A 72089-nucleotide genomic window follows, 5' to 3' on the forward strand; every position below is an offset into this window, starting at 1 on the left:
ACCCTCACGCTCTGGGGCATACCGCAGCCGGCGCTTAACCACATCTCACCCTCACGCTCTGGGGCATACCGCAGCCTCCGCTTAACCACATCTCACCCTCACGCTCTGGGGCATACCGCAGCCGCCGCTTAACCACATCTCACGCTCTGGGGCATACCGCAGCCACCGCTTAACCACATCTCACCCTCACGCTCTGGGGCATATCGCAGCCGCCGCTTAACCACATCTCACCCTCACGCTCTGGGGCATACCGCAGCCGCCGCTTAACCACATCTCACCCTCACGCTCTGGGGCATACCGCAGCCGCCGCTTAACCACATCTCACCCTCACGCTCTGGGGCATACCGCAGCCGTCGCTTAACCACATATCACCCTCACGCTCTGGGGCATACCGCAGCCGCCGCTTAACCACATCTCACCCTCACGCTCTGGGGCATACCGCAGCCGTCGCTTAACCACATATCACCCTCACGCTCTGGGGCATACCGCAGCCGTCGCTTAACCACATCTCACCCTCACGCTCTGGGGCATATCGCAGCTGCCGCTTATAACAACATCTCACCCTCACGCTCTGGGGCATACCGCAGCTGCCGCTTAACCACATCTCACCCTCACGCTCTGGGGCATACCGCAGTCGCCGCTTAACCACATCTCACGCTCACGCTCTGGGGCATACCGCAGCCTCCGCTTAACCACATCTCACCCTCACGCTCTGGGGCATACCGCAGCCGCCGCTTAACCACATCTCACCCTCACGCTCTGGGGCATACCGCAGCCGCCGCTTAACCACATCTCACCCTCACGCTCTGGGGCATACTGCAGCCGCCGCTTAACCACATCTCACCCTCACCCTTGTGTGTCTGGATCTCTCTAGAGAAATTATAAAAAGCTGGTGGCAGTAGTTACCAGTGAACCCTTCGAATTATGTGTTAGTGTTAACAAATAACAAAATTAGTTCGGTCCTATACTGCCAGTATACCACAACATTATTATTATTAATGCGTATGCAGAATATTTGTACTTATTGAAAGTAGCAGTAATAAACTACAAGTAATATGTTTCAAACACTCAGGTTAAATGAAAAAATGAAGAAAACATATTGAAAATTGAAAACTGAGTATGTGGATTGAGTACTACATATATTTTTTTTATTAAACAGAACAATGTGTACATAGTATTACATACATTAAAAAAAAACAATATTAAATCAATCAATTCAGTGTCCTTCTGTGACGCCCGGACACCAGAAAGGAGGCAGACCCCGTAATGCGGGAGAAGGGTTTATTGTCACGTAAGCCAAGTTCACCAAAAGCCAAAAGGGAAATCCAAACGGGTAGTCGAGTTGAGCGCGGAGAGTCGAAAGCCGGTGAGTTCAGTCCTACAGGCAGAGACTGGACTTGGAGACGAAGGGAGGGGAGAGAGGACGAAGGCAGACCAGGGATGCAGGGCAGGACAGGCAAGCGGGGCAGACGGGACCAGGCAGGGAGGCAGGGTTGACCAGGGCAGCATGGCAGGCAGGACAGCATCGTACGACGAGGCAGGCAGTGAATACACAAGACAATGAAACGCTCAGTAGCTGACATTCGCATGGCAACAATACTTGGCACCGCTCTGTGGTACGCTTTGGATTTAACGAAGGTATCAATTTGTGCCGATTGCTAGCAGCTGTGTTGCCCCACCCCTGTGGACGTGACACCTTCGGCTCCTTCCCCCATCCTGGTCTCTAGCATTCCGCAGCCATGATTTAACTGAAGATTCCGCCTCTGAGACTGTGGCCCGGCTACTTTTTGTCACAGCATCTAATTGAGAAAAAAAGAACAACTGAAATGTTAATGAAAAGAAAAAAAAAGAGATTATCCAAGTGCAAAGTATATACTTGTGTTTTCCCTACTGTCAGGTAGTTTCCCGGGGCTTTGTTGTTGTGTGTGAGAGAGAGATAGAGAGCTGCAGTTGATTGAGCTAGAGAACAGCCCTGAGAGATCACAGTGAGTGAAAGAGTGAACTTTATAAATAACATGGTGAGTCAGTGTTTTTCCTCATTTGTAAAAACTTTTTGCTTTTGTAATTTGCCTAAACTACTTCTTAAGATTCTGGAAACAGGAATTAATGGTTAATAGAAACAGGACTACACTGCACTGAATGCTTAATCTGATTTAGATTCAGCTATGTATGCAGACTGTCAAAGTAGCCTACACTAAGGGGGAAGGACCTGAGAGTTTATATAAACTTGCTCTTTTATATAAAATGCTGTGTGACTTAAATTGAAATTGCCAGTAAAATACACAATTAAACAAATGCCACAATAATTGCATGTTTGTCAGGAGTGAGGGTAAAATGCGGATTCCAACGGACGTAAACAAAAGAGCCTTCGAGAAGCTCAGCAATGCGGTCCACGTCATGCCAGCTGCAGACACACCTCGAACGCACCCTACATTTAAAAATATTCAGATAACCATGTATCTGTCAAAACTACGGAAGAGGATTAGGGCCACCATGAAAATATTATTTGAATTCTGACTTTAATCTCAGAATTTTGACTTTAATGTTAGAATTTTGACTTTAATCTCAGAATTCTGACTTTTTTTTCTAAACTCAGAATTCTGAGATTAAAGTTAGAATTCTGAGAAAAAAAGTCAGAATTATGAGATTAAAGTCAAAATTCTAACATTAAAGTCAGAATTTTGAGAAAAAAGTCAGAATTCAAATAATATTTTTTGGTGGCCCTAATCCTCTTCCGTACAAAACATATGAGACTGATTGAAAATAATAATGAGAAATATTTTATACGTGTTATCTATCTGTCTTATATATGAAATATTTTTCAGCTGTATTTTTATTTTTTTAAAGCCCACAATTGGCTGTTTTATTGCAAGTACTCTGTATATTTTAGTGACACCTTGCCTATGCAATCCACTGTAAATGATCTACTCTACAAGGGACTTTACCTGAGTAAATGTAAGCCTAATGAATGTAAGGTGATCTCTGGGACACACATATTACTCCATGCTTAAGTCACGCAGCTATTTTTTGTAGCATGTATTTAAGAACATAAGAACATAACATTTATTTCATTACTTATTTCATAACCATATTTATTACAGTTTTTCTCGATTGCTAAAACACATTTCTTGAAATTAGGACTCAATTTCCCAAAACTCTAAACACAAATCCTTAACTCCTCACTCAACGAATGAAACTTCCACTTTTCAGGTCAAAAACAAACTCTACACTCAAAAGAAAATAACATAAAAATAAATTTTAAAAAGTGCAACAAGTGTCTTAAGGCTGTGAAGGTTTGCACTGCTTGCCACCCTCACGCTCTGGGGCATACCGCAGCCGCCGCTTAACCACATCTCACCCTCACGCTCTGTGGCATACCGCAGCCACCGCTTAACCACATCTCACCCTCACGCTCTGGGGCATACCGCAGCCGCCGCTTAACCACATCTCACCCTCACGCTCTGGGGCATACCGCAGCCGCCGCTTAACCACATCTCACGCTCACGCTCTGGGGCATACCGCAGCCGGCGCTTAACCACATCTCACGCTCACGCTCTGGGGCATACCGCAGCCTCCGCTTAACCACATCTCACCCTCACGCTCTGGGGCATACCGCAGCCACCGCTTATAACAACATCTCACCCTCACGCTCTGGGGCATACCGCAGCCGCCGCTTAACCACATCTCACCCTCACGCTCTGGGGCATACCGCAGCTGCCGCTTAACCACATCTCACCCTCACGCTCTGGGGCATACCGCAGCCGCCGCTTAACCACATCTCACCCTCACGCTCTGGGGCATATCGCAGCCGGCGCTTAACCACATCTCACCCTCACGCTCTGGGGCATACCGCAGCCGCCGCTTAACCACATCTCACCCTCACGCTCTGGGGCATACCGCAGCCGGCGCTTAACCACATCTCACCCTCACGCTCTGGGGCATACCGCAGCCGCCGCTTAACCACATCTCACCCTCACGCTCTGGGGCATATCGCAGCCGGCGCTTAACCACATCTCACCCTCACGCTCTGGGGCATACCGCAGCCGCCGCTTAACCACATCTCACCCTCACGCTCTGGGGCATACCGCAGCCGCCGCTTAACCACATCTCACCCTCACGCTCTGGGGCATACCGCAGCCACCGCTTATAACAACATCTCACCCTCACGCTCTGGGGCATACCGCAGCCGGCGCTTAACCACATCTCACCCTCATGCTCTGGGGCATACCGCAGCCTCAACCTCACCCTTAGGTCACCTAGTTTATTCTCTAGAGACTGGACGTTTCTGAGCAACATGCTGGGCAGTGGTGGGCGATGTGCCTGTTTCCTCAATCTGTTTCGGACTCTGGCACGTGTTCCGTGGTGTTTCTTTGTTCTTTTTTTTTTTTTTTTTTTTTTTTTTTTTTTATTGCCCACCACCACCCCCCCTCTTCGGAGGACAACTTTATTTTACATTACATTCAAGAGTAAAGATTGTGGCCGCTCCGAACTCACCAGTACCGTGGAAAAGGAGAAAAACAGGGGGGGTACAAAAACAACAGCGTAACAATAACAGACATCAATCACCATGGGGAGAGGGGGAGAGAGAAAAGAAAAAAAAAAAAGGTATACAGAAATAATAACACTAATAATGTAGGCGGGATGGAAAAAAGATGAAGTATAGGGGAATACCGAATACAAACAACCATAAGAAACATAACACTCATCAAACAACAAGAATTATAACAACATCAGTGATACTAATAATAATTAATACAAATTGGTATTATATATATGTAGCATACACACCCGTAATCGTACCGTTATATATGTATATTTCAATTCCTAAATCTATAACATACCCTAAAAAGTAATAATAATAATGATATTGATCGCTCAACCAGTCTTGTATGCATGTGCAAGTGTAGGTGTGACCTGATTTGTCATTGGATGTGCTGGCATTTAATGCCGTCAGGGGAGGCGGCAGCACCCCCCCCCCCCCCAGGCCCAAGGCGAAGGCAGGAGAACCAGGCAACCGAGGCCACCCTACTGCCCCCCCGGCACAAGGGCCCACAGCCACGCATCCCAGAGACAACCACCCGCCCAACCCGAGAGGGAGCCCGCGAGGGACTAAGGGGGCGCCAACCCCCGCACAGGGAGGCCCGCAGATGGAGGACGGGCGGCGAGCCCCCCAGCCCCACCCGCAACCCCCCCACCGGGGCAGGCGGGTCCAGGGCCGAAGGGCCCCACCCACCGGGACCACCCCCCGGCGGACAGCCCCCCACACACCGGGGGAGCCCCAGCCCCCCCAGCCCGTCCCCCGGGAGGACGGGCCGCCGCCCACCGCAGCGACCCGGCACGCCTCCCCCCCAACACTGCAGGATGATCCAAGGGGGGCCCATACAAAGAGCCCCCCCCCCACCCGGGAGCGGACCCGCGGCGACCGGGGAGCAGCAGACACCCCGCCCAGCCCAGACCGAACCCCCCAATCCGCCTAGCAGGGCCCAGAGTGTCCCAAGATTCCCCGGACCGCCCGCCAGGGCCCCACCACGGCGCAGCAGAGCCAAGCACCACCCGGCCCGCGGCCCAAGAGAGGAGGCCGCCCATACCCGCCAGGGCCACCCGAACCCCCCCATGATGGGTCTTCCCCCTGGCGGGCCACCCCACCCGCACAGGGCCAGAGACAGAGAGTTAGGGGGGGCCCCTCAGCCCCCATCCCCTCCCTGACCCATGTTGGTGTGAAGTGTGCATGTACATGTGTGAGAGAGTTGTGTGTTTATGTCTACTATGCATTAAAATTAGTGGGTGCAGTTCGGGTATGAGGGCCCCACCACTGGCAGATGGTAGAGTCCCCCATCCCCCTCCCCGCACCCCCAAGGCCCTAATGTAATATGGACTGCGTATATGACTAAGGTGCAAAAAGTGGGCGAGCAGTTGAGGCATGGGCACCCCACCGCTGGCAGACGGCAGAGCCCCACCTGCCTCAACCCACCTCCTCAGCCCTAGTGTCATGTGGTGTCTAACATGTAAGTAAAAATTGAGGGGCAGTGTCTCGGCGCACCTCCCCACCGCCCCTCAAGGCCCTAGTGTTGTGTGAAATGTGGTGTTGGACCCAGGGGAGCAATAAGGGCGTGCCAGGAGTGGCCCCCCCCGGCACCGGGGCCAGATCCCCGACTGGCCCCGATTAGTCCCCATCCCTGACCCCTCACAGCCGGCAGGGACGGCCAACCGAGGTGTTCAGGGGCGGCACAGGCAGCCCAGCAGCAGGGAACGCCCCCCCCCCCAGGCGCAGACCGGGAGAGACCCACCCCACCACGCCCGATGAGACCCCAGCTAGCGGCCAAGGACGGGACAACCCCAGACCCCCACGGCAAACGGGGAGCCGGACCAGCCAGGCGGGGTGACCCCCGCCCCCCGGCCACCCCAGGCCCCCCCCCAGGCGAGGCAGAGGCTCCCCCCACCGCCCCCCCCAAACCACCCCACAGCGCCCGAGGGCCCTGCGCCGGAATCGCCAACGGCAGACAACGACCCGCCCCCACCATGCAACGGGCCCGGGCAGACCAGGCCCCCCAGCATGCGGGCGACCACCCGCCCGGGAGCCGGAGCAGCGGCCCCAGCAGATAGAGCCCACGCCCCCAAACCCACGCACCCCAGCGCAGCGGCCCAGGCGGAACCCAGAGGCCCCACCCCCCGATCCCCCCCCAGCGCGCCACCCACCCCGCGGGGGCAGAACCCCCCCACCCCCCGCACCGCCCCCACCAGGCCAGGCCAGCGGCCACCCAGAGACACTGACCACGCGCCCTCAGCCAAGAGAAACACCAGAGGACCCCAACAACCCAGCCCCCCCACCCCCAGCCCCCAACCCGGGACGGTGACGGCAAGGCCCCACCACCCCTGACGACATTACGTTAAAAAATTCATTATTGGAGTCCAACTGTCTTCAAAATCGATCAATTGATTTTTCTTACAGGCAGACATCCTCTCCATGGAAACATAATCCCAGAGTAGATTTTTGAACAGATTTATGTTTAAATTCTCTTTTGACTTCCAGTTCAGAAGGATTGTTTTCTTAGCAATGGTTAGTACTGTGAGAAGCATGCAAGATTTATTCATGTCCATATTAGTGTCAGTGAGGTCCCCAAGCAGGCAGAGTGAGGGGGAGGGTGGGATGGGATGCCCTAGGTGTGTCGATAAGTCTTCACAAATCCTTTGCCAGAATTCGTTGACCGGTGTGCAATACCAGAAAGCATGCAGGTAATTATCTGGTGCATCCGTCTTACAAGTTAGGCATATGTCAGTATCTCTGATACCCATCTGGAACATCCTCTGCCCTGTGTAGTGTGTTCTGTGTAAAATTTTGTATTGTAAAAGCTGCAGGTTGGAGTTCCGATTCATTCGAAAGGTATTCAAGCAAATTTGCCTCCAGAAGTTAGTGTCTTGATTGATAAGTAAATCCCTTTCCCATTTGTGGGTAGGGAGTGAGAGCGTTGTATCAGATTCTGCTAGATGCACGTAAATCCTAGACAGTAGTTTTTTAGTTGGAGTTATTAAGAAGTTTGCTATTTTAGGTGAAAGCTCCAGATCTAATTGCTTACGGCACCATCTATTGTGTATTATTGATTTAAGTTGAAAATATTCTAAGTATTTGTTTTTCTCAATGTTATAAGTTTCTGTAATTTTGTCAAATGATATCATGCAATTGTCTTGGATTATATGTTCGAGGCGCTTGATTCCTTTATTATGCCAAGCCAGGAAGTTTATCACTTTTTTATTTAACAGGATGTCAGGGTTGTTCCAGATGGGTGTCAGTTTGCATGGGACCACTGAAGTTTGGTTTATTCTAAGAAATTCCCACCAGGCTGTCAGCGATGTGCTGATGTTGATGCTCTTAAAACAGCAATGTCGTTTAAGTATATGACTGATAAATGGCAGGTCCTCGACTCGAATATCATTACAGAAAGTTTGCTCAATATCCAACCAGTTAAGGTCTAAGTTATTTTGCGTAGTCCATTTTAGGACATATATCAATCTATTGGCAAGAAAGTAGTTGTAGAAATTGGGAAGCTCTAAACCCCCACAGTTTTTGGATTTCTGTAAAGTTTTTAAACTTATTCGTGGTGGTTTGGATTTCCATAGATATTTTGAAACTAAGGAGTCCAATGATTTAAACCAAGTCCGCGGAGGTTGACTCGGAACCATTGAGAACATGTAGTTAATTTTTGGTAGGATCATCATTTTGATTGTAGCTACTCTTCCCAGAAGTGATGTGGGTAGATTGTTCCACCGTGCAAGGTCATCTTCTATCTTTTTAAGCAGCGGACTATAATTTAATCGCGTCAGATCTGACAGCTTGGCAGAAATGTTAATACCCAGATATCTAATGTTCCCAGATTGAAGTGGGATAGTTGGATTGGACTGGAAGTCACAAGATATTGGAAGAGTAGTCGACTTGTTCCAATTAATAGAGTAATCTGATATGGAGGAGAATTTATCTATAAGTCTTATCGTCTCCGTGAGGGAACCCTGTGTATTTTGAAGAAAAAGTAATACATCATCTGCATAAAGACTAATTTTATGGGTTATACTTGCTGTTTGAATACCTTTGATATTATTATTATTCCGAATTGCTGCTGCCAATGGTTCAATAAATATAGCAAATAGTGATGGAGAAAGTGGACAACCTTGCCTAGTGCCCCTTCTGAGAGTGAAGCTTGGGGAGATTTGATCATTCGTTTTTACACAGGCTTTAGGTGAACTGTATAAAATTTTAATCCAGGTTACGAAGTTCTCACGCAATCCAAATTTTAGTAAGGTTGCCATTAGAAATTTCCAGTTGACCCTGTCAAAAGCCTTTTCTGCGTCCAATGACATGATTATGGCTTCCTTATTTTGAATGTTGCAGTAGTCTATTACGCCAATTAGTCTCCTCATGTTGTTAGTGGACTGTCTGCCTTTAATGAAACCCGTTTGATCTGGATGTATTATATAAGGTGTCACTTTTTCAATTCTACTAGCCAGTGCCTTGCTGATGATTTTAAGGTCCGCATTTATAAGTGATATTGGTCGGTAGCTAGAGGGGAGAGCAGGATCTTTGTCAGGTTTGAGGAGCAGGTTAATGTCTGCACAATTCATATTTGGAGGGATGCTGCCAGTTTCTTTAATTTCTATAACCATTCTATGGAAGAGTGGTGCTAGCAGAGGCCAAAATGTTTTGTAGAATTCTGCTGGAAATCCATCTGGACCTGGGGCTTTCCCGTTAGGCATACATTGTAGTGCATCATGAAGTTCCACTATTGAGAGAGGTAACTCTAATGCCGTTATTTGTTCATTATTTAATATTGGTAGGTCGATGTTATTTAAGAACTCTTCTATTTCAGAATTGGTTGGATTAATATCAGGTGAGTATAATTTTTTATAGAAGTCCCTAAATATCCTATTTATCTCTCCTAGGCTATGAGTTGCCTTCCCATTGGGGTCTGTAACTGAAGAGATTGCTGCCTTCTCTTTATTCTGTTTTAGTTGGTTTGCTAAAAATTTACTTGATTTATTACTATGTTCAAAATTGTCCAAGCGTAATCTCTGTATGTAAAACTGAGTTTTTTTGTCTCTTAATTCTTGCAATTTAATTTTATTTTTTCTCAGGTCATTGAGAAGGTGTTTTTCTTGGGAGGCAACATGTGCTGATTCTAAAGTTTTAATTTTCTGTTCTAGTTCAGTTTCGAGTGCTTTTTCTTTCTTCTTTTTATGTACTGAATATGAAATTATTCTGCCTCGTATTACAGCCTTTGCTGTCTCCCAGAGAATGCACGCAGAGATACCTGGCAGGTCATTTGTTTCAATAAATGTTGTCCAATCTTTTTTAATAACTTCTAGAAACTCTGAGTCCGTTAGTAATGATGTATTCAGTCTCCACCGTTTAAAAGGTGGTGCACTAACTTTTACAGTGACCGTCATAGTGACAGGTGCGTGGTCACTGATTGTTATAGGGTGAATTTGTGTGTCAGATATATCTTTCATAACTGTATTGCTCGTAAGAAAAAAGTCTATCCGGGAGTAAGAATGATGGGCTGGTGAGAAAAACGTGTATTCTCTGAGCGTGGTGTGAAAAGTACGCCAGACATCGCATAGGCCGAAATCCTTCATATATTGTTTTACTGTTTCAGATGATTGGCAAGTACGGTAACTAGCTGCTGTACTACGTCTGTCAGATTCTGGGTTAAGTACTAAGTTGAAGTCCCCTCCCAGTATAAGTTCTGTGTCTGAGTGCGATGATATTTCAGCAAAAAGGTGGTGGAAGAAGGAGGAGTCATCACTATTTGGACCGTATATATTGGCAATACATATCTCTTTGTTATATGCTGAAATTTTAATAATTATGAATCTACCTTCTGGGTCTGCGATAGTGTCTTTACAGTTGAAACATATTCTTTTGTTGATTAAAATTGCTACACCTCTCTGTTTTGAATTATAACTAGCTAAGTATACGTGTGGAAATTCTGGTGAATTTAATGTACACTGTCCTGTTTTGGCTAAGTGAGTTTCCTGCAGTAGGACAATGTCTGCCTGTAATGTTGTTAGATATTCTAAGATTTTATGTCTCTTAGCAATTGAGCCAATACCACGCACGTTCCAAGTGACAAAGCGTAGTGAATTCATGCTGTCCTAACTTAGACCCCCTGAGTGCAATCTAATGTTAAAATGGATGGATGTGTGTGTATGTGAAAGACTCTGTGTGAATGAGTCTGAATATGTCAGGATTAGTGTGTGTGCAAATATCAATGTGTGAATGCCTCCATGTGTGTTATTAAGGTGAGGAGATCTGTCTGAGCTTGAGTGGGCATGTGTATATGTGAGTGTATGAATGCATACATGTGTGATGTTAAGATGAGGGGGTGCGTGTATGTTTGAGTGGGCATCTATGCATGCGAGTGTGTGACTACCTACGTGTCGGTGTGGGTGTATAGTATCTGGTAGACTGCTTCCAGATAAAACATTTTTGAGCGTCAATATCGATATGCAACAATTAACATAACAACCAAATTGACAATGATGGCCATAACAATAACAACAACAACAACAACTGCGACTGTAGTGAGACATTAAACAAGGGGGTTGAGGAACAGTAAGGGATATAAAGTGAACCAGCCTTAATAGTCTTTAGACAAAGCCGTCTAGTGTGCGGCGTGCGCTAAAAACCTGTATTAACTGCCAAACTTTAAAGTCAGTTTGTTAAATGCGTGTTACCTTAGTCGGAAGTGGTTTCAGTAGAGCCAAGCAGTGGTGTTCTGGTCGCGAAATAGTTGTCCATTAACATACAGTCTGTCTACCGCGATGACAGCTCGGGCTCCCTCCGCAATGAATTTTTTCCTGAGCTGGAACAGGATTCTGCGACGATCCAGGATTTCTTTGGGAAATTGGTCGTTGACGCTGAAGTCCGTTCCTCTGAGCTCCCTGCCTCGGCTTTTCACCAGTTCCTTTTGCTTGAAATGTTCAAACTTGGCCACGATAGGTCTTGGACGCTGAGCTTCTTTCCTCACCCCTCCTATGCGGTGGACCCGATGAAACGTGATGTTGTTGACGGTGTCCCGAGGAAGTTTAAGTTCTTGTTGCATGAAGTTTCTGATGGTAGCTTCTGCGTCTTCCTCTGCGCGCTCCGGAATTCCGGCGAACACTAAATTGTCCCGCATACTTCTTGCTTGAATATCAAGCAGGGACTCTTTCATGCGCTTATGTTCTGTGGAGAGTTTCGCCATACCTTCCGTGAGGGATGTTACGGAGTCTCTGAGAATCTTGTTTTCAGATGCTAGCGATTCCACCTGTTGTTGACTGTACTCCAGAGATTCCCGTAATGCTTGAAATTCCTTGTGTAGGATTTCTACAAGTGCCAGTCGGGCTTCAAACCTGGAAAGTTTGTTGTTAATGGACTCTAGGATATCTCCGTATTCCTTATCAGGCGATGAAGGGCTACTTGAGGGGCTGTTTGAGGTACAGTCCGAGCGTGTTCTCTTCGTGGACGGAGTCGCTTGGTTCTTCTTCATGATGAATCGTTCGTAACACTCGTCCACGTAATCCTGTAAATCTTCCAAGCTTTCTTCGTCCAGGATGTAAATGAGTGAACTTATTTATCCGATAAAGTACTATAAATACTATTATTAATATTTTGGCTTGGTTAAGTTGGCTATCGAAGTAAGTTTTGTTTTGTTTTTTTTTAGTAGGACGCTGCCATGTTGGATTACGCACAGCTCTCGCGAGATCTCACAGCATTACTGCTACTACTGCTTTCTTTGTTCGACGCCGGGGGGTCATGCGTCCTTTGCCCTCGTCTGTGCCCCAAAGTATTTCAGTCAGCCATGACAGATCGGAATTAAACAATTCCAAAACCAGCTGTGGAACATGATTTCCGATGTCCAGAAGTGTTGTACTGTCATAAGTAACTAAACCCGTTATTATGTATAATAATCAGAGGGAAGATGGTGAGACTGATGTAGGCCCCAGGACACCAACCAGAGGGACAGATGTATCTTTGGCACCTACCTGGTCTGGATCAGGATCTTGGTGTCTCTCAACAAAACCCAAGACCAAGGCCAACTGTTGTTTTATTCTAAGGAAAAACAGTAATTACATAATATTTGTCAGAATATCACATTGTTAATAGAATGATTTATGAGTATCTTACCAAGTCCCACTACCACCTTAAATTTCGGTAATTCTAGTGTTGGATCACAGAGTTGAACTGTGATGAACCGTTGGAACATTTTAATATTTTATTATTTTAAAACACCTCACACCTCCCGGCTTGGGCTCTGTGTAGTTTGCGTGGTGACTCAGTGGGTGACACTGGCACCTCACACCCCCCGGCTTGGGCTCTGTGTAGTTTGCCTGGTGACTCAGTGGGTGACACTGGCACCTCACACCCCCCGGCTTGGGCTCTGTGTAGTTTACGTGGTGACTCAGTGGGTGACACTGGCACCTCACACCCCCCGGCTTGGGCTCTGTGTAGTTTGCGTGGTGACTCGGTGGGTGACACTGGCACCTCACACCCCCCGGCTTGGGCTCTGTGTAGTTTGCGTGGTGACTCGGTGGGTGACACTGGCACCTCACACCCCCCGGCTTGGGCTCTGTGTAGTTTGCGTGGTGACTCGGTGGGTGACACTGGCACCTCACACCCCCCGGCTTGGGCTCTGTGTAGTTTGCGTGGTGACTCGGTGGGTGACACTGGCACCTCACACCCCCCGGCTTGGGCTCTGTGTAGTTTGCCTGGTGACTCGGTGGGTGACACTGGCACCTCACACCCCCGGCTTGGGCTCTGTGTAGTTTACGTGGTGACTCAGTGGGTGACACTGGCACCTCACACCCCCCGGCTTGGGCTCTGTGTAGTTTGCGTGGTGACTCAGTGGGTGACACTGGCACCTCACGCCCCCCGGCTTGGGCTCTGTGTAGTTTGCCTGGTGACTCAGTGGGTGACACTGGCACCTCACACCACCCGGCTTGGGCTCTGTGTAGTTTGCTTGTTTCCCCAGATACTCCGGGTTCCTCCCAGTCCCAAAACATGAGGTTTGGCCAACCAGCATCTATAAATGTCCCCTCGTATGTTAATGTGTGTGTGCTCTGTGATGACTTGTACATGTATTAAGTAAAATGTCTACTTACCTTTCTTTTTTAACCAACCCTGTAATTAGAAAAGATACAATTAACTGTTGGACCTCAAAATACTAAGATATCAATACTAAGACAGTTTATTGTAGCTGCTGTGTTATAAAAAATGAGTAATGATAATGTGTAATGAGAACTAATGATTACTTGCATATGTATAATTATTATATAATAATGATTACTGAGTGACAGTTTTCTGTATTACATAGACACATGTGATGTATCACTGAGGATGTGTTTAAATCATCTCCCTTCCTTTGTAATAGTCAGAGCTCCCCAGTACAGTGTCAGTGCCCCCTACTGGCCAGGAGGCCAATACAGTCCTACACCACTGAAGCAGCATCATAAAGGAAGAACAAAAAAAGCTTAAAAAAATTAAAGTATCAGTGTTGTGCAATGTTAGGTCATGAGTCACAGCTATAGTGAATAAATAACATTGTGGTTAAAAATGTAATATTCATCCAGGTTTAGTACTGAGCATATGGAGATGTCAACAAAGTCCTAGTACACATATTCAGCCTTTATGGTAAATTATGCATCATATCTCTGCTATACTTACAGTATGCAGACATCTCTATAACAAACCAGCCAAAGAGGAAGACAGACCCAGAAATCAGGACAATCAGCCGTAGATCCAGTGGCTGTTTTCCTGTGTCTGAAATGACATGATCACAAAAATCACTGAGAACTGTGGTCAGTAAATGAGCAGTAAGTGGCAGATATTAAACCACAGGAATCCATATATTTATTAAAGGGTTTGTACAAGTTAGCTGCATTATTGAGTTTACATAGTAAAAGTAAAATGGCAGGCCAAACATCTCTAGTGTATTTACCTGCTTTGAGTTTTAATGCTACAGCCAGGGCAACAGAATTCAGGAGAGGGAGACCAAAAGCCCCTGAGAAATATACATATTTACGGGGTTTGGCTGAAAGGTAGAGAGAAATGCATCAGTCATACAGCTACTGTACATACAGCAATGACAAAATTTTTGCCCCGTTTCCCTCTATGTTTGCTTATTCATAATACTTAAATGTGTATGATAACCAAACAAATTTAGTATAAGACAAAGAACATCCAAGTACACAGCACAGTTTTTTAAATGATTATTTGATTCACTGAAGGGCACATTCTGCAATACTGCTCTGCTGCATCCCTCAATTACAGCAAGTCGCCCAGGCCGTTCAGCAGCAAAGCATCCCCACATCATCACACTGCCTCCACCTGTCATGCCCTGCTCGCCTGATTCTCCCGTGTGCCACGCCCCCCTCATTTACCCCGTGTGGAATCCCGGTGTTCCCGGCTGTGTCTGGTTGTTGTTAATTAGTCCTGTATATTTAAGTCCGCGTTCAAGTATGTTTCCCTGTACGGTCATTAATGTTGCGTTGTGATTGTATGGTCCTGCTTGTTTTAACTTTGATTAAACACCTCGTTTGCTCGATGTTCGGAGTCCTGTTCTTGTTTCCCTCGTTCAAGCCACGCAGTACATGACACCACCATGTCTGACTGTGGCCATGATGCTCTCTGTGTGGAACCTATGTTAGCTTTACTCCCATGATCACCATTTTTGCCCAGTGTCTTTCTAATCATGGAGTCAAACATTAACTGATCTGAGCCAGGCCTACAGTTCCTTAGATCTTTATCTGTGGTCTGCTGTAGCTTCCCTGATGAGCTTTCCATGCACTTTTGGAGTAATTCTGCTAGGCTGGCCACTGCTGGTGAGATTTGCCATGGTTCCAAGTCTTTTCCATTTGTGGATGATGACACTCACAGAGGTTTGCTGGAGTCCAAGGGTTTTAGAGATTGCTTTGTACCCCTTTCATCACTGATGTATTTCAATAACTTTCTTTCTCACGTCTTCAGAAAGTGCTTATGATCCAGGCATGGTGTCCACATTACTTGAATGGTTTTATTTAAATGATGTGTTGGTTCAACAGGGCTTGTAGTCAAGCTTCAGTGTGTCTAGTTTATTTTAACTCATTATCATTTAGATTTGGTTCATCGAGTTACTTTGTCACAGGGTTGATATGGATGAATATTTTTTTCTTCAGTGAGTCAAATCGTCATGCAAAAAGTACATTTTTTCAGAGAATCAGAAACAATCTAGTATTATGAATAAAAAAATCACGGGAAGTTTTATCTGTATATACATTCAAACAGCCATACATCTGTCATAGGGTATTTTCATTAAATTGAAACATCTGTTTAAAAATGTTTTCTAAAACAACATTCATAATCTTATGTAAAACATATGAGTATTTATTAAACAAAATATTTAAACTTGACAATATAATACTTGTTTTAAAATAATATCAAAATAAAACAAATATGTACCACAGACATGTTGCCGAACCCAGAATAGAAAGAGCAATGTGACAGTCAAAATGTAGACAAACACAAATTCGCAGATCTTTACAGGTCGTCCTGTGGTCAGAAATAATTACAGTTAATTTCGGGTTTTAATACAACAAGGCATATTAATGAAATAAACTGCTTCATGTTCCGGTAAAATCAGTAAATACTTCTCTGAAGACACAGAACAAATTTAACAAAACCACTCCATCACTGGAAGTGTCCATTTTACAGCTTACACAGAATGTATTACTGTCTATTTCATATTTGATTATATCAAAGTATATGCCTTAAAAAGTAGGGTGTAATTCAATAATAATTTCAAAATAGAAATATATTGCATTATTGTTAATAGCAGCCCAAAAAACATTTCAGGTTTATAAACATTTCACAAACACCATGTACCAGATAGCTGAGAGTTAAAGCTGTATTACAGTCAAATGGTTTGGTTACAGTTAAAGGTTTTCCTTACCTTTGTCATTTTCAAAAATTACACTTAGATACGGGAAACTGAATATTAGGTGAAGAATGAAGAAAATACCCAAAAGGATTTTCTGAGCAAGATCTGAAAAGCAATAAATCATGTAAAACAAGAGATTAAACATAACATAGAACAGGCCCCCATTAAACATTATTCCTCTGTTTACTTTTGACTGTTATATATTTGAGAGGTGAGCATTTACAGGGGTGGACTAAATTATGCCTTAGCTGTTATATGACCAGACCAGATGAAGAGCATCATCAGACCTAATGACTCCCACAAGATGGCTGCCCACACTAACAGACACTGTGGGCCGAGGGCGTGCTTTTATTTTCTCCAAATCTAACCCCATACAGAGGCTCTGCAATACTGAATTTCTGAGCACACTTTGCAAAACTGCATTGCGGAGCACACTCCCAATAATGACCTGTTGAGCACACTCCCCAATACTGCACTGCTGAGCAGACTGCAATACTGCACTGCTGAGCATACTCTGCAATACTGCACTGCTGAGCATACTCTGCAATACTGCACTGCTGAGCACACTCTGCAATATTGCACTGCTGTGCACACTCTGAAATATTGCACTGCTGAGCACACTATGCAATAATGACCTGCTCAGTAGACTCTGCAATACTGCACTCCGCAATATTTCACTGCTAAACACATTATGCAATGCACTATGAAACCTGGCTCCATGATAATGTCCCTGATGCGGCCATCCAGCCAACAGGGCTGACGTCTTTCAGGGCCAACAGAGATGCCTTTCGCTGCAGTAAGACTGATGGCAGGGGAGTGTGTGTTTCAATCAATAACACCTGGTGTACGAATGTTACAGTAGCTGCTATACACTGTTCACCACAGACAGAATTCCTTATTCTTAAATGCCGGTCTTTCAACCTGCAGAGAGAATTCCCTGTTGTTTTTGTAGCAGCTGTATAAGGATGCACTGTGTGGGCTGTATGACACTATGGGTGTTTTTCCACCGCTTTTGGTACTTTCGGTACTTCCATGAAGTGCCGAAAGTTTGGTACTTCTTTCATGTCGGTTTTCCACTGGCGTAAAAAATGGTACCGGTACCAAATGACATCATCAGTGACCGCCCCTGATTGACAGCACAAAATTAAAACTAACAGTTGAGGCTGGAAAATGCGGTTTATTGTTATGACAGCTTCTATCACAGTATAAGATTTAGTAAAATCCTAATCATGCTGCCATCAATTACATTTACGTAGTAGGTACACTTACTTTGGCTAAGCCGATCAAAGCAGTAAGAACTAACTTACTGCTAATTCAGTCTTTTGAAAGCAAACAAATTATTTAATTATGTTTTTTTGATTTTCAAGCGGCATTGTTCGGTGTTTCGCGTGTGCCCCATTTCTTCCAAGCGGCTTGGTATTACGGTGTTCCGGGCAATTCAGTTTCCCTATGTTTCTCCTGTCTATCAGGAAATAATGTTTCCCCTAATATTAAAGCAAAGAGGTATGTGAAATGTCTGAAAATCACTCAGGTACATTATTACATGTGAATACAGTAGATCGTCACGCATAATATAGTCTTATAAGCAATACTATACCGTTTTCATCAAGAAATATCTCTATCCAGAGAATTAAGTAATTTCATTTATTATCTGTAAAAACAAAAAACATAGAAAAGGGATGTGATGTTTTAAAATTAATATATGGCCTGTTTACCTCAAGAGCTTCGTAAAAAGACATGAAAACAACAGCTAAACTGTGTACAAATCAGCGCGCGACAGGGGAAACATAGGGAAACTGAATTGCCCGGAACGGCAAAAACTTTTTTATTTCGAGTCGTGCCATCCAAATACCACTGGATCTGTTCATCCGACCATATGGCGATTAAAGCCTGTGTTTCCTCGTTTGTCCATCCTTCAATTTTACTTTTTTATATTTTTGTTTCTACTGCTTTTTATTTTGTTTCTCGCTGTCATCGCTCTGTGTGTTTCAAAAGATGGCGGTTGTATTTTGTGTTTCAGCGGCAGGCTATTTGCATAACCAATCGACAGCAAATACATTTGCAAGTCCCACCCCAAAGTACCGAAGTACCAAAGAAGTACCCCAACTGGTTTGGCACTTTTGGTACTCGAGATTTCGGTACTGGTACTCGACCGGAAGTCAATGGAAAAGCGAAAGTACCGAAAGTACCGTACCGAAAGTACCGTACTTTGTGCGGTGGAAAAGCGCCCTATTAGTGGGTTACGGTCCAGGTACCTGGTCAGTTTTGTGGTGACTGACAGGGACTTCAGTAATGTCGTGCCCTGCTCATCCGCTTCTCCCTTATGCCATGCCCCCTCATATACCTCGTGTGGAATCCCCGTGTTACCAGCTGTTTCTTGCTGACATTAGTTCAAAGCATTTAAGTCTGCGTTAGGTATGTTTTCCCCAGTCATTGATGTCCGTTCTTCTTTGGTGTATCGTGTTCCTCGTTGTTTGCCTAATTAAAGTGCTCATTCACCCGACTTCCCAGCTCATGTGCTACTTTCCCACTCCGTGCCTGAGAGTACCAGGACAGAATGACCGGACTTGAAGAGAAGACTCCTCATCTGACCGAGGCGGAATACCTCGGTCTAGTTAATGAGGTAATTTATTGGCTGCAACAGTCTGAGGTCCAGGAGGACCCCGCGGCTCGCACCCTGGCTGCTCGCTCTGGGGATATTCTGGAGAGGATTTCCCTGTCAAAAGACTCTCATCTAGTGGAGGAAGTGAGAGTAAACCTGCTGCAGGTAAGATGCAGGGTGGCAGAATCCAATAGCTGCCTGCCCTGCTGCGTGTTGGGAAGAACCCCTCCAGATTCTCAACACAGCAGTATTCATGCTGGAAGCCGCTGCTGCTCCTCCCGAGTGTTTGCCCGCCACTTCGCTACCTGTGTCGGCAGCTAGTCCCTTCCAGGGGATGCATCTGTCCTCAAAGGGGGCCAGGTCTATTGGGGATGCCATCCCGCGGTCCCCATATTCCTTAAAAAGGCGGTACCCGCGGCAGAGGTGCAATCCCTGGCTCTGCCCCCTGAGGTTCCTGTGCCGGCGGTTCCTGCTCTGCCCCTTGTAGTTCCTGTGCCAGCGATTCTTGCCCCGCCCACCAAGGTTCCTGTGCCAGCGGTTCTTGCTCTACCCCCCGAGGTTCCTGTGCCAGCAGTTCCTGCTCTGGCGCCTGAGGTTCCTGCTCCGGTGGTTCCTGCTCTGGCGGTTCCTTCTCCAATCCCCGTGGTTCCTGACCCTCTGGCTCCAGTCCCTGTGATTCCATCTCCAGCGTTCCCTGCCCCCACCGTAGTTCCTGCACCAGTCCCTGCTACCATGCCCCCGACTCCCATGCCCGAGGAGGTTCCTGATCCCCTGGACCCTGCACCCGTGCTCCCAGCTCCCATGGCCCCAGTCCCTGTCCCCAAGGAGGTCCTAGATCCCATGGACTCTGCTTCTGTGCCCCTAGCTCCCATGGTGCCAGTCCCTGTCCCCAAGGAGGTCCTGATAGCCAGACTTCTGCTCCTCCATCATTAGTGAAAATTGAGGAGGAGCTTGAATGGGACCTCAGGGATTACCCTGACTTCCCTTGTGACTCCCTCTGGAGTGACTCCTCCACCACCACCCCAGTATGGCAGATCCCGGCCGGGTCCCCGCCGCTCGATCTCCCAGAAAGTGAGAGAACACCTGTGCCAGGGTCTGGTCCTGTCTACCCTGCCCCCTGGCTTGCCTTCGGTCCCCCTGGCTTTGGCTCAGCGGTTGCCTGCAGGTCCTCTGGCTCCTGCTCAGCAGTTGCCTGGCTTCTGCTCGGCGGTCCCCTGCGGGTCAGCCTGTGGTACCTTGTCAGCCAGCTGCAGTCCCTTCTCCGACACCTCGTCGGTTCACTGGCTGTGGCAGTGCCTTCGCCTGTTGCAGCTTCTTTACCTCCCTCTTTGCCTCCTCTCTCAGTCCCTCCACCTTCCTCCTCGCCCCCTTTGACATCCCCTTCAGCTCCTACTTCACGGTCGCCAAGGGTCCCTCCTGCTCCGGCCTCGCGGTCGCCTGCTGCTCCTGCGGCTTCCGCCTTTCGCCCACTAAGATTCCCTTCGTCTCCCTGTTTGCCCCCGCCCTTTGCCTCTTTGCCTCCAAGTTTTGTGCCCCCTGCGTTTACTCCTCATCCCTCTGTGCCCTCTGTTCCATGTTTCCGTCTTTGGTGTCCCAGTGTCTGTCTACATTCCCTGTCGTGTGTCGTTTGTTGTTTGAGTTAGTCTCCTTGTGTCTGTTCTGCATGTCAGTGCTGTTCCCTTTGCCCCATTAATTTTTCTTGCTTTTAGTTACCCAGGATTCGTCGTGTCCCCGGTCTTGTTTCTCCGAGCACCCAGAGTGCACGCCTTTTGGGGGGGGGGTTCTGTCATGCTCCGCTCGTCCACTCCTCCTGTGTGCCACGCCCCCTCATCTACCTCATGTGGAATCCCCGTGTTACCAGCTGTTTCTTGTTGCTATCATTAGTTCAATGTATTTAAGTCTGCTTTAGGTATGTTTTCTGCAGTCCAGTCATTGACGTCCGTCCTTCTTTGGTGTATCGTGTTCCTCGTTGTTTGCCTAATTAAAGTCCTTATTCACCCGACTTCCCGGCTCATGTGCTGCTTCCACGATCCATGCTGGATCGTACCAGGATGATAATCTGAAAACCATTTTCCGCAAGTTCCATCAGTATGTGGATTTTGCCACCAGGGGGAAAAATATTTTGTACTTGGCATACACAAATATTCCCAAGGCGTATAGGGCTACCCCCAGCCCCTACCTAGGCCTCTCAGACCATCTGTCTGTTATGTTTGGGGTCTAGGGGTAGGAAACACACTTTCACTGACTGGGGCATGATCACACATTTCTTCAAATATCATAAACTTAATTCATGCCAAATGAATAATTTCTTACAGTATATATTTGTTTTGCCATTACACTCATCTTCATTTTAATGTATATGGTAAATATGTCAGATTTTTGTTAAGTTTATAATTTGACATCAAAGTATAGACATTGCAAAATGCAGTTTGGAACACTTGCAGAAACATTATAGAATTACATAGTAAGCAATGGTGGCAGTTTGTTTTGATCCCAGATATCTGATCACCAAAGTCTTGGCTACATGAAGATGACTAAATGGTGTAGTTGCAACATTCATTTGGATAAATAAATAATAAAAAGCTAACTCATGTCACTATTTCTGGCTCCTTTCATTAAATATGTAGGAGCTCACATGTGTATGAATGAGCCATTGTCACCTGGCCACGTCCCTGAAGGGGATGTATCTGGATCGTGTTTCACCACTGCGTTGTTCATGAAATTACCATGCGAATGTGATTTGAATACGCGCTAATATGGCTAATATTGAATATGTAGCAGAATGTAAATAGCGATCTTCGGGTGAGAGCAGTACTACACGCCCCCGATGCAGGTAAAACAAAGTAAGGTGACATGGTTTATTTTTTGCCGATTTAACCTAATTTTAAACTTTAATACTTCCGACAATGGACGTTTTGAAAAGAATACAGATTATGGATTTAGCCAACATTTTTTTTATGATTCTACTTAAAGATTTCAGCGAGATATAAACTGAAATAGACACGAAAAGTACGCTGCATCGCCGACGACGCACTTGACCCCAGAGGGTTAACACCAGCCTATAGACCACTTCTGAAGCAGACTAGGGCAGTGAAATCATACATTACAGTCTGGCCAGCAGAAGCAGCTTCAGCACTTAAGCATTGCTTTCTTCACACAGAATGGTGTGAGAGCTCCACAACCATCTGGGGAGCAGGTCTTTTCTATCACTACAGCTGACATGCAGAAGACCCTGGTCAAGGTCAATCCAAGGAAAGCAGCAGGACCTGAGAACATTCCCGGTCCTGTGCTTAGGGACTGTACTGATTAACTGACAGATGTTTTAACAGACATCTTTAACATCTACTTGAGCCAGGCAACAGCCCCCAAGTGTCAGCTAACTCATGTCACTATTTCTGGTCTCCTTCCATTGAATATGTAGCAACTTTCATGCGTATGCATGAGCCATTGTCACCTGGCAACATCCACCCCTCCTGTTATGGCGCTGATGGGGATCAGCTGGTCATCCCATCCCTACTGTTGTCAGTCTTTGTGTTTTCCCCTGCTCTCTGTCGGTTGCAAGGCTCAACTCATTGAGAATGCGGTTGTCTGTGAACCCCTCTGTCTTGTGATCGAATCCTGCCCCGTTTTTGTTTCGTTTCATCGGTTTCATCAGATTTTCTAGTTACAGTAATTTTGTGGTTTGTTTTCTGTTTTGGTTTCTTGCTTTGTGCTTTGGTTGTGTTTTTACCTGTCTTTCTTATTCCCCCGTGTTAGATTCTGTTTCCTTTTTTCTGTCAGTGTCTTAGTTTTCCCCTCCCAGTCCCTTGATTTAATTATTAGTTTCATCTGTGGCCTATTTTCCCAGTCTTTGCTAATTAGTCTCACTTGCCCTGTGTTAGTCTTATTACCCAGTTTAGTTTCAGTATTTAAGTCCCTGCCTCTGTTTAGTTCCTTAGTGGTTTATTGTTGTTTGTTGTTGTTTAAGTTAAATGCTGGCCCGGTTCCGGCACCGGCAAACGGATGTATCGTAAAAGTGGCCCACTTGTGATTAGACAAATGTGGCCCAAATGTCACAAAACAGAGATGGACCACATGTTAAATACTTTATTAAAAAATTGTTATATGGCTTGCGGCTCCGGCCCACTTCTAGCAAAGGTATACACTGTAAAAAAAAAATCAGTCAAAAAACGGAAAATGTACTGGCAGAAAATTACCGGCACATTTTCCGTTTACGGACTCTTCCTTCAAGTCTCAAGGAAAATATTGTAAATTCACAGTTTTCCACAGGTTGTTGTTCCAAGGAATATTTCTTAAATAATAATTTATTTTCATTTTTAATTTTTCATTCTGCCTATTCAGATTTGTTTGTTTAATAAATGATGTTGTTCGCAAAACTACAAAAAGTAATTTGAGAATATAGTAATTCACTACATTAATTATTTTTCATGACTCAAGGGCCCATAAACATGCATTTATGCAACTGATGAAGCTGGATTCATTTGCAAGACCCTTAACCCCAAATTGAAAATGGAAGTTATTCTGGATACAAGTGTCTGCTAAATGCTGTAAATGTAAAGGGTGTGTCCACCTCAAAACGACAGTACCCACTACCCACCCAGCATCAGACATCCACGGATGTTGTTTTGTTTTTTTTTTTGTTTTTTGTTTTTTTCCTCGAATTCAAAATCCTTGAAGACATTGGACTTTTGTTGTTTCTAAACACATTTGAAGCCTGATCAGGGAGTGTATACAGTTCCTGTTGAAAAGTAGCTCTTACGAGGTTAACATCTCTGAGGTTCAGAAACTGGTAATGGGCCATAATATGGCCAGATCTCAGACAGAGCCTGGCCACTCGTGGCTAACATAAGGCCCTGCTCTGGCTCAGATGTTAATCTGATGCGACAAACGAGAGCGGTCCGCTCAATCACCGTCATTCCATGCGGTATGTGGGCCAGATGATTATGCGTGATGTGGGCCACATCCGGGCCAGAAAGATTTTGCTATCTGGGAAGGGCCGGTGTGTATGTGGGTTTTTGCTGCAACTCTCTAATTAGGTCACTAATCGGAGGACTGATTGGCTGAAGAGTCCTCACACCTGGGTTTGAACAGCTGACCTAAAGGTTATCCCAAAAACCTGCATACACACCGGCCCTTTGCGGATAAGATTGGGCACCCCTGCTGTACATAGACCTTAGTTCAGCATTTAATACCATAATTCCACACAGGCTGGTTGAAAACCTTTCCCTGCCTGGTCTCAGCACCTCCACCTGTTGCTGGACTATGGATTTCCTGACAGAGACCACAGACAGTCCCTGTTGGCAGCAAAACTTCCGGCTGCTGATGGTCTGGTGATGCCCATGACACCTTCATTGTATCTTCATTGGTTGTCCAGCAGGGATGTGTCTTTTTAAACCAGAAGCACACTGAGGAAGGCAACACGCCCAAACGCATCTGTATGGTCACGTTCAATTAAATAAAATAATATTAAGTGTGACCTGTTTTTTTTTCCCTATGCTGATTCTTCTTTGTGGTCAGAACTCTGAAGCTCTGTTATATTCATAGGAGTGAAGCCCATTTTTCCTGTACTCAATATTTGAAAAAGCATCATCATGCAAAATGTTAAAATTTTAAACTAGATACAAACAGGGGAGCGTCAAATTTTATGAACTACGTGCGGTTTAATTATACTCTGATAACTCATTTTAAAGGGTAACTCATGTAAATTATCAGTGACAAACAGGCTGAATATGCTCCAGTACAAAGTTTCATACTTACAGTAAAATCCTTCCAAGCGTACTGTTTCATAATACATTAAATACGCCTTGATAATGATGCAGGCACAGATTCCCAAAGCAGCTACTGTAGTCAGAATTAAATATTCTGAAAAGAGAAAGATCACATTAGTCTGTGGTGTATAATTATCCACATTAGTGCCTTATCCTATCATTATTATGGATATAAAATGTAACATTAGTCTGTGGTGTATAATTTTCCACACCAGTATAAATCAAAGGTTTTCCTCATTTAAACAATCACTCTCTTTACTTCGGCTCCCTTTATAAAGGCATAATTCACACATTTCCAGTCACATGACACCAGGGTTGGGTTGTACTGAAATACAGGTATCTGTGTTACATATTCAGAATACACAAATGTGTATGCTGTGTTCAGCTCATGTTATGTTTGTGAAACAGTATTTGAGAATAGAGACACTTTATAAAAATTAAGAAAAAAAATTTCCAAGGGGAAATTCTTCTGCAAATAGCAGCAAGTGTGAAGAGCACAGACAGACAGACATATAGTGCAAAACAGACAAAGTGCAAAGACAGTAGAGAGTGAAAATAAGGAAACGTGGTGCAAACAAATTAAAAAGTACACAGTACTAAAATAAAATGGACAGTGGATTATGACTGGAATATTAAGATAATGAGTAAATACTATTATTATTTTTATTATTTTATTAAATTATAAAATATTTTTATATTTTAATACACTGAGGAGCCAAAACAGTATGACTACCCTGACGTGATGTGAATAGTGTTGACTGTCTGGAATCAAGGCCTGGAATATATTAGACAGTAAGCCAACACTTGATACTTGTAGTCAACAGGATTAAGATCTGAGTGGATCATTACGGTCAGACGACTGGGTCAGAGCATCACCGATACAGCAAGGCTTGTGGGGAGCTGACAGCCAGCCATGGTGAGAACCTACTGAGAGAGTCTGAGGAGGGAAAAACCACCATCTGCTGACAGGGTGTTGGGTGGCCAAGACTGATCGAAGTGAGATGTGAATGAAGGCGATCCCTTCTGGAACAAACCAACAGACGGTTGACTGTGGCACAAATGGCAGATAATTTTAATGATGGTCATGACATACAGAGCATCGAACCCTGCTGTGCCTGGGGGAGGACATGGTCAGGATGGCTCCGTCAACTGCCCCCCACCCCGGTTTGCCCCCATATCTGCTCGGTCATGTTAAAATACCCCCTGAAATACCCCCAAGTACTCAGGAAGGTCAGATTCGGAACTGTCCCACACTCAGTTTGAGTTGACAGTGCATGTTGGGGGGGGGGGGGTCACTGGAGGAAAAGGCCCTGCAGCGGGTAGCCAGGTCAGCCCAGCACATCATCGGTACCCAGCTCCCATCTATCACAAACAGTGCCTTCATAGTGGTCTGAGCATCAGCAGAGACCTCGCCCACCCCAGCCAGGGTCTGTTCTCCCTCCTGCCCTCTGGGAGGCGCTACAGAAGTCTCTCTGCCCATACTTCCAGGCTCAGGAACAGCTTCTTCCCTCAAGCTGTTAACCTCCTGAATCGTCTACCCACTGAACACTGAACTCTTCGGAACCCTCACTTGCTATTTGCACCATTTTATTTTATTGCACTATTTTTATCTGCAACTTATGCCTACTGTGTTTATCTTAAACTTTTCAGCTGCATCTCACTATACACTGAAAAAAATTAAACATTGGATCAACTTAAAATATTACTTCATTTTTTCACACTTAATTTTTTCAAGTCAGTTCAACTTAAAGTAATCAATCTAATACACAGGTGTCAAACTCCAGTCCTGGAGGGCCGGAGCCCTGCACATTTTTGGGTTCACCCTCATTTAACACACCTGATTCAACTCCTTGTACTAATTACCACACAGCTCTTGAACTGAATCATTTATGGTGGAACAGGGAAGGGACTAAGCTACACAGGGCTCTGACCCTCCAGGACTGCAGTTTGACACCCTTGCCATAGAGTGTTAAGACAATGTGTGTCAACCTCTTCCCAAATTGCAAGCCCAAAATGGGTGGCCCATATCTGCCCCATTTTAATGTGCACTCATTTGAACTTATTTGGGCATTCAGCTGCTGTGTTTTACTAATCCACCATAATAATAAAGACTCAGACCAACATAGCCTTTTCTCATTTACGCATAAGAGAAAAGGTGTTTTCAATCAGGTTAAGAACCAGTCATGTTCACCTGAGAACTGCATGTGGTGTAAAAGTGAGTTAAATGTATGGCACCAAGCATGGATTATAAAGCTAGACTGTGTTAGACTGCATATCATAATTATTTAGCAGTACTGAGAAAAGGTGAGAGCTTAATGGTGGAAGGAGTGTGTTTCTGCTAAAGCAGATATAATGGTTGGTGGCCTTATTGCTTTTAGACCACAACTTGGGATAGAAGAACAAATCAAATCACTTTGCTCATTTAATATTCAGAGTTTCATTTAGAAACCCACCACGATTGAGGATGGTATGGCACTGATATTAATATTTACCACCTGTTGCTCTCACTTTTTCCGGGTTGCCTGTGTTGGTGTATGTTAATTGGTCTGAGTAGTGCATTTTAGTCCTATATATGTGTATCCACAAAGAAATTTTCTCAATTGTACAGGTCTGGATGCTTTTCCTAGAGAGCCCAAGCTTGGAGAAGAAACAAAAAAATTGATTTTCCTCTCAGCCAAATTCTCTCCTACTTAAACCATAGAAGATAACGCACAAGAACCATTTCTGTGGTTTTTGTTTTCTTGCCCTATTCATCACAATCGTGGTAGATTAAAAAAAATAAAAAATCTGTTGTCAAAAACAGTACTGTGTCATGCTATGCAAATATACATCCAGCACCATTGGTCTACAGGGGAGTGGGTGGTACCAGGAGCTACACAGAAAAGGGTATCACAACTGTCCTAACACCTTTCCGCATATATTAATCATCCAAGGGCAGGACTGGCAATCAAACACAACCCCAACACCATTAAAATATATAACAATCAGGAGAGTCATCCAATAGTTCTTCTGCCAATTTTTTGATACCAACATGCTATAAAATCACATGTCAGCAGAAAAACCACCAAGACTACAGCTCTCTAACTACCAAGATCAGTCAGAACAGCAAAATAAAATAATAAAAAGTTGTAAGGTCCTTTTTGGTCAGAGTCTTTCTCATGATGGTGAGTAAATCTGGGATGGCTTTTCTGATCCTCATAACTTTTTGTGCGCATATTACAATGGGGCAGATATGTGGAAGTGGAGACTCATTGTCTTAACACTCTATGGCAAGGGTGTCAAACTGCAGTCCTGGAGGGTCAGAGCCCTGTGTAGCTTAGTCCCTTCCCTGTTCCACCATAAATGATTCAGCTCAAGAGCTGTGTGGTAATTAGCACAAGGAGTTGAATCAGGTGTGTTAAATGAGGGGAAACCCAAAAATGTGCAGGGCTCCGGCCCTCCAGGACTGGAGTTTGACACCTGTGTATTAGATTGACTACTTTAAGTTGAACTGACTTGAAAAAATTAAGTGTGAAAAAATGAAGTAATATTTTAAGTTGATCCAATGTTTCATTTTTTTCAGTGTACTTCAGGCACAACTTCACCTATGGAGACATGCTTATATGTAAATCTGTATGTATATGTTAAAATGTGTATCTGTTTCATTAATTTATCTGGATAACCTATGTATAATGTATGTGATATACGCCTAATCTGTGTATGTATAACTTACATAAAATGTATGTGATGTACACCTAATCTGTGTATGTATATATGTAGAAATGGGCATTGTATGTATGTACAACTTGTGTATAATGTTTGTGATGCATGCTTAATCTGTGTATGTATACATAATTTATGTATAATGTATGTGATATACGCCTAATCTGTGTATGTATATATAACTTTTGTATAATGTATGTGATATATGTCTGCTGTGTTTGCCTCCCTGTGCAGCCGGCTGCACATACACAAGATGGCCTGGTGGAGAGGTTTCACTGCACCCTGGAACAGCTGACCTGGATGCAAAGCGTTCTGGTAGTGGTTTGGGGATGTCGATACTCACGTGCTCCAAAAGTTTGTGCACAGACTATTTTGGCTGTTCATTACCAATACACAATTACTCATTTAATCAACCTTGTTGGCATTACAACATATTACAGTGTCTAAAGGTATTGAGAATGAGGTACATTTTGAGTATCCTACCAGAATACAATACTGAATACATTCAGTACTGTGCATTCAGCATTCAGACACTACATGCTTATTCATAGCATTCTGCCCAAACCTGTGTGACCCTCAACCCTCACACTTACACAGTTGAGTAACAATAAAAGAGACAGTGTCATAAACTCACTTTTCGCTTTGAACACAGACATGTTTTTATCCATCCATCCCTCTGCTGTCCAGACCCACACATAAGTCAGAATTAATGGGTCTGGACCAATCAGGGCTCAGTCCCACACCCACAGACCCAGGAATCGAACCCTTAGTGTGAAGTTACAGTACTGCCCACTGTGTCACAACACCTCTGGGAACCAGCAGAGGGCGCTCACAGTCTCTCCTTCCTGCACCACTCTGAACTCGCCAGACCAGTTCCACTGGTTCCTATCAGTGCACCAGCCTCTAGTTCCCTCCTTTCCCCTCTGCCTGTTTAAGCTCAAGCTCCCCAGCAGTCCTCATTCGGACCTTGAACCCCTGGCCTGTGTATCCCTATCTGTGCTAGTCCTTATACTCTCTCTGTTTGCACCTGGTTCTGCTGTGTTCCAGTTGCCCTGTCCCTACCGTTCCAGTCCCGTACCCTGATTTTACCCTTATTAAACCCTGTTCTGATCCTTCCTCACCTCTGGATATCTGCCTCCTTTCCCCCCCTCCTTACAGTCGGTCGTGACACACTGAGCCTCCACAGAAGTTATTAAATGTATTAGAAACACCAACCTCCATTTACACACATAATAAGTATGAAAATGCAGGGAGACTCACCTAGTTTAAAAGTGTTGTTAATCCAGGCAATAAGTTGAGAATAAATAGCAAGGAACAGCAGGTTAAACATTCTGGAATTATCTGTAAGGGCAAACAGAACAAATCAGACACCCTCAATCAGTCAATACAGATATAACATGATAATAAGTAACAAATTGTCCTTGGGCTTTTCTTCCCCTGAGATAAATCCTGCCGTCCCCAGGGCCTGACTCCACTGTGAGGTCATGCACAGTAAGACCCATGATCTGAGGGCAGTGGGGGTCAAAGCACAGGCCAAGGAGTCTAATGCCCCCGCAAATCAAAGGGTCCCTCAAAACCCTGTGGTGTGATGAAGGTGTGGGTCGGCATGTGTCGGTTGGGGGGATCCCGGACCATCCCGCATGGCGGCCAGGTGCCCCCCCAGCGCGGACACCCTACATGTCACCCTACATCAGGTCCACACAATAACATCCTACTGGGTAAAATGTCAGGTGCACAGGGTACAAGTGTAATCTGTCAAAGACCAGAACCTGCAAACTTCACACAAAGAGCAGAGGTGGGACTCGAACCCCCAGCCCTGGAGTTAAGAAGCAGCAGTGCTGCCCACTGGGCCTGTGTGCCACGGAAAACGAAACAGCTCTAAACCTCATTCTGGTCAGAATTCTTAATATGCCAATGGACATTAATGTTAATGTGAACAAATAAATTCACATAAATATACTTACACAGGAAAAATTCCATGATTACAAGAAAGTGTCTAAGTCGTACTGTTTCTCCCATCCTTCCGGAACGTATTATCCAAAATACACTGAAACCAGCTGAAATAAGGGAAGATAAGTTTTAGTCACCAGACACAGACACAAACAGATGTGTTCAGTGATCCTGTGTTTAAAACCCTGCACAGCACTGTCACCTGGGGTTCTGAGTTGAATCCCATATTGGATGCTGCACTAAGCACACTTTTAAATATCAATGTCATTTAATTTATGTGTTTAATTCACTACAATGTAGCAAATAAATACCTCTATACCAAGTTCTGCCCCAGTGTTCCTGATATTCCAAAGTCGAAAACAAATTTTAAACACATACTTTACAAAACCTGAAAACGTACTTACCTGGGAATAAAACCATGATGACTGGCATCATTAATAAAGTGGAAAATGTTGCAAGTTGTTCTTTCCAAGCTGCAGCTGAGTATTTTGCCAGATAAACACTGACAGCAACTAAAATAAAGTAAGAACAGAGTCAGTCACCATGAAATTCATGTCAAACAGAGTACAAACACAGATGTGTTCACTGGTGCTGCACAGGCCTGTCACCTAGCGGGGGGTCTGGGTTTGAATCCCTTATTGAACATTGTGATATGAAAAGCACATCCTAGAGTGTTTGGCTTGGACATTTGATCCCTAAATGTACATATTAATTATGAAAAAATCATTTAAAAATCCATGTTGTACATTTCTGAAATCCCAGGGGCCAAAACAAATTAAATTAACATACTTTATCCATCCATCCATCCATCCATCCATCCATCATAACCCCTTCTCAAGTACAGTTCCATGGTGAGAATATCCCTAAAAAGTCCAGAGCACCTGCAGGCAGAGGCGTCATGCTGATAGAGACTGAATTTAAGAATGAGCCGGGGGGGGGGGGGGGGGGTTCAGACGTTCCTGCTCCCCAGGTCAGAAAGGATATGTCAGAACCTGCTGTCAGCATCCCCTCCTGAATTGAGAATATGAATTTGAAGGACCCGCCTGAGCAGAATGACCACCTCGCATCTCCGAGAGGAAGCGGGTGAGGAGGAAACAACCCTGTAGAACCTGGAGCCTCACAATGCATCCCGCCACAGTAAATGGGTCTATATTAAGAAGGCAAGATCAACCTTCTCAAAAATTCAGGCACACTGGACCTTTGTTGTGTGGTATTCGGGGCTCTAACATTCCAAGAGGCTATATTTACATTAGCCATGATCTAAACATAAAACATGGACAGCAAGGTGTAAATGAAAAAACATGTAAGTATAATCTCAGAGTGCAATTTGCCTCAGGAAAAACCTACTGCCCACCCCCCAGGAACGAAAGCAACCCCCCCCCCCCCAACCCCATTCTCTGGATAGCTACAGCATTCTAGCAGGAAAGAGTCCCATCAGCTAACCAGACCGCAGCGATAATCTAGCAAACACTCAAGTACTAAATTAACAAAAACAGACGTGAAGGGTGAATTAAACACAGAAGCATCAGACAACAGGGCTGTACAATGCAGAAAAGTACAGTGTCCTGCAGGAAATGTACGGCAAGCTTTGGGGAGAAAGAATCAAGCAGGAAGACTGGAAACGGTCCATGACGGTGTTCACATCCTCTGGAGTAGAACACAACACATGCTGAGCTTCATGAGGCACGCAGGAAAGATCAGCAAAGGAGACAGACCCAACTTGCCCTTTGCCCTCCCGATTGGGGTGTTCATCACTTTCTTAGCTGTGGCTGTCTTGGCACTAAAATCTTGATAAAAAAAGATTCTCCCACCTTTGAAGCTGAGGTTTTGGATTTTGGGCTTTACGCATCACAGTCTGCCAATCATGAAAGTCAATAAAGTGCATGATGATGGGGGGGGGGGGGGGGGCAAGAAGAGGTTTCATACGGCCACACAGCCTGTGAGCACGGTCAATGGCCGGCTGAAAGTTAGGGAGATGAGGGAAGACAGCCGACCAGAGTTGGCTAAAAAAGTATTAAGTTTAAACCTACCATTATACGAGTGTCTGGTAAAGAGTAAGACATCGTACAATAGAGAGAGAATAAAAGAGAGACGATCGGGGTCAGTTTGGGGAGATCCTAGGTAAGGTTTGATTTCTAAAATGAGATCCGGAGGCAGCAAATAAATGAAGCCAGATGCTGAGATGTCTCCTATTGCAAATATTATGAGATTTAATTACGGAGTTGGGTCATGTGAACAATTGCCGATTTGGATAAAAGAATGTAGTTTTCCGAATGTAGGTAGTTTCAATTTGAGACATATGGAACAATAAAAGCCTGACCAGTCCTGTGCCCCAGCCAACCTGACATCCCCTGTCTCCAGTCGTTCTTCTTTCAGAATTGCCCGACTGCAAAATACGGGAAGCCTGAACACAGACAAGATCAACCTTCTCAAAAATTCAGGCACACTGGACTGGTATTCGGGGCTCTAACATTCCAAGAGGCTACACGACGTCCTGCAGTTGCCCATGGTTGAAGTGGCAGGACCTGATGGTGACCGTATGTTAGTCCACCAACCCTGAACTGCTGGTGACCTAAATGATGTAACGTGGAGCTTCACCGACCCCCGATGAACAGGGGGAGTGAGGTTTGCAGAAGAACTGGGACAGTTCCACAGAGAATTTCAACTAGCGGTGTAACGACACGTGTATTCGTATTGAACCGTTCGGTACGAGGCTTTCGTTTCGGTACGCATTACAAACCGAATGATTCAGAAAAATACTTTTATCCCTCTGGAGTCGACGGTCAGTGATGCCGAGTATCTTTCTTGTCTATTTCAGTTCATAACTCGCTGAAATCTTATTATAGAAACGTGAAAAAAACGCTGACTAAATCCGTAATCGGTCTTCTATTCAAAACGTCCATTGTCAGAAGTATTAAAGTTTTTAAAATTAGGTTAAATCGGCAAGAAAGTAAACCATGTCACCTTAATTTGTTTTACCTGCATTGGGGGCGTGTAGTACCGCTCTTACCCGAAGATCGCTATTCACATTCTAAATAGCTGCATTAGCGCGTATTCAAATCGCATTCATGGAAATTTTATTAACAGCGCAACGGTGAAACGCGATCCAGATACGTCCCCATCAGCGCCATAAAAGGGGGGTAGGGACGTGGCCAGGTGACAATGGTTCATTCATACACATTAAAGTTGCTACATGTTCAATGAAAGGAGCCAGAAATAGTTACATGAGTTAGGTTTTTCTTATTCATTTATCCAACTGAATGTTGCAACTATACCATTTAGTCATCTTCATGTAGCCAAGACTTTGGTGATCAGATATCTGGGATCAAAACAAACTGCCACCATTGCTTACTATGTAATTCTATAATGTTTCTGCAAGTGTTCCAAACTGCATTTTGCAATGTCTATACTTTGATGTCAAATTATCTGACATATTTACCATATACAAAAATCTGACATATTTACCATATACATTAAAATAAAGATGAGTGTAATGCCAAAACAAATATATAAGAAATAATTTATTTGCCATGAATTAAGTTTATGATATTGAATGAAATGTGTGATCATGCCCCAGTCAGGGAAAGTGTGTTTCCTACCCCTGGACTCCAGAGGGTTATATTTGAAAAAAATAAAAGAGAATAAAGTGTGTAAAATATAATGTTTTCAGTGCTACTACGCTCAACAAGGCAGCCCAAACGACGTGACAGGCAACGTGCTGACTGCCCCTCCCACCCCCAAACACTACTCCAGTCAGTCAGGCATTTGCTGCACTGGCTCGTTGCAAAATAGCTAATAACGTTAATGCAATTATCAGACCAGAAATAGACGATCCTCCTGTAACAAACAGGTCTGGAGTTTGGGAGCACTTTGGTTTCCCTGTAAGTTATGAGGGTGATGGCAAGAGAGTGGTGGATAAAATGTGGACACACTCATCTTTCTGGAAAAAAAACTTAAAAATTGATTGAAACTGAGTTCCATATAAAAACAAAATTGTTCTTTTCTTTCTATTAGTTTATAACTACTACAAAATTACATAATTTTTTTTTATCAGGAGCTTTTTGGTTTTGGTTATAAAGGAGGTTTTGTTTTATTTGCTGCTAAAAAGAAACCTCAGAAGATGGGTGAAGAATAGCTTCATCGTTGTTTAAAGTAAAAGAAAAAAACAAGATCATACTTTTTTGATGTTTTAATAAATAAAAAAGTGAAAAAAATCAAAGAAATTATCTGGCATTTTTTGTTTATTTTTGCTGTATCGAAAACATACCGAACCGTGACACCACTGTGTCGTATCGAACCGAACCATGATTTTTGTGAACCGTTACACCCATAATTTCAACCCACCTGTTATGAACTCTGCTGACTACTTGGACTGCATTTAGGATTGGACTTTTCCAAGATATCCACTGTCTGGCATGAGGTGGACTATATCACTACCCAACACCCAGATTATGATCATGGGGATAATGTGGAATATCGTGCATTCCTGCCCAGACTGCCGGAACAACTAAGGGAGGCTTTCCCTATGCGAAGGGACATAACCAGGATCTCCTCCTGCAAACAACAGGAGGGAGAGACTGTCACATAGTATTTTCAGAGGTTGATGGAGGTGAATGTCGCCCATTGTGGAATAGCAAGACTGGGCAACATGAATTCAGGCCCGGCTGTGACTGCCTACAAAGCCCATTTTAAATAGTTTCTTAAACAGAATGAGACCGGAAATATCTACAAACAGACTTGCATCACCTATGATTCTGGCAAATTACAATTAATTGAACAACATGCGAAATACGCAGAGAAATTACTAAGAGACAGAGCGCAGAAACAACAGAACAAAATGGACGACACACTGGAAATAATGGCATCAGGATGATGACGGGGAAAAAGCAGGGCCTCAGGAAGGGGCAGGGGCAAGATCCAAGGTGATAATACAGTGGGTGGGGGGAAGGTAAGGGGTGAGTCCAAATGCACACTGTCCACCGCCGCTTACAATGCTTTGCTCCTTACTAACCCCGCTAACTGCAATGAAGACTCGCTTACTCAGCAAAATTCCACGACTCTCGTGACACAAGCTATCACATATCTTGAACAGAAAGTGTAGAAACTGCAAGCCACGTATGTAGAATACGACTCAGACGCGCATAAGGCTACCCACTGTGATGTTGACGGTAGAAGGAAAAGACAGAGTTTCTGATTGATTCAGAAGCAGGAAATTCTGTAATGAAAATGGCTGAGTTCAACTCACCACCCAAACTTAGTGGAAGGTTCCTCAACATTGTGGGATTGTCTGCCCAAATTATAACAGAAAAGTTCACTAAACCTTTAAGATGTGTTCTGAATCCAGATACTAAATTCAAATTCTCATTTCCGCTGCTGCAATGCTGTTCCCTAAATTTACTGGCACGAGATTTGATTTGCAAACTGGGCATAGTGCTTATCAGCACCCCAGAGGGACTGCGAGTGACAAGACTGAGTGAATTGGACATGAGTGATTTAAAGCAGTTTCACTTTAGTGACACATGATCCTTCGCCCTTCTGTATGTGTATGAGTGGAGACTCGTACCTACAGCTGTGTGTTCAGTGAACAACCAGGCAAAGACACGCGCACACAATGTACAATATATGAGCCCTAGTGATTTGCACTCTGACTGACATGTTTCAAAGGGGGGGTCCAGATGAGCAGTATGAGAAGGAATGGTATAAATGGAGGTGAGATAAGCTAAGGATGGGAATGATGTTTTAGAGTGATAGGAGATGCTGTGAGTGTTGGTGCTATATGAGTAAACAGGGGAAAGACTCACCCATACACTTTAGGAGTGAGGGGGGGCAGCCGCATGTGTCACTGGCCAAAGGTGCAGAGGATGAGTGGAAGGATCTGGGCCCATGGGTGAGACGCTGTATGAGTGTGGATGACTGGAGTATACGCATGACCCGACAGTCCCTAAAGACTTATGTGACTGATCTAAATTACACAGTGGTTGCTTAAAGAGGCGTACAATTGACAGTAAAGAAGACCTGGGCAGGCAAAAAATGTGGTTATTTACTATCCCAACTTACTGCAGACTCAGAGTGTCTAGCAGAGGCAGCAAAGGAGCTGAGGGCTAAGGGAAAACGTGACGTGGGACTGATCAAGGGCATGGAACCAGTAGTCATTACAGCAAAATCTGATTTTACACCAAACTGCAATACCCACTGAAAGCAGAGGCGATGGGAATCAGGCCTGTATTCCAGTCATTATTAAAAGCGGGAGTAATAGTACCATGTGAAAACTCACTGGTGACAACGGCCATTTTTCCAAAACACACCAGTCCAGGGGAACCAGAATCTTGGTGTTTTGTACAAGACCTGCAAGCAGTAAATGCTGCAGTACAAGCAAGAGTCCCAACGAGCCAAACCCATTTACAATATTGTCTCAAATTCCACCCAACAGTGCTCATTTTTCTGTAATCCATATGGCAAATGCGTTTTTCAGTGTACTGATACACCCAGACAGTCAGTACTGGTTTGCAGTCCAGTTTGAGGACAAATCTTACATGTTTACCAGACTGTATCAGGGATACTCTGAGTCACCGACAATTTATAATGAAGCTCTGAAGACAGCCTGAGCTCTCTGGGGTTGTCACCAGGCACGGCTCTCCTACAGTATGTACTGTAGATGACCTTCTGCTAGCGGCGCCATCTGAGGGGCAATGAGACACTGTAACATCACTATGCCATTTGGCAGAGCACGGCTCAGCCTCAAGGAACCCAAAAACAGGAACCAACAAGGTGGGATTTGCCATCGTTTCCGTGCATGAAACTTGAAGTCTGGATCTCTTCCAAGCCATTATTCTGCCCAAGCAGCGGAACTGGTGGCCTTGATGGAGGCGTGTAAACTGGCAGAAGGGAGAACAGTGATGATTTACACAGACAGCTGAGTGCTTTGGAGTGACACAAGAATTCGGAGCCCTGTGGAAGCACAGGGAATTTCTTACATCTACAGGAAAACAAATTGTGCACCACCAACTGATCTCTGATTTATTGCAGGGTATTCTTTTACCTAAAAGTCTAGCAATATCTAAATGTGAAGCTCACACTAATGCTGCTGATTTTCCAAAGGTAATGCTGTCAGACTTCAGGGGCAGACAGGAGACAGGACCCAGTTTGCGCAAGACCTTGGATTTATTATTAAATCCAAAACAACCAAATCCAAGACACGAGGCAGAAGCTGTAATCGGGGACGATCCAAAAGGGTCATAAGCGGGGCTGGTCAGTCCTACATTGGCACACCAGACAGGGGAACGGGAAGGATGAGAGGCAGGATCAGACAGAAGCCAGGGAGACGAGGGATCCAGGACAGGCGGGCAAGGTAGACAGGGCAGGCGGGGCAGGCAGGGAAGGCGAGAGAAACGAAAGACAAGAGAGTGCTCAGAAAGGCGCGTTAGAGACAATGGCAAAAATACTTTGCACCGCCTTTCTGAGCTCGACCGCTTTTATGCTGTGGGGAAGAACATCTGAAGTGGTTACAGCTGTGTTCCGTCTAAGGGGGTGTGGTCACCTGTCTGGGCATGAAAGATGCAGCAGACGCAGCAGCTAAGAGGGAGATGTAGTGGAAATTATGCATTTAGACGTTGTGGAAAATTTAATGCTAACTTAGGAAGTATTTGCTATGACAAGTCATGGAAACTGTGTTACAAAGTACTGTCTGTGTGGAAAGCAGGGGCACTTAGTAGCTGAGTGAGAGGAAGGTCACACCGACAATTACAGAGCTGGTTCTGACTGGTTTTGTTTGGCTGCACACAGAGAAGACAGTAACTGTGAATCTTCTTTCTTATCACATAGAATGATAATTATGAGGCAGAAGTATAAAGGAGCTGCGCAAGAAAATAACTGTGGGCACTTGTATGCGGACAGTGTCGTGGTTTATTAGCTGCACCAAATAACCTAATATAGAATTTGCTGCTTTCATACCCTGTCTTTGGCTATTTTTGCACCACAGTGAGCCTTGAGTTTATTGCAATGGGTTGTTTGTTTAGGGAGTTTGACAGCTTCCGAGGCAGAAAGTGGGTCTGGTGACTTTGGCAGTCAGTGAGGCTGGTTAGTGCGCTTAGGGAGGAGGTTAAGGGGGAAGTGAGCTGGATGTGGTTTGCTATTTTGACACCCTGTTTTGCCATCATGGGTAGGTATTTTATCTGCCATTATTATAATTCATTCATTCATTCATTTATCCTATTGGGTCGTGGGGGGTCCGGAGCCTATCCCGGGAAGCAATGGGCACGAGGCAGGGAACAACCCTGGACAGGGGGCCAGCCCATCACAGGGCACACTCACACACCATTCACTCACACATGCACACCTAAGGGCAATTTAGCAACGCCAATTAGCCTCAGCATGTCTTTGGACTGTGGGGGGAAACTGGAGTACCTGGAGGAAACCCCACGATGACACGGGGAGAACATGCAAACTCCACACACATGGAACCCAGGCGGAGACTCAACCTGGGGCCCAGAGGTGTGAGGCAACAGTGCTAACCACTGCACCACCATGTCACCCCCCAATTATTATAATATAATTTTTATTTTCTCTTTGCAGGAACTTGTTGGCTTGTTTTGCTGTGCACTGCTGTGTTGCGTTTGTTTGCTTTGCTGTGCACTACTGTTTTGCGTTGTTTTGCTTTCCTTGGCTGCACTACTTCGCTGCTTTGCCGTGCAGTTTCTTCAGTCGTTGTGGCCGTCTTGCTGCTGCGCTGTTTCAGCTCACTGCCCTGTTTCAGCTCACTGCCCTTCTGGCTGTGTGGGTAACCACCGATCTTAACTGTGCCATTCATGTGCTTTTAACTGGGGACTGCTACCCCTTGGGTTGCATTTGGGCAACAGTGTTGGCTCTTTTAATTTTCGGTTGAGTGGCAATTGCTGGATGAATGAACAGAATACAGTCGAACCTCGTTACAACGTACCCCATTTATAACGTTTACACCAATACAACGTTCAAATTTCGATGTCCCGAATTCGCGTAATGCATTATTCCATTTGCCGGTATCGCTTAGAACGTACACCTTTACAGCGTAAACTTCGATATAACGTATGATTTTCAGAGGAAAATAGGCAAATTGACCTTCGTTACAACGTACAGCCTCATTTTCCGAGCGCGCGCACAATTCAGAATCGGCTGTTGCCGGCCATCTACATCGCTTAGCAACGCCTAACTGTATGAACCTATCCTCACGAAGCATTCCACGCCGGCCGGACTCCTTGCATGTAGCCCCCGTTTTTTCATGGTTTTGCATGGTGTCATGCTGCCGCATATCAAGCAAGATGCCTGCTAAAAGGAAACGGATTTCGCTGACCGACAAGGTGGAAATAATTCAGAATTATACATGGCAGCCTTATACTGCCGACGCGAACTAAGTTCTGAAACTGTGTGGTTATTGGGGTAATTGTGTGACATATAGTGAAAGAAATTAACAAAAAACAGATGTCTAACACATGTATCAAAATTTATTTCAGCCAATTGAATCATACAGGTGCATAATTTCAGTTTGACATTAGGTTACAGTAAGGCGATTTGAACGATAAGCCGGCAGTGGATTTTGCGTTATGTCGGCTGTCTATGAGTAACTGATATTAACCTAGTTTGAAGAATATAGTTCCTATTATATTCTTCAAACTACACAAGCTGTATGTCATAGTGTCTACTTGAGGGGTGTTTTCTAAAAGTTTTTTTATATACATTTTGTGTTCTATCATTCATTTTGAGGGACTTGGTTACAACGTACTATGGTTATAACGTACAAATTCTTAATTCCCCTGAGGTACGTTGTAACGAAGTTCGACTGTATTATTAATTCTGGTGTTCATGTTTTTCTTTTTTTTGTTATATTTGTTATATTACGAATTTGTACATTTTAATTGGGGGCTATAAACTCTCAGTACTGACTTTGGACAGTAACATCCAGGGGGGTAACAAAGTAACACATTACTGCAATCACATTACATTTGCCTATAAGGCAGCAGTGTAACACATTATTGTTCATAAATTCAATAATTACATTACAGTTACTGTGTGCACTTCTATTACATTCGGTTGAGGTCAGCGTTTTATTGTTGGCGAAATGCACATCTGAATTTGTTCCACAAAAGACTTGAAAGGTGTATATGAAAATATGCTACTTTAGTCATATATGTTATCTGCTTTTAAATATGCAGTGTAATGTGTAAATGTGATGTGAACAAATCATTGCAAGTGCATTTTACAGAGCCGACCTTATCCAATCTTTATATTGCAGGCGGTCAAAGCGTGATGTGTGAATGTGTTTAGCAGCAGAGATGCTCTCCTCACTGCTCTCACACTGCCAAAGTTGAAATTGCAGTGGCAAAGGGAAGGACAGGAGAGCAGCCCTGAGGACACTGCTGACTGCCGAGTGTCGCGATGAGCTCGGTGCAAAACTTAATTAATCTGCGTCCAGTAGCAGTTCCATTGAAAAGAAATTCTTTGCTTTTGATGATGAAACAGTTTTTATTATGATGCTGAAGTCATTGAATATTTGAAGTTGTGGTAAGAGATGGAGGTCCTGCACCATTCCCTATAATAAAGGCCGTATTGTTGAAATTCAACACAGCAACGCCATCTAGTGGACTAGTGGAGAGGCTTTTCAGGCTGGGCAATCTACAGCAGTGCTAACTCCAAGGAGAAATCAACTGGACAAACGATGTGAGAGACTCCTCCTAATGAGATATAACCACTGGTTTACTGATAAATAAGCAACTTTATTGAGTTTATCCAGTGTGTTTGCCATTTAAACGTTTTTCCTCTTTATTTTGTAGCGTTAGAAAAAAGCCAGTCTGTTATTTTCCATCCATCCATTTTCTGTAACTGCTTATCTTATTCAGGGCTGCAAGGGGTCCAGAGCCGATCCTGGAGGATATGGGTGCAGGACAGGGAACAACCCAGGATGGGATGCCAACCCATTGCAGGGCACAATCACACACCATTCACACCTGTGGGCAATTTGGAAGGTCCAGTTAACCTCAACATGTTTGTGGACTGTGAGGGGGAAACCCCACAATGACACGGGAGAACATGCAAACTCCACACACATGGAGCCCTGGAAGAGACTCAAAGCCTGGTCCCAGAGGCCTGAGGCAACAGTGCTAACTACTGCACCACTGTTTTATTTATTTATATTTTATTTTGGGGTAATTTATGTTAGCCCTAACAGATAACATTAGATAGATAACATTATCTATCTATCTCTATTTTTTTCTTTTTTCAGACCGTAAGCATACCATTAGTAAGAATTGGCCCTGACACACAATAAAGGGATCAGCTGTCTATAATTTTATGATATGGTGCAAAGACTGAAGAGTGTTTTCTTGATTTACTCCAGGTAAAGGACACAACTGGAGCTGGTCTTGCCAAATGTCTTAGCCAGACATAAACTTTGGCCTGTATACCAACAATATAAGAGGCAGGGCCAGAGCATGTGAGCGAGGCGCGGAACGGGCGAAATTTAGTCAAGAGCCCGAAGCGGCTTTGTAATTAAGGCTGGAGTGGTTGCTCTGTCTTGCTCCAATTTCGCTCTGATACCGCTTACACTACGACTCTAGGGCGTGCCAAAATCTACCCAGAATTCATCTGAACAATTATCAAGACTGTTACACAAATTGGCCAAGATGGAATTCATAAAGTATTTCACAAAGGAAACTGATAGATCATACAAGTGTACTATTCCTATCAAACATAGCCTATAGATGACAATAATGTTTCACTCACTGTTTCAGTGAGTAAAGATTCACTTTGGAATCACTTTTCTCAAAAACAATGAGAGTGTGCTACGCGAACAGGCGGAAGCCAGTGCAAAACGTGAGCAAGTTTTATATGGTTGTAGCATATCAAGTATATAAGTAAATAAAAGTATAAAAGCCTATAAAGTAAATATTGGTAATCAAATAAATTAGATTTGTCATTCAGAGTAGGTCTAATAAGATTTTTTAATTTCACGTAACGCTGTCAGTGAAATTTTATTTTATAGAGATGCAGCAGCAGTATCAACAGAAAAAAACTGAGGAATTTAAAACGTGGATGCTTAGCCTGTATATTCTTTAAGCTATTAAGCCCACTGATTCCTCTATTTTTAAGCCTATTTTTGTGTGGAATGCCATTGGCAAACCTGTCCATTGTTGCATATGTGTTGTTTAAAAATGTATATTTTCTGTTCTGAGTGGCAATGTTACCGTTGCTCATATTTCTTTATGATATAAGGCTTCGTTTTTTTTTTTTTTTTGTTAGGCATGCAGATTATTTGTCCCTCTTTTCAATTGGAGCGAGTGTGGAGCGATTTGACTGGAGCGGGAGGAAACTTTAGTGGAGCGAGGAGCGGTGTTGAGCGGAGTGGCTTAGTGCGAATTAGAGCGGAGGAGCGGGCGGAGCCAAAAGCCTCGTGAGCGAGGAGCGGATATTCTCACCGCTCCACTCCGCTCACATGCTCTGGGCAGGGCCACACTGGCTATGCTGCTCTGTCAGCCATTTACAGAGGAGTGCAAGCTGTCATACAGGAGAACAATGAGAGGTAAGGAGCATGCACTGATTACAGAGCGTTACCTCACCCACCACATGACAAACCACCTCAGGGATGAGAACCTGAGTGCAGCCATGTGGCGGGTGATACCTCAGCACTACACTAGTCCGAATGGACCAGTGTGAGGTTTTTTCCGGTGGCTGGAGTGCCAATCCTGCCACCAACCCCCAAATTATCCCTGTAATGGACCTCCTTATAGGGCTGGATGTAGATTAACATCATACCCAGGACGAGAACAATGAGGAGGCCTGTTTAGTGCTTTGCTTTGCCCAGAGACCGACTCTTGTTGTTGTGGACATTAGCTTCAGCTTCATGTAATTCCTTTGGTGTTTCGACCTTCATGAGAGGCTCTGAGAAGCGACACAGTCTTTTTGTTGAGGTTCAACAAATACTGAGAGAGTCAGGGACAGGGAAATACAAAACACTGCATGTTCTTAGTGTGACAAGATGGTCTTCCAGGATTAGTAACTGCAATGTTTCTCTGTCCATCGCTCCTGTAGTGGTGTATCAAATCAAGACAAGGAATAGTTTAATTGTGACTCCTTGGGTACAGCATTAGCCCTAAGCAAGGCCACTGATTGAGTTTTGGGTGAGAAGATATGGACATCGGCACAGCTGTAGGACTGGTGTGTGACTGCAGTTTGGAGCTACCTCAGCTGCAGACTGAGGAGGTGTTTGAGGAAATACGGAAGGAAACAGACACTATAGCCTGATAGATCAATGTTCAGTGGGACATGAAGAGGAATATAAAGGTATTATTGAAGCAAGATGAAATCAGGCAGAATCAAACCAAGGTTACTCCCAAAGATGAACTAAGAGTTTTTAGTAATTAACTTCAGCATACAGGGCATTACAGACATGTTCGGTCATGACACTTTGCAGCTTCTGAAGTGGATAGACTGCCGCACAAACCCCAGACAGAAGTAAATCCCCCATCCCCTTCAGATGTGTGGGTATTACAAGGGGGTGTGTCCACCACCCAAGCAGGGACAGAGTACAAGCTGTTCACACATAAATAGGAATGGGAACAAGGTCCTCCATATTTCTTATTGGGCTTTTATAAATTTCTTGTGGAAAACAACCGACAACCGACGACCCTGACTTAGGCTCACTCTGCCAGCCTAACATCACTCTACCAGCCTATTATCACTCTGCCAGCCTATTATCACTCTGTCAGCCTATTATCACTCTACCAGCCTATTATCACTCTACCAGCCTGTTATCACTCTGCCAGCCTAACATCACTCTACCAGCCTATTATCACTCTGCCAGCCTATTATCACTCTGCCAGCCTATTATCACTCTACCAGCCTATTATCACTCTACCAGCCTGTTATCACTCTGCCAGCCTAACATCACTCTACCAGCCTATTATCACTCTACCAGCCTACTGTATTATCACTCTACCAGCCTGTTATCACTCTGCCAGCCTATTATCACTCTACCAGCCTATTATCACTCTGCCAGGATTTTCACCCAGAGAACCACCGACTCACTGGATGTTTTTTTCTTTTTTGGCCCATTTTCTGTAAACTCTATGATGGTTGCGTGTGAAAATCCCAGCAGATCAATTTCTGAAATACTCACACCAGCAAGTCTGGCACCAGCAACCATGCCACGTTCAAAGTCACATAAATCATCTTTCTTCCCCATTCTGTTGTGTGATGTGAACATTACTTGAAGCGCCAGACCTGTATCAGAATGATTTTATACAATGTGCTGCTGACATATGATTGGCTGATATGATTGGCTGACATATGATATTTTCTTCAACAAGCAGTTGAACAGGTGTATCTAATAAATTGGCCAGTGAGTGTATGTTGCCTATGAAGCTGCACCCCCACAAAAAAATAAGATGCATGATGCCCCTGCATGGAGGGAACCAGTGGAAACACAGGGAGGACATGCAAACAGCACACATGGGAACTTACACTCACCTAAAGGATTATTAGGAACACCATACTAATACGGTGTTTGACCCCCTTTCGCCTTCAGAACTGCCTTAATTCTACGTGGCATTGATTCAACAAGGTGCTGAAAGCATTCTTTAGAAATGTTGGCCCATATTGATAGGATAGCATCTTGCAGTTGATGGAGATTTGTGGGATGCACATCCAGGGCACGAAGCTCCCGTTCCACCACATCCCAAAGATGCTCTATTGGGTTGAGATCTGGTGACTGTGGGGGCCATTTTAGTACAGTGAACTCATTGTCATGTTCAAGAAACCAATTTGAAATGATTCGAGCTTTGTGACATGGTGCATTACCCTGCTGGAAGTAGCCATCAGAGGATGGGTACATGGTGGTCATAAAGGGATGGACATGGTCAGAAACAATGCTCAGGTAGGCCGTGGCATTTAAACGATGCCCAATTGGCACTAATGGACCTAAAGTGTGCCAAGAAAACATCCCCCACACCATTACACCACCACCACCAGCCTGCACAGTGGTAACAAGGCATGATGGATCCATGTTCTCATTCTGTTTACGCCAAATTCTGACTCTACCATTTGAATGTCTCAACAGAAATCGAGACTCATCAGACCAGGCAACATTTTTCCAGTCTTCAACTGTCCAATTTTGGTGAGCTCGTGCAAATTGTAGCCTCTTTTTCCTATTTGTAGTGGAGATGAGTGGTACCCGGTGGGGTCTTCTGCTGTTGTAGCCCATCCGCCTCAAAGTTGTGCGTGTTGTGGCTGCACAAATGCTTTGCTGCATACCTCGGTTGTAACGAGTGGTTATTTCAGTCAAAGTTGCTCTTCTATCAGCTTGAATCAGTCGGCCCATTCTCCTCTGACCTCTAGCATCAACAAGGCATTTTCGCCCACAGGACTGCCGCATACTGGATGTTTTTCCCTTTGCACACCATTCTTTGTAAACCCTAGAAATGGTTGTGCGTGAAAATCCCAGTAACTGAGCAGATTGTGAAATACTCAGACCGGCCCGTCTGGCACCAACAACCATGCCACGCTCAAAATTGCTTAAGTCACCTTTCTTTCCCATTCTGACATTCAGTTTGGAGTTCAGGAGATTGTCTTGACCAGGACCACACCCCTAAATGCATTGAAGCAACTGCCATGTGATTGGTTGATTAGATAATTGCATTAATGAGAAATTGAACAGGTGTTCCTAATATTCCTTTAGGTGAGTGTATATACAGACTTACTTATGGATGAAACTGCGACGACCAGGAATATAATTCCAGTTATTCCTGATATATAAGCAAGTATTTTCTCTCTTCTTTCTCTGTCTTCTGGATATTTTGTCCAAACCACAACACCAATGACTGAAAGGAGAAAAAAATAGAGTTAGCAAACATAAAATTCATTTCAGAAAGAGAATACAAAACAAATGTGTTGAGTGTCCTGTGTTTAAGGTGCTGCTCTGCACAGCCCTGTCAGCTTAAATAAGCCCGGTCAGGTTGAATCCCATGTCAGACACTGGGCAGAGGTACAGCTTGGATGGGAGGCCATACACACACAGTGACATGTTATGGGCAATTTACAGACACCAATTGACCTGAGAGGGAGACTTTGGGTTGCTGGAGGAAACTGGAGTAGCAGGAGGAAACTAACATGGCATGGGGAGCACATGCAGACTGTACAGAGACACAGAGGAGGGGGCCTCAAACCAACAGCCAGGAGGTGTCAGGCAGCAGTGTTGACCAATGAGCCACTATGCTGCCGCATGGATACAGATTAACAGTGAACAAAACAGATACTGCATTATAAAAATTTTTATTATATAAATCATCACACTGTGTTTAAATAAAAAGTAGAAAATAAATATTTATGCATAATTCTAGTTCAATATTCCTGAAAATTTATAAACATACTCACTTCGGAATATAACAAAAAAGAGGAACATAAATATGATTCCACCAAACAGTCCTCCAAATTTTGCTTTCTCTGCTGGAGTTGGGGAATATTTAGCTGAGAACTCAATGGCAGAACCTGAAATGAGGTAAGAATAGTCAGTCAACAAGTAATTAATGTGAGACACAAGAAAAAGCAAATGCATTCAGTGGTTCATTTGTGTATCAGATGCTTTTGTCCAAAGTGACGTGTAAGTAAGGATCAGAGAGCAGGATCAGCCTGCGGTTACGTTCTAACCCATAGAGCCACACAGGTTAGTAAGCAGATTAATAAGGGTCATAAAAAGTCAGTGAGGGTGTTTAGCTGAGAGACATTATTCAGCCTAAATCCGCTTCCAAACAGCTATAAAGCCACATGCACAGGGGAACCAAATGAGGCAAACAGCCTGTATGATTCCATCCAGGTAAGTGGATAAGTGTGACCCCAATGAGCACATATGAAGGCAGAGTGAAGGGCTGCAGTCAGGCCTTCTGTGAAATTCCAGAGCATGAGGGACACACAGGGATCAGGAGCTGGGCCCCCATTGGCAGGTGAGGGACCAAAACAAGTAACATTCACATCAGGGATGCATTACAGTTACAATGAACCAAACTCCCCCTACACATGTTATACGTTAGTGTACGAGGAGGGGTAGGATTAGGATATCCATCCGCACCATACGTGTTATACGTTAGCAGAGATGGGGACAAGTCGCATATGATCAAGTCCAAGCAAGTTTCAAGTGTTAACCATCAAGTCTCGAGTCAAGTCTCAAGTCACAGCTAAGACAAATCAAGCATGTCAAGTCAAGTCAAGGGTTCACCCTAAGCAAGTCAAGTCGAGTCCTGATAAGTTTCAAGCCAAGTCAAGTCAAGTTGCAGTACTAAAACAAACAGAGGTTAAATTTTCGATACATGTTTATTTTTGCACAGAAAAATTTTTACAGAAAAGATTTCTTTATACTTATATACATATATTATGTATCTTATTTGCATTGCTATATTTAAATTATATGCATATCTGTGCTACATTAATATAGCCCAGTGATGAAGTTATGAAGCTTAATCGTCATCTCTGCGGTGGACGCGCAATATACACGTTTCATACATAATATATAATCTGATATATTTGTTTTCTATTTGAACTGGTTTCATTGTTATACAGCACACAACATTTTGTTGTTATTGTGAGTGTACACAAAAAAATTATAGACACTTAACGTAACCGATTCGAACAATGAAATTATTCTTGTCTGTATGACCAAAAAGTTTTGAACGAGTTATTGAAGGAGAAGTGATTGCACCGACGCTTTCATCTTAGATTTTCATGCAGTATAACGTTACACGAGCTGCCATTCAACTAACCACACGCAGTCAGTCCATACAAACGCTTGAAAATGCGCACATTTAATATAGACATTATAGTTTACATGTAATATCGAGAAGCCCTTTCATTTCAAGTTGCACTCAACATTAAAATGTGGCTACGCCACTGGTAACGTTATAGCGTTTTATTTATGAGATGATCATCACATTTCTGATAAAAAAAACATGCAACCAAGGTCAAATTATGACAAACAGAAAAGATTAATTTAATTAATTAGTAATCGTTTTATTAAATTGACTATAAAGAATTCGACTTTCTTACCTTTCCTTGTGGTTTTTGAAGTGCCGGATGAAATTTGATGTTGTGGTTGTCATGTCTGATACTCTCGCGTTGCATTCTCTTGCTCTGGCAAATCTTTTTTTGTTAGTACGGTCTAGTTCAAAGTCCTTATAGCCAAACGTGACTATATGAGGAGCTCGATTATTGTCTGCCATGTTTGGCGCGGTTTGAGTTGTGCAGCGTTCTTCTTCTTCTTCTTGGTAACGTTAAGAGTTGTGCAGCGTTAAGAGCGCAGGCGCCAATTATGGTGCTGCCGAGTCATAATTATTTTATTAAATTATTTTATTTTATTAAACGAATTATATTTAAAAGTTCAAGTCATTGTCGAGTCTTCCACTTTAAGTCAAGTCAAGTCTCAAGTCACTTACTCTCAAGTCAAAGTCAAGTCAAGTCATTTTCTTACTTCAATCAAGCAAGTCTCAAGTCCTGAAAATTGTGACTCGAGTCTGACTCGAGTCAAGTAATGTGACTCGAGTCCCCCATCTCTGTACGTTAGTGTATGAGGAGGGGTAGGATTAGAATATCCATCCGCACCATACATGTTATACGTTAGTGTACGAGGAGGGGTAGGATTAAGATATCCATCCGCACCATACATGTTATACGTTAGTGTACGAGGAGGGGTAGGATTAGGATATCCATCCGCACCATACGTGTTATACGTTAGTGTACGAGGAGGGGTAGGATTAGGATATCCATCCGCACCATACGTGTTATACGTTAGTGTACGAGGAGGGGTAGGATTAAGATATCCATCCGCACCATACATGTTATACGTTAGTGTACGAGGAGGGGTAGGATTAGGATATCCATCTGCACCATACATGCTATTCGTTAGTGTAACAAAGTACCATTCACCAGCCTTAACAGACTCCCACGCCTTCCACTTAGCAGAAACAAGCTTATCTAGTATATGTTACAAAATCAGTGTAAATTTACCGCCGCTGCATTTGCATGAGTTCTGCATATGCTCTCCCAGCCAATCATAGTCATTTTCATCCTTGGTGTTGGATCCATAGACAGTGCGGCACATTTGAGAGGAATTGAACAAAAATGAGTGAGGAAGTGAAACTCAAACAAGAGCATTTGTCTTCTGCTGTATGGAAATATTTTGTATTCCACAGAGATACTGAGCAAAAACAAGTGATTTGTTGGCACTGCTTTGTTGCTGTTGGCAAGAAAGTGACAAATAATCACACAGTGTAGAGTGTAGACTATTCACTATTATATTATACCACTTCCAATTGAGCTTGCTGCCCAGAAGAAAGCTCCAACTCCAAGACAAAGCCTTTCACCTTAAAGTTTCACCAAAGATAGAAAATCAAAGGGGCTCCATGCAAAGAACCGCTCCAGACGCCGCTCCTTCATGGATGCCATCGCTTCCTCAGCTCATCACCTCTGCAACCAACTACCAATGACTCCATCACCTCTGCAACCAAGTAAACCAACTTCCATTCATTTTAACTGTCTAATCTGTGCTAGTCAATCTGTTTTACAACTTTGAGGGTGCGTTTTCAAAATCGTGTGCTTGCTTTGCAGAGCAGTATTTCCCCTTTAAGGTTACCCATCTAAATCTGATAACGGCATTTCCATATTCCATTCTGTTTTGCTTTATTATGTTATGGGTTCTGTTTGATGTTACATGTTATGTCTGTTGTATGTAATTGTAGTGTTAGTTAGAAATAAGTGTGTGCCATTTATACAACACAAATCTCCTTCTCATTGAGTGCTCACAATTAAGTCACTGCCTCTGTGTGAACTGGCTCCTAAGCTCTAAACCTCAAGTTCGCCTGAAAATATCGGAGAGACTCTCTCAACAGCCATGAGAAGAGCTTCGCTACGTATCTGCTACCTTACCTGGTGAAGTGTGTTCAGTGGACAATCATTCTAACCCAGGTTACAGAGCGATACTGTAATTAGTGAATCCCATCCAAGTCTCCCATTAACAGACTAACATTGGGCCTAATAATTAATCAATAATCATCATCAAATAACAAATAGTAAAAGAATAATTAATTTCCCTTCACATTGTATGAGATCAAAACTATCTGACCTAATTTTTCCTACAGCTGGTTTGTGGAGCTTCATTACTCATTTTAATCGACAGCCTGGAGTTTTACTGCATATGTTTGTATTTTAATACCTTGCAATGCAGCTCATACACTCTCAGGTCGAACTTAAACGTCTTCACTGCCGTACCCATTTGTATTCAGTATCATACCACCTGTGCCGGTCACTTTGAATTGTCCGACGCCCTCGTTACACCCACCGTTCAGAAACAGGACCCTCAGTTATTTACGGGCTCTGACGCAGAGATCCTGACAGCATGGACATACGATTGTGTTCGCCGGCGTGACACTAAAGCCATCTGAGGAATAACTCATGACCATCTCCATCCTCTTCCAAATCTATCTGCCCCATTTTCTCCCGGCCGTGTCGACCTAAATCTTGCCCTTCTGAATGCTCATCCAATAACCAAAAAAAAGCATCTCTTATCAACGACCTCATTATCCAGAAGACAGTGGACATGTTTTGTAATTTGGAAACTTGGCAACAACCTGGTGACTATTTACATCTGAACTACAACTGAAGGCTACAACTACCAATAAAACCCTGTTTAAATGGAAGAGGGGGTGGGCTGGCTCTCGCTTATCTATCTACTTTTAAAATTACTATCATTTCTTGATGTCACTGCTTTTGAATATATTACTCTGAAGGTTGTTTCCTCCCCCTGTTGCTGTTTATCACCCTCCTAAAACTGCTGCTAACTTCCTGCCAGAATGTAATGAACTCCTCACTCTTATCTCATCTCTCTGCCCTCCATTATTGTTCTTGGTGACTTTAATATTCATGTTGACACTGACTGCTCCTACACATATGAGTTCATCTCAGTATTAGAATGTTTTAATTTGACTCAGCATGTTAACTTTCCAACTCACATTCATGGTCATATTCTTGATCTGCTCTGTTCTAGTGGTTTGAATGATGTTTCTGTGTCTGGTTCAGTCTCTGGTATTTCTGATCATAAGCTTATTGGATACAGCTTTCACTTTAATACACCCCCTCCTTCTAAGAAAATCTATGTCACATACCACAATACTAGATCTGTCAGTTCTAATCTCTTTGCTGGTTCTCTTCTATCCTCTTCCCTGTCTGACTTACATAAACTCTCTTCTCCTGATACTATGGTTTCCTTCTATAATGATACTATCTCTGTACTGCTTAATGATCCAGCCTAGGGGTGGGGGATATAACCAAAATCTTCTATCACGGTAGAAGCAATTTTCTACCTCGATAACGATATATATCACAATATAGCAATTTGTATCTGGAAATGCATAAATAAAAATTCAAACACAAAGAAACTGTTTTATATAATGTAATTTTATTTAAAATTGCAGCATTACTTTAAGTAAAAAAAACAACCATACTGTTTACTGCAATGTATTGTACTGCATTTTTTGACATATTTGTTTGGATGCTTGGATTTGAGATGATAGAAAAGGTTTGACGTGTTTCCACCGCTTGCTAAAACAGTGCTCTTGCATACCTTGCAAATCACGTTCGTCTCATTCCTATTCACTTTTCCTATACTCAAACCAATTCCACACCAGAGCATGTGAGCGGAGCGGAGCGGTGAGAATTTCCGCTCCTCGCTCACGAGGCTGTTGGCTCCGCCCGCTCCTCCGCTCTAATTCGCACTACGCCGCTCCGCTCAACACCGCTCCTCGCTCCACTAAAATGTCCTCCCGCTCCAGTCAAATCGCTCCACGCTCGCTCCAATTTAAAAGAGGGACAAATAATCTGCATGCCTAACAAATGTCACCTTAAACCGAAGCCTTATGTCATAAAGAAATATGAGCAACGGCAACATTGCCAGTCAGAACAGAAAATATTTATTTTTAAGCAACCTATCGGCAACAACGGACAGGTTTGGAAATGGCATTCCACACAAAAATAGGCTTAAAAATAAAGGAATCAGTGGGTTTAATAGCCTAAAGAATATACAGACACGTTTTAAATTCCTCAATTTTTTTCTGTTGATGCAGCACGTCTCTAAAATAAAATTTTACGTTACGTGAAATAAAAAAAAAATCTTATTAGACCTACTTTGAATGACAAAACGAATTTATTTGATTACCAATATTTACTTTATAGGCTTTTATACTTTATAGACTTGATATGCTACAAGTTACAACCATATAAAACTTGCACGCGTTTTGCTCTGGCTTCCGCTTGTTCGCGTAGCACACTCATGTTTCTGAGAAAAGTGATTCCAAAGTGAATCTTTACTCACTGAAACAGTTTCACCACATTGTTGTTCTTGCTGTACATTCTTGTCATCTATACGTTTGATAAGAATAGTACACTTGTATGATTTATAGGTTTCCTTTGTGAAATACTTTGCGAATTCCATCTCGGCCAATTTGTGTAACAGTCTTGATAATTGTACAGATGAATTCTGCGTAGATTTGGGCACGCCTCAGAATTGTAGTGTGAGCGGTATCGGAGCGAAATTGGAGCGAGACAAAGCGACCGCTCCAGTCTTAATTAGAAAACCCGCTCCGCGCTCTGACCAAATTCCGCCCGCTCCGCTCCTCGCTCACGCTCCGGCTCACATGCTCTGTTCCACACCACAGACGATGCACCTTTTTTCTTTACAATCTCCTCCTTGTTGGTTTCGTCACATGTAAGCAAACTCACCGCTGCACCGTCTTCTTCCATTGTCGAAGTGAATGTGTATTGCGTGGTTACCCAACGTGCAACGTCACGTGATCTCAATCACGATTAAGACGATAGACCAAAATCTCTATCGGTTGACAAATTTCTACCGGTTAGTCGAGTCTACCGGTATATCGCCCACCCCTAATCCAGCCCCTCTAAAGACTGGGCTGATCCCAGCCACTCGCTCCTGTCTTGGTTCACCCCTGAGTTCAGAATAATGAAGGCCACTGAACACCTTTATAAGAAATCTGGTCTCACTGTGCACATGCTTTTATACACTGAGCACATCCACAAGTACAGGGACGCCCTGAATACTGCTCACTCACACTTCTACTCCTCCATCATAAGTGGTGCTAAGTCTAGGCCACAGACACTCCTAAGGACTGTTAACAAACTCCTCAGACCTCCTGTACCAGCATGGCTCAATGCAGCTGAGCAGTGCCAGGCATTTTTACATTTTTTAAGCCAAAATTAACCAAATCTATCATCATTTTCCTCCTGCTTCTCAGTCATTCTCCCCCTTTAACCTTGGCTGTACTACTCCAGTTATAAAACTCCCCTGCTTTACGCCTGTTCTGACTCTCCTCCTGTCAGTTCGACCAGCCCCTACACCTCTACTTAAAGCATGTTCTTCTTTAATCAATTCTCCAATTGCATCACTGATAAACAAACACTCTCTCTTCCTGTTCTGTCCCTTCTTCTCTTAAAGCTGCTGCAGTTACTCTTATCCTCAAGAAACCTGAGTTTGATCAATCATCTCTCTCAAGCTATAGACCTCAAATCTTCCTTTTCTGGCCAAAGTGATGGAAAAAGAGTTGTAGTCACACAACTACATGCCTTTCTTAATGGTGACACACTATAGCAGCCATTCCAGTCCCTGCTCTTCCTAATCTACATCCTCCCCTTTGGTCAGATCACTTGCAGATATGGCCTTAATTTGCTATGCTGATGAAACTCAGTTATATCTCAGTACACACACCTCCACTGACTTTCCTCCCAATACACTCACTGACTGCATCGCAGATTTAAAGCTTTGGATGCAGGATAACTTTCTCAAACTTAACACAGACAAAACTGATGTCTTACTGGTCAGTATGAAATCATTAGTATCTAAATCCTCCAGTTTCTCTGTTTGTCTTGATGGTGTCCCTCTAAAACCTGCTACAGTTATCAAAAATCTTGCTGTACTATTTGACTCCTCACTTAACTTTGATCTTCATATACAATTCCTCACCAAAACTGCATTCTTTCACCTCCATAACATTGCTTGTCTGCGCCAATTTCTGTCCAGTACTGATGCCCAAACTCTAGTTCATACATTTATTACGTCCTGTATTGATTACTGCAGCTCCCTTTTCATTGGCCTCCCTGCAGAATCTATACAAAAGCTTCAGTATATTCAGAGCTCAGCAGCTTGAGTTCTCACTCACACCAAACGCTCCGCTCACACCACAGCCATCCTCTCTCAGCTACACCTGTTACCCGTTCCATCTTGTATCAGATTCAAAATATTGCTTCTCACTTATAAAGCTCTGCATAACCTCGCTCCTCACTACCTCAGTGAGCTCTTGACTCCCTGCTCACCCTCTCACTCTCTCAGATCCTCTAATAATAATCTCCTCACTGTTCCACACGCAAGACTTTCCACCAATCAAATCTGAATTAGACATTTCTTTTCCTTGAACATTTCTCTTCTGTCTTTTCCTCCTTTACTGATTACTGATCCCTCTTTCTTATTTTTTTAGTGTAAAGCAACCACGAGATTGTGAAAGGCGCTATATAAATGTAACTATATGTATAAATGCAACTGCAAGTGTATTATTTATCATTATAATTCACAGCAACACCACCAACTTATATAACATAAGGCTTTAGCTTGTTTTCAGCTTCTTTTTTGTTTAATAAATATTGTAACATTTATTGCAAAAATATCAAACATTGTGATATAATCTAATCTAAACATAATCTTGCAGCCCTAATGTTAAATAATCCTCATTTCTTAGCTATTTAAAACCTATGGAGTCAGAATAGTGCCATATGTACTTGTATGTGTACTTTCCAATTTGCACCCGTAAAAAGAAATTTGCTCGTACTGAACACAATTTTCATTCGCAAAAACAAATTTTTCGCAAATACACGTCAATATTTTTTGTAAATGCGAAACCAAACATCTTCATAAAAGTATTTTTTACAAAGATAGAATGGTTTTCAAGTACAAAACCTGTATTGCAAATACCAACCTGCGAGTGCAAACTCACACTTGCACACATAAATATTTTTGGCACTAACTTGCCTAGCGCTTTGCAGATAAATATTTGCTCGCATAGCCTCCAATCAAATTAATTCATTTTCTAGCCAATCATAAAGCTACAGGTAAGGTAACAACCAATCCTGGCCTTCCAGTAAAAAACATGCTGAAGAAGATGAAGGTGCTAGGGCAGGACTTTATATGGGAATATAGTAGTCAGAATTTTGAATAAATCCAACGATTTGATAAAAATTGTACTGACGTACAGAATAAATTAGCCATGCTAGCTGTAATGATATGATAATGCCTTATCAAACTAGGATGCAATTAATTTGTCTACCGATGCTAATTCTATTTTTAGCTGGGTGTTTCAGCTGACATGTTTTTAAAATTAGCAATAAACTTTTTTGAATGCTTATAGGTTACTTGTTAAATCAGTGTTTCATACCAAGTCTACTATGACCGTGAATGTTTTGTTTTTTAATGTCTTACAACGTACATAGCTAATCTAATAATAATGAATAGATATGTTATTAAAAGGAGTGCTGTAGTATTTTATTCTAAGTTCTAAGTTACATGAACATATAAAACAAGTAATTCATGATACAGTAATTATCCAGTAGTACGGTTATGGTATTATGCAGGACACTAGTGGTTTTATGACTGGCTAGAAAATGAATTAATTTTATCGGTGTAAAATTAATTATATGCGAGCAAATATTTATCTGCAAAGCGCTATGCAAGTTAGTGCCAAAATTATTTATGTGCGCAAGTGTGAATTTGCACTTGCAGGTTGGTATTTGCAATACAGGTTTTGTACTTGAAAACGATTCTATCTTTGTAAAAAATATTTTTATGAAGATGTTTGGTTTCGCATTTACAAAAAATATTGACGTGTATTTGCAAAATATTTTTTTTTTTGCGAATGAAAATTGTGTTCAGTGCGAGCAAATTTCTTTTTACGGGTGCAAATTGGAAAGTACACATACAAGTACATATGGCACTATTCTGACTCCATAAAAACCATCCCCTTTCAGACACCTGATTTAAAGGTATTTTAAAACCTGACGTGCTGAGAGTGACAAAATCACCTAAAGTCTATACAGTAATGAACATGTTTGGGATCTTCAAAGATGCACCACAGTGTGCTTAATATTTTACCAGGAGCTGCTGCTTTATCCTGCTTTACTTTAATGATTCATATCCATTAATTACACTTAAACTTACCTGTTAGGACAGCAACCATAATGACGGGAAATGCAATTGTCAGAGTGTGGAGGATAATCTTCTGCCATGAATCTGCAAAATGAAAACAAGTGATAAATATAAATAAAATAAAGATAAAATAACAATGGGATTTATAATTATATGTTAAATTCAACCCATCATATGTCTCGCAGCTACCCCAAACTATAGGAAAATTATTTAATAATGTCAGACCATTAATAATCATTCATTCCTCAAGGACAAATTAAACTAAAATTCATCATATATGTCTGTTTGTCCAAATATACATAAAAACTTTTCATTGCCTTGTAATACAATCCATCAGTACATTTTCCATGAGGTGTTTCCATATGATTGCTGGTTCTCCTGCATCCCAGTTACTGTTGGTATCAGGGTTGTAACAGTGCACTGTCCAGCTCTTATACTGTAATGTGGGTCACAGAGGCTTTTACTTTGAATAAGGATCTTCTGCTGCTAATGTGTGTAAAATGATCATCTAACAGCTCATGATCAGATCAGAGACTACATCACAAAGTGGCAGCACCTCAAGAAAGGGATTGTCACCGGATGTACAGTCTCACCCCTCCTGTTTATCATGAGTATGAACCTTATCATTACAGCAGCGGAAAAGGTAACTAGAGGTCCAACTATGGATTCAGGCGCCCGACAACTGGTAATAAGGGGCTTCATGGATTATCTTACAATCACAACATCCTCCCATGTGCTGGTAAGATGGGTTCTAACCAAGCTTGATGAGGTGGCAACCTGGGCCTGGATGACGTTCAAGCCAAGAAAGTCAAGGAGTATGATTATCAGGAAAGGCAACATCACAGACAGGTTTAATCTGCTCATATAAGGTGAGGTCATTCCATCCATCAAGGATAATTCTATTAAGTATCCGGGAAAGTGGTATGATGAGTCACTGAAGGACAGGAATAACGTCCACAGCACTGAGAAGCAAGTGGAAGGATGGCTGAAGAACATAGAGAAATCCGGACTCCCTGGGAAGTTTAAGGCATGGCTATACCAACATGGCCTGCCACCCAGATTGATGTGGCTGATTTCGGTGTATGAAGTTTCATTAACAGCAGTGGAAGGAGTGGAGCGAAAGATCAACAAGCACCTCAGGCAGTGGCTTGGAGTCCCTCCAGGTTTCACATCAGTTGGGCTGTACATCAGAACAAGGCAGCTGCAACTACCTCTGTCATCCCTCGTTGAGGAATTCAGGGTGGCAAAGTGTAGGGTCGCCACTAAAAAATAAAGGTGACCGAGCTTTTTCGGTGGTGGCACCAAATTTGTGGAATACTTTACCTGTACACATAAGTACTGCTCAGACTGTTGGAACATTTAAGTCATTGCTTAAGACCCATCTGTATTCTTTAGCTTTTATTTCGAGCTGAGTTGAGATACCGTGACTTTTAATAATTGTTTTTGGTTAGTTTATGTGTGAGTGTCAGATATTGTTAAGCACTTTGGTCAACCACGGTTCTTGTTAAATGTGCTATATAAATTAAATTGAACTGAACTGAACTGAACCATGACCCTCAGGGACTCGAGAGACCATAAGGTCCAGGAAGCAGGGGTAAAGACTTGATCAGGACGGAAGTGGGAGGCCTCTACAGCACTGACCCAAGCAGAAGGATATTCCCAGCTGAAAGACATCATTGGAGCACCCTGCATAAGCAGGCAAGGTCTGGGGATGACCCACTTCCAAAAGTGGGGAAAAGCCAATCCAAGGGAGAGAAGATCCGTGGTCCAGGCAGAAATAAGAAACCTAGAGGAGGAGCGGAGGAAGGCGAGAGTGGTGGAGCTAGGTTCCCTGGGAGCCTGGACAAGGTGGGAACTCCCGAAGAGGAAGCTGACATGGGCAGACCTATGGAGACTCGAGCCATTCCGGATCTCCTTCTTGCTGAGGGCTGTCTATGACAACTTAAACAACCCCTGTGAACCTGCACAGTTGGGGCATGAGAGACGACCCAATGTGCAGGCTCTGCGGGAAAAACGGGACCATGGCACACATCCTGTCAGGATGCAAGATCGCTCTATCCCAAGGCAGATACAGGTGGCGCCACGATAAAGTGTTAGCCATGCTCGCTGATCTTCTAGAGCAGGCAAGAACCCAGAAATGCCAGCCTACGGGCAGGCCACCACCTGCCATCACATTTGTCAAGGAGGGAGCAAAGTCGGCAAGGGCCACTAACATCAGGGCAAGTGTTCTGCAGTCAGCACAAGCGTGGGAGCTAAGGGTAGACCTGAAGAGAAGGCTCCAGTTCCCGGATGTCATTCACACAACCTTACGGCCAGATGCAGTCCGGTTCTCCACTAAAGGGAAAAAGATCATCCTTGTGGAGCTCACTGTACCATGGGAGTAGGGATGTGAAGAAGCATTCGAAAGGAAATCTGAGCGCTATAGAGATCTGGCACAGGACTGCAGGGACAAAGGATGGCAGACATGGTTGTACCTGATTGAGGTCGGGTGCAGAGGCTTCCCAGCCCAATCAGCCAGGAAGTTGCTGACAGTAGTGGGACTGACAGGAAGTAAGAGGAAGAAGACGGTACGAAGACTGGGGGAGGCGGCAGAGAGAACCTCCTATTGGATATGGAGTAGGAGGGAGGGGGCAAGCTGGCAGCCAGGAGGGAGTGAGTAGTGGCTGGCCTGCACTGCTGACCCGCCAGCAGGAGGGTGTTATTGTTAAGGGTCGAAACACCCAGTGAGTGCTGGTAACCATCCGACGACACAACCTCCTGGCTAAAGGCTGCAGTCATTATGTAATGACAAAGAAGAGAAGCATCACAAGATGTACGTAGACACTGTTTTTAATTCTCATTATTTGATTTTCACTGCTTAAGACAAATGGATCCACAATGAGAGTCTAGTCTGCTAATTCATACCTGATGTAAAATGAAGCTTAAAATACATTAAAATTTAATATTTTCCTCATTTATCACCGACAAGCAACCTTTCTGCTATTAGTCAGAATAGTAATGTTTATGAATCTGCCTGCCCCCCGGATATAACTGTGATCCGTGCATCACTAGTCACCACGCCCATGTGCTCCAGGCATCCGGCCATTCCTGACATGCCCACTTTCTGGACTGATGTATAAGTGTAACTGAACCTCACAAGAAAGGTGCAAAGCCGGTTAGAAACAGCACTGCTCAGAGGAGCTTCCACAGGCGCAGGAAGAGTTTAGGGCAGTTCTTCTACACGTTATATGGGTGCGATTCGGGCCTGGAGCTGAGTTTGCTCATCCTCTCCTGACTACCTCACTGGAACCACTTTCAGCTGCAGGTCTGACGTGTCAAACTGCACAGTTGCCTCAGTCGGCTGTATCAGTGTGCTGCACTCTCCCAAGTCCTCATCTATTGCTGGGTTGCTATACATCTGCTTCAGATGCTGCTTCCTCTCCTCCTGTGAACATTCCAGCTTGCTGCTATGCTTCTGCCCTAACAGTTCCTTCATGAATTGGAAGGGCTTGGTGATGAATGCAGTGCTTTCAGGCTCTTTCTCTGATGCCGCTCTGCCCGACGGAGGACCCTGATCTTCTTGTGTAGGATGTACATCAGCTGAGCCAAACCAGTGCTCTCCTCTTCTTTTGCCAGTTTGTATTAGGATCTGAAGGTTTCCATCTCCTGCCTGATACTATGGATCTTCACTGCTCTTTGGTTCTTTACATATGGTCCTTTGGAAGCTCACAGCTGCTCCTCTCCAAACCGCTCTGACACAATGCTGACAATGATCTCTATCACGGTAAAACTAACTACACTGCCCGGCCAAAAAAAAAGTCGCCATTTGAATTTATATCAGCAAATACTCAAGAGCCAATGACTGGATCATTATTACAGCTCAGCAACGTTATGCAGCAATAAAGTAAAGTCAGCTGGGTACCAGAAACTACTGAATGGCCAGGTTACATCTCCATCCATCATCAATGAATTTTTTTCTTCCCTGTTGCCCTGGGCATATTCCAGGACAAGAATGCCAAGATTCATTGGGTTCGAACTGTCAAAGAGTGGTTCAGGAAGCATGAGGAATCATTTTCACGCATGACTTGGTCACCACAGAGTTGTGACCTTAACCCCATTGAAGGTCTTTGGGATGTGCTGAAGGAGGCTTTATGGAGTGGTTCAACTCACTTGTCAATACAGGATCTCAAATCTGGATGGAAATAAAGGCTGAGATGTTGCATAAGCTTGTGGAAACAATGCCATGACAAATGTGTGCCATAATCAAAGCTAAAGGCGGTCCAACGAAAAATTCAAATGGCGACTTTTTTTTTGGCCGGGCAGTTTATAAACACCTGTCTTTATTTTACAGTTTTTTTACCAAACAGTCCTTTAATATGAAGTGTGTAGGATCACACATGCACATATCACAGGGCCTAAATTCCAGGTGGCCTGAGACAAGGCCGAGCCTGGCACGAGAGGCACCAAAGGGGGGTTACACACACAAACACACACACACAGAGAACAAGGGAGGCCAGCACTCCAACTTTTATTGCCCAAAGAGTTAGGGACCTACAGACAAGCAGAGTGGACCTAATGGACAGGGGTCCCTTGACTTGGCACACAACCCCCTCCCCATACACTCTGCCTTACATATCACTCACCCAACAGACGAACACCCTAAAGGAAATTTCATTTAATTTGGCTTTTGTATACCCTGTATATTGATTTAATCACGACTACTAGTCTCAATATACAGATAGGTTATGTTTGTATGTGTCCTTAGACAATCTTAGTGTTTTGTGTGCCACCCTTATAACCATGTTCACGGAGTATCACCTATTTTACCCCTTTGCACTTGAACACATATAAATTTAAATAAATAGATAGGTATAGCTACCATTGTATATATGTTCTCATGGTATACCAGAAGAATCTGGAAAGTGAGTGTAACCAATGTGTCCTATCTTTTAGAGAGTCTTCTTTGTTAACCCCCCCCTTCTCTTCCAACATTCCTTTGTGGTCCTTATCTGATCTTGGTGGACAGTCACCAAGTTTCTTTGTTTCTACCATGCTATGTTAAAAGAACTGAATTTAGGTGTATCTTATCCATTCTGGAGAAGATGAATTGGCATAAGCCACACCAAACAAAATATGTTGTTTCCAGATGTGCAACTTATATTGATATTACCACAAACTAACGGCCACGCCTATCTATGTATAAGACGTGCTGTTTGTAATATGAATATTTGATGTAATGTCTGCACAAAGTGTAACATCTGTTGAGGTGCAACCCAAAACACCTGTATCCCATACTGATGTGAATGAGTCACATAGATAAAATAATTAATTGTTTAATCAATTAATGCAGATGGTATGAGGTATGTACCTGTGAAGCTGGTATGGCATGTTTGGTGTCAAACTGATTGTTAATCACACCTGATTCCAAACCTGGTCAGTGGTTACCATAAAAGTGGATGTATCAAAAGTTATAACAGCTTAATGACAATCATCAGTAAAGGGAGAATCAGTTGGGCCATAAATCCCAAAAGGACTGATACAGACCCCCTTCCGAAAGCCCGCCAAATGGATGGCCAGCCATTGGGCCAGGAGTCGAATTCCTGGTCATCCCTATTCATGAACTTTAGACCATAAAAACCTGGACCTCAGAACAAAGGTGCGCAGAGAACAACCTTCCGCCCGAAGGAGAACATCAGCCGGGGCAAACAGATCAGCAGTGCAGAAAAGACCATCAGCCCGGGAGAAGAGAAGCCCACAAGAAGTCCTCCAGTGAAGGCCCAGCTGAACAGAGAACAGCACCCAAGACAAAGCTTCACCAGGAGAGAGAATCCAAAGGGGCTCCACTCCACTGCTCCAAACGCCGCGCCTTCCTGAGTGCCATTGGCTCAGCAGCTCTGCCATCAACTGCCAAGACCCCCCCCCCCCTCTTCAACCAAGTAAACCAACTTCCTTTCATTCTAACAACTTAAGCTGTTCTGTTAACCTGCTATAAGACTTTAGGGTCGTGTTTCCACAAACTGTGCTTGCTTTGCAGAACAGTATTTCCCATTTAAGGTTACTCATTTAAATCCAGTCATTGCATTTTCATAATTACATCGTTTGTTTTATTCCGTTATTTCGTGTTTGTTGTTTGTGTTAGGTGTAATGTCTGTCTTATGTTAGTTGTAGTGTTAGCTAGGAATAAATGCATGTCTTTTACACAACTTTAGCCTCCGTCATTGAGTGTTCCACAATAAGTTCCTGCCTTTGTGCGATCTTGCTACACGCTCTGAACCTCAAACTCGCCTGAAACATCGCGAGACTCTCTCTCATCGGCCGTGAGGGGAGCTTCGCTACCAATCGTTTACATTACCTGGTGACGCAGCTTGGTGGACGAGCCTTCTAACCCAGGTTACTAAGTGATACTGGTAATTAGTGAATTCCATTTAAGTCTCACATTAACAGACTCACGGGGATACCGCAATTGAGTTTGGAGGAGCCGACCATTCGGCATAACAATTGATTAATAATCAGCATTAAATAATAATTAATTAAACTTTAATTAATTCAAACATATTGGTGGAGATATTAAAATTTACCTGAGCTAATAATTCCTACAAGTGTAGGAAACTACGGTGGCCGAGAGAGCTCAACGCGCTGCAACTTCAGAAAACACATGCAAACATAAAAAAACCACAACAAATTAAAAAACGTCTCCATCAGTTTGACAACACAGGCGCTGCAAATACGGAAACACGCTGCAAACACACGAACGGGCAGCAAACACACGAACGCGCAGCAAACACACGAATGCGCAGCAAACACACGAACGCGCAGCAAACACACGAACGCGCAGCAAACACACGAACGCGCTGCAAACACAAAAAACGCGCTGCAAACACAAAAAACGCGCTGCAAATAGCAGGGACCACAACGGAAATGTTTCAGGGGGACCTCAAAAAGTGACGAACTCATCTGGGAGCTGATTATTTGTTCATATTACCTCTGGGCACAGCCTGGCATGACACCTGGTCCTCACCTGCAGGTTTAGGGTCATTCTCCACGACAAAACTAACATTTCACCCACATGAGCTACAAAATTTGTGCAAAGTTGGCCGCTGAAAGCCACAGAACGGACAATACATTTTGATCTGAAAAAAACAAAAAAAAAACAAAAAATAACAATGTTACCGATTTTAGCATGCTTTATTTGTATTCCGTTGTTCTTTATTAACCCCCTGGGCCCTGAGGCCTTTTTTCCACTTTCGAGGTAGTCTGACATGCCTTGACATTTTAAAATATTTCACCTATCTAAAAAACATTTATCCCAAAGTGATACATTTGCTTTTATTCAGCACAAACTCAGCACCAATAATCTGAGACCTCTTAGAATGTTATTATTCTATTTTTTGTTAAAATCAACTTTAAACATATACTTTTCAAAAACCTATTTTCAGACATGCTGAGAAATTGTAAAAAATCACATTATAGACATTTCTAGGTAAGACTTTTGAGCTCTGGAGCTTATCGACACAGGGGTTGGCTACACATAGGTGAAAGTGACATTCAGAAATTTTATATGGTTTGATTACTAAAGTGTTAGAACTTTGGAGTGACACTCTTTTTCTCAAAGTCAGTGGTCTTCACAATGAATATTGATGAGATAGGTGTCCTCACACCTGTAGTAGTTTGCATACTGTCAATGGCCCATCCCAGATAGCAAAATCTTTCTGGCCCGGATGTGGCCCACATCACGCATGATCATCTGGCCCACATACCGCATGGAATGACGGCGATTGAGCGGACCGCTCTCGGTTGCCGCATCAGGTTAACATCTGGGCCAGAGCTGGGCCTTATGTTAGCCACAAGTGGCCAGGCTCTGTCTGAGATCTGGCCCGGATCTGGCCCACACTATGTGCTTACACCCGGCCCACATACCGCAATGAATGACGGCCCCTTGCTGGCCCAGATCTGGTTTGCCAGAGGTGGCCCACACATGGGCCAGCACAAAGCCAGATGTAGACATGTTGGTGTCCCTGTTCTGGCCCAGAACAGTTTCAGCTCGGGCACCAAATGTCAGCCTATGTGTACCTTAATCAAGTCATGTAATACCTACTTAATATTAATTTAATATTCATTGAAATATTAAGTTACCTCATCATTCAAATAAAGTTGATCTACCTTAATTTTTTTTGTTTTCTACTCAGAAATGCCCATGCAAATAGTTAAAACACTTTCTTTAGTATTAGTACCTTGTTTTACTTATGTCAGGGGAAATAAAAAGCAACCGCATTTCACAATTCAACATTTTAATAAATGTTAAATAATAATAAAAATCATCACTTCATTAATCCCCATGGGGAAATTGCCTTTTATGTCTCCCTAAACTTGCTCTTTGTAAGTAAGTTGTCTGTGAAGGACAGTCACTCACGACTGCCCCCAGGGAGCTGGGGGTTAAGGGCCTTGCTCAAGGACCCACAGAGGCTGGGTTTGAACTGGTGACCTTGTGATTACAGGCACACAGGATTAGCCCACTGAGCCACACAGAACACATGATCCCAGTTGTTTGAGTACAAGAATTTTTATAAATAAATTACAAATATCAACACTAAACACAAAAAAGCATATAATAGGTATTTTAGACATCCAGAAATTGTGCAAATGTTGCTAAACCAGTCAAGTAGAAAACAATTTGAACAGTGGAATGTAATCGATTGCATTATATGTGTGTATGATCAGCAAGGTTTAAATATGAGTACAGTCAATCTATTTCAATACATCTATATTGTACAGCACAATACTATATACAGTACTATACACTATATACAATATCTATACAGTATCTAAGAAGTATTGCATTTGTAAAATGCAACTAGAAAACCCCTTGTCTCATGCTGTCTTGCCATGCTTCCCCGAAGATAATACTTGTCAAATTGGAACATGTGTCTTCTGTTCAAGTAATTTAGCTGTGGAGCTTAATGAAAAATGGCGGGACCACAATTCGCATCAGTTAGCATAGCACCGCGCTAGCAGACCGTAGCTGCTCTGGGTAAAATTGTTCTAAAACATGTTACACAGCAAATGTGCCAGTGAAAAATTAACACTGCATGGTGTTTAATGGGCCCACATCATTCAGTGTTACCTATAATACTTTACAGTGTGCAGTGAGTGTTGTTTTTACAGTGTTAATATTTATTAACTCATATAGTGTTCAATTGACAACCTAGACTTGTCACCAGCTCCACATATCAACCCCATTTTAATATGTACACAAGAAGTCATAAGGATCAGAAGAGCCACCCCAGATTCACCCACCATAATGAGAAAGACTCTGACCAAAAAAGACCAGCTTTTTCTTGTCATGTTAAAGTGTTGTTGACTCAGTTCTGACTGATTCTGAAGATTAAAGAGCTGTGGTCTTGGTGGTTTTATAGTATGTTGGTGTCAGGGCAAAGGAAACGTACAGGGCATGTCTCTAGAGTGGTATATATTTTAATGGGATGGGGTTGCATTTGATTTCCACTCCTGTCCTTGGATGATTAATATATGCGGAAAGGTGTTAGGACAGTTGTGATACCCTTTTCTGTGCAGCTCCTGGTACCGCCCACTCCACTGTAGACCAATGGTGCTGGATGTATATTTGCATAGCATGACACAGTACTGTTTTTGACTTGGTTTTTTTTAATCCACCGCGATTGTGATGAATAGGGCAAGAGAACAAAAACCACAGAAATGGCTCTTGTTTGCTTGCCAATGACTAGATGAGATGATTTAGCCTCTAGCTGGGAGGAAAATGCTATGGAAAATCAAATTTTTTTTTTTGTTCCTTTTCTATGCCTGGGCTCTCTAGGAGAAGTACACAGACCATATGCACCACTACAATTGAGAAGATTGCAAAAGAAATACACTACTCAGATCAACTAGCACACACAGATACTAATAAAATGTGTTTAAGACTAATATCAGTGCCATACCATCCTCAATCGTGGTGGGTTTCTAAAAATTAAGCTTAATTAATATCTGAATATTAAATGAGCTTTAGCGGAAATGCACTCCAACCATTAACATAGCTCACACCTTTTCTCAGCCCTGCTAAATAATTACGTTAGGCTGTCTGACACAGGCGAGCTTCATAATCTGTGTTGGGTGGCAGGTGCCCATACTTTTCATTCACATTTATATCACAGACGGTTCACAGATGAACTTAAGTGGTTCTTTCTCATTCAGATAAAAAAAAAAAAAAAAAAACTATCATAGACATGCTTAAATGAGAAAAGGCAATGTTGGTCTAAGTCTTTCTTATTATGGTGGGTTAGTAAAACACAGCAGCTGAATGCCCAAATGAGTTCAAATGAGTGCATATTAAAATGGGGCAGACATGGGCCACCCATTTTGTACTTGTGTGCCACCCATATGGGCTTGCAATCTAGGAAGAGGTGGCAACTTATTGACTTAACAGTCTAGTTTGTCAGTTGAACACTATATGAGTTAATAAATATTAATACCGTAAAAACAACACTCACTGCACACTGTAAAGTATTATAGGTAACACTGAATGATGTGGGCCCATTAAACACCATGCAGTGTTAATTTTTCACTGGCACATTTGCTGTGTAACATGTTTTAGAACAATTTTACCCAGAGCAGCTACGGTCTGCTAGCGCGGTGCTATGCTAACTGATGCGAATTGTGGTCCCGCCATTTTTCATTAAGCTCCACAGCTAAATTACTTGAACAGAAGACACATGTTCCAATTTGACAAGTATTATCTTCGGGGAAGCATGGCAAGACAGCATGAGACAAGGGGTTTTCTAGTTGCATTTTACAAATGCAATACTTCTTAGATACTGTATAGATATTGTATATAGTGTATAGTACTGTATATAGTATTGTGCTGTACAATATAGATGTATTGAAATAGATTGACTGTACTCATATTTAAACCTTGCTGATCATACACACATATAATGCAATCGATTACATTCCACTGTTCAAATTGTTTTCTACTTGACTGGTTTAGCAACATTTGCACAATTTCTGGATGTCTAAAATACCTATTGTATGCTTTTTTGTGTTTAGTGTTGATATTTGTAATTTATTTATAAAAATTCTTGTACTCAAACAACTGGAACCCTGTGTTCTGTGTGGCTCAGTGGGCTAATCCTGTGTGCCTGTAATCACAAGGTCACCAGTTCAAACCCAGCCTCTGTGGGTCCTTGAGCAAGGTCCTTAACCCCCAGCTCCCTGGGGACAGTCATGAGTGACTGTCCTTCACAGACAACTTACTTACAAAGAGCAAGTTGAGGGAGACATAAAAGGCAATTTCCCCATGGGGATTAATGAAGTGATGATTTTTATTATTATTTAACATTTATTAAAATGTTGAATTGTGAAATGCGGTTGCTTTTTATTTCCCCTGACATAAGTAAAACAAGGTACTAATACTAAAGAAAGTGTGTTAACTATTTGCATGGGCATTTCTGAGTAGAAAACAAAAAAATTAAGGTAGATCAACTTTATTTGAATGATGAGGTAACTTAATATTTCAATGAATATTAAATTAATATTAAGTAGGTATTACATGACTTGATTAAGGTACACATAGGCTGACATTTGGTGCCCGAGCTGAAACTGTTCTGGGCCAGAAAAGGGCCACCAACATGTCTACATCTGGCTTTGTGCTGGCCCATGTGTGGGCCACCTCTGGCAAACCAGATCTGGGCCAGCAAGGGGCCGTCATTCATTGCAGTATGTGGGCCGGGTGTAAGCGCATAGTGTGGGCCAGATCCGGGCCAGATCTCAGACAGAGCCTGGCCACTTGTGGCTAACATAAGGCCCAACTCTGGCCCAGATGTTAACCTGATGCGGCAACCGAGAGCGGTCCGCTCAATCGCCGTCATTCCATGCGGTATGTGGGCCAGATGATCATGCGTGATGTGGGCCACATCCGGGCCAGAAAGATTTTGCTATCTGGGTTCCCACTATTCGCAAAGCATTGCAGTACGTTGTGTAAAAGCGTTTGTATGGATTTTTTTATTCCCCTTTCCCCCCTACAAACACCGCGATGTCATTTCATCTGTCATGGTTGCCGGAAAAACTGGGAAAGGAGACTGGATGTACTGTAGGTGCCCGATGCGTGCCGGATGTATAAGTTGTGTCTGTGCAATATATGTATGTATGTATATATCACTGTATCTAAACAGTTTATATATATATATATATATATGCAGTTGCAATAATAAATATTCAAGGATTTATCAAAATTCTGCTTTGGATCTTTATGGGTTGAGTGAAACATAAAATCAAGAAAATGGATGATGTAGCATTTGTGTGTAACAGTATATTTTGTCAACATAGCCAGGTCACAATTATTCAACCGCATACAATATTGTTGTTTTATAAAGCTTTCCACGGGTTATTATGGCTCAAAGTGGAGTTGAAACATAATTAAGCCTTTAGGAACTCTATAATGATCCTAAATTTGCTTCAGCTGTGATGCATATATAAACCCCACTCATGAAGGTATTCAGGGTGAGTTGAAATCATGGGAAAAAGTTTTACTTATCACCTGTATATTTTATTTTCATTTTGGCTGTCAGAAGTGACCAGTTTTTTTTTTCTTTAAATCAGAGTATTATATGAAAGGCTGCAAAATGATGCTTCTCACAACTTTTCCCCTCATACATAACCCATTTAGAGTAACAGATGTATCTTCTACAAAAATGAATCACTATACATAGATACATTGGCAAGCAACATTTTATTTATATGTAGTTTGTTGCATCCAATCCAGTCCTATTTTATTTATAAAGCACTTTAAACAACCAGTACAGGACCAAAGTGCTGTACAGTAAATAAGTTAAGAAAAATAGATAAAACGAAACAGCATCATGAAAATAAGAACAAAATAAAACACATAATACATAACAGCCCTATATTTAAAAAATATAAAACAACATATAATTAACTAAAACAATAAAAATTAAAAAGCTAAAACAAACATTTCACAAGGTGTCAAAGGCCAAGGTATAGAGATGGGTTTTCAGAAGTGACTTAAAAACAGACAGAGAAGAGGTCTGTCTAATCTCTAAAGGCAAATCATTCCACAGTTTGGGAGCTGCTATAGCAAAAGCACGGTCTCCTGTAAGTTTACGCTTAGTCCTGGGTACATTCAGGAGCAGCTGATCGGCTGACCTGAGAGAGCGGATGGGTGTATAAAGCATTAGCAGCTCAGAGAGATGGGGCAAGACCATGGAGGGCTTTAAAAGCAAATAAAAGAATTTTTAAATGAATCCTAAAAGAAATGGGCAGCCAGTGGAGTGAAGCTAAAATAGGGGAAATGTGCTCAAACTTCCGGGTGCCAGTAAAAAGATGAGCAGCAGCATTTTGCATCCTCTGGAGGTGAACGATGGATGAAGCACTGACCCCTATATAAAGTGCATTACAGTAATCCAGCCGAATGGTCACAAAGGCATGGATTACGGTCTCAAAGTGTTGCTGAGAAAGAATTGGCTTCATTTTAGCCAGCTTCCTCAGCTGGAAGAAGCTTGATTTTACGACTGCCTTAATTTGACTGTAAAGCTTGAGCTCAGCGTCCACTTTGACCCCTATGTTCATGATAATTTGCTTTTTATACTGGCCCAAGGAATATAAATACACATTGGGGGTCTCAGTGGGGTTAACAAAAACCTTCACCTCAGTCTTCTTATTATTGAATTTTAAAAAGTTAAGAGCCATCCAGGCTTTAATGTTACCGAGACATTGAAGTAATGGCTGCACGGAGTATGTGCCTTTTTTCTTTAGCGGGACATAGATCTGACAGTCATCAGCATAAAAATGAAATGCAATGCCATGTTTTCTCAGTATAAAACCAAGAGGGGAGTAGATACAACAAGAAGAGGAGGGGGCCTAGAACTGAGCCCTGTGGGACCCCAAACAGTAGAGGAGCGGAGTGGGACACATGGTCACCGAGACTGACACAAAAGGTTCGCTCCGCCAAACAGGACCTGAACCAGTCCAGTGCTGTGCCTCTGAGGCCCATCCACTGCTACAAACGAGAAAGTAAAATGGCATGATCCACTGTATCAAATGCAGCTGTCAGATCTAAAAGCAAAAGAACAACACAGTCACCAGAGTGAGTAGCTAAAAATATGTCATTAAAAACTTTTAAAAGAGTTGATTCAGTGCTGTGTAAGAATTTACAACCAGCGTAACTATTGGCGCAACTATTCTGTGACTTCCTCTTAGGATCAGTGAGTTATGGAGTGACAGCTCATGCCTGATCTCATGATAGGGCACTATATCTGCAGCCACACCTTTGGATGATGCAGCCCACCCTTGGGTTATGTAGGAGCGCAGCTTACATAGCTCTAGGGAAGCGGAACAAACTTCTGTGAAATCAGAAATAGGTAGAGCAGTTAGAAGGGTAGAAACAGTAGCAACAGTTTCTGGGTCAATATTGAATGAGCCGTCCTGTTGTTGTGGCAGTGACAAATGGGAAAGGCAGTCTGCTGCATGATTCTGAGCACCAGGTCTGTAAACAACTGGGCAGTTAAAGCAAAGAAACCTGGCTGACCAACATGCTATTCTCTAGCCATGCCTTTTGTAGTCAGCAGAGTAGTTAAAGCCTGGTGGTCAGTTTGTAAGGTAAACATTGTGCCCCATAAGTAAGTCCTCCAGCGCTCTGTAGCCCAGACGCAGGCCAGTGCTTCCTTTTCCACCGCTGAGTATTTCCTTTCCACTGCACTGAGAGTGTGAGAAACAAAACCTACTGTTTTTTTTTCTGAATTATCTGGATGTAGCTGTGTAAGGACACCACCAGTTCCATAATCTGAGGCAGCAATAGACACTATGTTAGGGAATGAGGGGTCAAAAAGTGTGAGTGCTGAGCTGTCTATAATCAGTGTTTTAACTTTCTGGAAGCAATTTTGCACATCTGCAGTCCATGTGAATGTGCACAGCACTACCCTCATTGTTTCAACTACGGTGGCATAGTTCTGTGCGAACTTGGAATACCAGGCGGTCAGTCCAAGGAATGACCTGAGGGATGCAGCATCTGTAGGCGTGGGAGCATCACGAATAGCTGTAATGTGGTCATCGTTTGGTAGCAAGCCATCTTTGCTTATGGCATGACCAAGATAAGTTAGCTTATCCTGATAGAATTTGTCTTTCTCTGTATTCAGGTGCAGTCCTGCTTCCTGTAATCTGTGGAGCACTGCCTTTAGGCGAGTTTCATGCTCGATTCTGCCAGATGAGAAGACGATAATGTCATCGAGGTATGCACAAACTGCAGGTACGTCTTGCAACACTATGGACATCATTTTCTGAAACGCTGAGGGTGCTGATGGTAGCCCATAGCAGACTTGTTTATATCTGAAGAGCCCATCATGCGTAATGAATGCAGT

The 72089-nt window shown here is 43.3% G+C and overlaps 1 protein-coding gene across 1 annotated transcript; it reads right to left on the reverse strand.

Annotated features, from left to right (window-relative positions):
- Positions 1–1222: 1222 nt before the first annotated feature.
- Positions 1223–46964, reverse strand: LOC111841797 (uncharacterized). The gene is made up of 13 exons (XM_072706808.1): positions 46860–46964; positions 46187–46306; positions 30869–30976; positions 30479–30571; positions 29775–29855; positions 24802–24906; positions 16455–16547; positions 15965–16054; positions 14466–14558; positions 14192–14287; positions 13630–13648; positions 12514–12580; positions 1223–1799 (listed from the first exon to the last, which is right to left on the reverse strand). The coding sequence occupies exons 1-13, from the start codon at positions 46885–46887 to the stop codon at positions 1791–1793; spliced, it is 1002 nt and encodes a 333-aa protein (XP_072562909.1). The 5' UTR covers positions 46888–46964; the 3' UTR covers positions 1223–1790.
- Between the last annotated feature and the right edge of the window lie 25125 nt (positions 46965–72089).

This window comes from Paramormyrops kingsleyae, chromosome 24 (assembly GCF_048594095.1).
Source record: "Paramormyrops kingsleyae isolate MSU_618 chromosome 24, PKINGS_0.4, whole genome shotgun sequence".
Classification (NCBI taxonomy): Eukaryota; Metazoa; Chordata; class Actinopteri; order Osteoglossiformes; family Mormyridae; genus Paramormyrops; species Paramormyrops kingsleyae.

Excerpts from the sequence above, each read along its gene's own strand:
- LOC111841797 (XM_072706808.1), bottom strand. The coding sequence starts at position 46,887 with ATGTTCCTCTTTTTTGTTATATTCCGAA. Across the intron at positions 30,977-46,186 it reads CGTCGCAGTTTCATCCATAA|TTGCTGTCAGTGTTTATCTG; the intron begins GTAAGTCTGTAT and ends ACTTTATTTTAG. Across the intron at positions 14,559-15,964 it reads GGTTCGGCAACATGTCTGTG|CCAAACCCCGTAAATATGTA; the intron begins GTACATATTTGT and ends TCTACCTTTCAG.